This window comes from Acomys minous (assembly GCF_964271855.1).
Source record: "Acomys minous genome assembly, chromosome: 11".
NCBI lineage: Eukaryota > Metazoa > Chordata > Mammalia > Rodentia > Muridae > Acomys > Acomys minous.
In genome coordinates, this window is record NC_140492.1 from 70,328,229 (window position 1) to 70,400,317 (window position 72,089).

The window sequence follows — 72,089 nt, forward strand, 5'->3', positions numbered from 1 at the left end:
CTCTTGCTTTGCTCAATCCTGGGACCATAAGAGGGAGAAAGATGTTCTAGTCCCTGAGACGAGGGAGCTGAGGATGCAGGGATGCGATGCTAGGAATTCCAGGGCTATGAAACATACACACGCAAACTCAGAAGCCATTCTCTTCAAACTGATAGCCATGAAACTTAGATTATGACTGCTGTAAGATGTTTTAAAGATTACATATGTATGCCAGACGTGGTAGTACACAGCACTTGGGAGGCAGAGGTCGGAGGCTCTCTGTGAGTTTGAGGCCAGTTTCAGGAGAGCCAGGACTACATGAGAGAGACCCTGTCTCAAAAAACAAAAACCATATGTCTCTCTGTGTGTATCTGTATGTATGCCCTGCGTATGCAGAGTGCCCTTGGGAGCCAGAAGAGGGTGTCTGATCCCCGGGAGCTGGAATTACAGGTTGTTATGAGCCACCTGATATGCATAATTGGAAACAAACTCTGGTCCTCTAAGAGCAGCAAGCACCCTTCGCCAACAAGCCATCTATCCAGCCTCTGCTATGACATTTCAAAGAAATAACGACATTAACAAATGTTGTACCCAAACACCTAACATCCAGACCCATGGAATTCTGACATTTATCCTTCTCCTGCATCTTCATAATGTATAACGTATTTGAAATTATATACCTATTACATGTCATCAAACTTCATGTAAAAATGTATCGTAGCTGCCTGGAGAGGTGGCTCGGCACTTAGGAGCGATGCTGCCCTTGCAAAGGACCACAGTTTGGTTCTCAGCACCCAGGACAGGTGTTTCACGGCTGCCTGTCACCCCAGCTCCAGGTTTTTCTGACGCCCTCTGCTGGTGCCCACACACACATATACACACATACACACTCACACACACACTCACACACACATATACACACACTTGCATAAAATTAGGATTAAATCTTAAATGTATCAAAGTCTATGTGTCTTCTTTAAATTTTTGTCTGGTTTGGTTTTTGAGACAGGGTCTCACTATGTAGAACAGGCTGGCCTTGAACTCACAGAGATCCACCTGCCCCTGCCTCTTGAGCGCTGGCATCAAAGGCGTGCTTCACCATGCTGGATTTGATGTGTCATTTTTATTGGTTTTTTTTTTTTTTTTTTTGGCTCAACATTAGGTTTTTGGAATTTCACTGTTAACATGTGTTTTCACTGCTCTGTAATTCAATGCCTTTAGGGTTTATTCTCACCCCTGTTGGCGGCTGGGTGTGCGATCTTCGGGTTTCCCCTGGGATGAACAGCATGGCAGGTAACGCAGAAGTCAGATGTGCAAAGGAAGGTTGTTTTTCAAAGTGAATATACCAATTTACACTTTTCACGAGTATCCCGTGAGCAGTCTGTCTCCCGCTTATCTTCTGTCTAAATACCTGGTATCGCTCCTGCTCCATTGCCAGTGTGAGGAGTATGAGTGTAAATATTCGTTTCCTGAATTACTGGTGGAGCCACCGAAGCCCTTCGACCCGTGTCCTCCTCTGTCACAGGTCGCAGGGCTCTCCTACTGTAGGGCATGACTTCTGCACCAGACGCTGCTAACCTGCGCGTCTTCTGAGCGAGGAGCACGCTCATTCTGTAGCTTGAGTTTTGTCTTCAGTTCTCTTTGTACAACTTACCTTCTTCATATCCTATTTAAGAAATTTTTTGGGGCTGGCAAGGTGGTCCACAAGCTCCTGACCTCCGCAGGCACCAAGCTTTTTAAAAACATCTTTAAAAAACTTTAAATATTAGTTTTTAAGATTTTGGGGGAGAGAATAAGGAGATTAAAAACCTAATTTTATGTTTTTTCACCTTTCAGTTTCTTAGCATTGATTAAAAAAATGTATTTATATGTTGCGCGGATGCATGTGCGCATGCGTGTAGCCATGCACGCAGAAGCTTCGGGAGTTGAATCTCTCCTTCCACTGTGTGGGTCCCCGGTATTGAGATCGGGTCGTCCGGCTTGGCAACAAATGCCTTAGCTTACTGAGTCATCTCCCCAAAGCCTGCACCGCTTATTTCTCAAAGTAAATTCTCTTTCCTGTGATTTGAGCGGCCAGCTGCTGTCTCTCTTTTCCATATGTGCGTGGGTCTCTAGCAGGGCTCTCTGTTCTGTTTCCCCACCCCACTCTCTCTAATTACCATCCGTCCATAACACCACGGCGTCTTGTGAGTCTGTAGATTAAGTCTCCTCCACCCCGCTGCCTTGTGTTCTTTTTCCAAAATTATCTAGTTGTTGGTCTCCTTTGTGAATGTTAAGATCAGCTTGTCAAACTCCATCCCGAAGGAAGCCTCACTGGGATTTGGGTAGAATTTTAATTAGCTCTGCAGCTTCTTCGGTGGCGGCAGCATCAGGAAGTGGAGTCTTCTGATCCGTGAATCTTTAATTGGATTATGGACCGCTTGCAAGGAGGTGTTTGCGGGACACTGAGTCTCTTCGTTTATGTTTGGTCCTTTTGATTTTCCCATTATGCTTTGTAATTCCCTCCAGTGAGATGGCTCGGCAAGTAAAGGCACCAGCCATCAAGTCTGACCACCCGCATTTGATCCCTACGACCCACACGGTGGAAGGAAAGAACCCGTTTCTACAAGCTGTCCTCTGACCAAACACACAGACAGTAACGTAGATAAACATGGGAAATCACTAGTGGGTGGTACCAATTTTTGGTTTTCTTTCTTTCTTTTTTCTTTTCTTTCTTTTGTCTTTTACAGTTGTCTGTAACTCCACTTCCATGGGACCTGACACCTTTTTCTGGCCTCTGAAGGCACCTGTACATGCAGATGTGTGTACATACACTCAAGCACAGATAAATAGATAAAATAAATGTAAATATATAAATTTTCATATCTGCCAACCACTGACATTATTTCGCACCAGTGGGATCTTGGTTTGTTCTTTTACATTTCCAGCTCTTTAGTTTGTCTGTTTTGTTTCGTCTGTATCCCAGACTGGCCTAGAACTCACTATGTAGCCAAGGATGACTTTGAACTACTGATCCTCCCTCCCTGCACCTTCCAAGAGCTGGGACTGCAGATATGTACCACCAGGCCTGCCAACTCGGTCATTCCTAGTGAGTGAGAAGCCTAGATTTTCTTCTATGTTGATCATGTGTCTAGCAATATTGCTGGATTTGTTTAATATATCCAATAATGTACCTATATATTCTTTTTATTTATCTGTGTTGACAACTATAGTATACCAAAAAAAAAAAAAAGGACATTGGGATTCTCCCTTTCCAATTACTTTTTAAAAATTTAGAATAAAAATGTTTCAAATTAATGCCAGACGTGGTGGCGCACGCCTATAATCCCAGCACTCGGGAGGCAGAGGCGGGCGGATCGCTGTGAGTTCAAGGCCAGCCTGGTCTACAAAGCCGGTCCAGGACAGCCAAGGCTACACAGAGAAACCCTGTCTCGGAAAAAAAAAAGTTTCAAATTAAAAAAAAAAATTACACATCGAAGTTAACCAGACCCAAAGACCATAGACTTAGGGCAGCCATTTGGAATGAGCGCTGTGGACCTTCACATCGGATTTCATACTTTCACTGCCAAATACATTAGTGTGCTCTTTCCCTCACCAAAATCAAAGATCTGTGACGGAATGAGAGCTAAAAACAGCAATTAGCTTATATCCTCTTTCATAACTTGTGTCCCCTACCTGCATGCAGTCCTTCCACACCCCCTTCTATTAGCTCTTCCTGTTCTCTGGCCTACGTGTTACACTGCACCACAAGTATGTTTGTTTACATGTATGCACGTGCTATTAACCAGATTCTGCATTTGAGGGAGAACATGCAGTTTCTTTTTTTCTGAGATTGTGTGAACTTCTTTAACATACATTCTTTTTTTTTTCAATTTAAAAAATCGATTCTTTGTGAATTTCATATCATATACCCCAATCCAACTCATCTCCCCGTCCCTCCACATCTGCCCTCTGTTCTTGCAACGTCCCTGCTAAAGAAAACAAACATAACAAAACAAAACAAACAAAAATCTCACATGGGCCAGGCTGTGGTGGTGCACACCTTTAATCGCAGCACTCGGGAGGCAGAAGCAGGTGGATCGCTGTGAGTTTGATGCCAGCCTGGTCTACAAAGTGAGTCCAGGATAGTCAAGGCTACACAGAAAAACCCTGTCTCAAAAAAAAAAAATCTCACATGGAAGCTGCAGTGTGTCATGGTAGGTCCCACAGCACACGCTTTTGCCCAAACAGTTTCACTTGCAACGGTCATTGCAATGGGTCATTGGCCGCAGCACTTTCAATATGGGTCCTCACTGGGACTCCCCTTGGATATCCTGTTGTTGCCCTGTGTCATGGAGATCCTGCACTTTTAGTTCCGCAGGACTGGCTCCAGCAGTTCATAGATGCGGTAGATGCTGGGGTGAGCTAATTCAAAGTCTGGGTTCTAGGCCTGCGTGGTAGTTGAGTTGGTCAGACCACCAGCTCTCCCACATAGGCCAGGCCAGGGACTGAGCCAGCACTCCTGTCTAGGGTAGCATCTGGCAAGGAGCAGGGCAGGCTCTCCCTCACCCACAACATCAGGGCCTGCTCTTCCACTCTCATGCCCCTGGGGCTGGCTCACCAGCGCGCCCTCCACCAAGACCAGCTCTACTATGCTGCCTAGGTAAGGTAAAGCCTGCTCTTTGGAGTGCTGCAGCCAGTGAGGAGCAGAGGACCAGGTCTCCTGACTGCGCAGGGGGTAATGGGCAGGGGGCGGCACCAGAGGGGAAATCTCTCCCCCACCTACTCACTGCATGGCCACGGAGGGGCAGGACCAGCTCTCTTGTACTCATGCGCCTGGGGGAGGGGGGAGGGGGGAGGGGAAGGGGGAGGGGTGTCAGCTCTACTGCGCTGCCCAGGTGAGGGGCGGGGCCAGCTCTGCTCAGACCCTCCTTCATCTACATGGCCCCAGGCAGCACAGGGCCATCCACATAGGCCAGGGACATTGATACACCCCGGTGAGTTTTCTCAATGGAAGAAGACACAGTCCAGCTGCTATTTGTGTTTGTTACTGGTTGTATTGATGGACAGTGTAATTTAACATTTCCCAAAGAGCAAGAGCAGCAACCGCCTTTCAGTCTCCGCCTCTCTTCACAGTGCACAAACTGCTCGGCTTCTCTCCCATTACTTCACTGCCTACTTGCCCACTTACCACATCCGGCCTGCCAATGTGCCCAGGTTACCTTGTGGTCTCGTTAGCCCCACTCCTTCCTCTGGTGTTGTATGTGCAAGATTCCCCAAGGTGAAAGAGGAGCGAAGAGAACCGCTATCCTTGTTTCCTCCTAAATTTGAAAGAATGCTTCTCAAGCTATGCTGTGTGAGTGCACCTGTTGGTGACCCCTGGCGCATGGCCTCCATCTGGGAGCTGCACCTGTCGGTGACCCCTGGTGCATGGCCTCCATCTGGGAGCTGCACCTGTTGGTGACCCCTGGCGCATGGCCTCCATCTGGGAGCTGCACCTGTCGGTGACCCCTGGTGCATGGCCTCCATCTGGGAGCTGCACCTGTCGGTGACCCCTGGTGCCTCCCGAGTGCTGGGATTAAAGGCGTGTGCCACCATGCCCAGCTCTTCAGTCTCTTTTTATTTCTTGATACATCTCACTTAAATGTGTCTATTGTGTTGAATTTTTTTTCTTGTTTTGTTAGATTTGGTTGAGATATGGCTTGTGCAGTGTGTTCTGTGTGGTGTGTTGTATGTGTGTGGTAGATGTGTGTGTGTATGTGTGTGTGTGTGTGTGTACACCCTTGGGGAGCTGGCCTGGAGTAAGAGTGAGGTCCAAACCCTGAAAAGCCCTGGACATGCATGTTCAGGTGCACACAGCCTTACAGCTCTCACCTCTGACACCCTTGAGGTGGTCGCAGAGCCTGGCAGCCAGGTTACAGGTTAAAGGTCACAGGTTAAATGTCCTCTCTCTTAGAAGGTCTTGTCCAACAACACCAGGAATTCCTCTTTATGCAAATGAGGCATTCCCAGCACCTTGGCCCCAGTCAATGATGTACACTCACCACAAAGGTTTAAACAGCCTTTGTCCTCCCAATTAAATGAGCCGTCTCTTTGAAGCTGCCTCCCAAGAAAGCTATTTCTTGCTCACCGCTGACTGAGAGTCCCTCCAGTCCAGCTTGGTGCACAATAAGCCTGGATACCCCAAGGGGAGAAGCAGAAATGGACAGCAAACCTGAAAGTAGCCAATGAGCTTCAGGGATCTGCCTGTCTCTGCTCGCTCCAGTGCTGGGTTACAGGCACCAGCCACTGTGCCTGGTCTTTGTTTGCTTTGTTGATTGGTTGGTTGGTTGGTTTGGGTTGGGTTTTTGTTGTTGTTGATGTTTCTTTAAAAAAAAAAAAAATATATATATATATATATATATATATATATATATATATATATATATATTATGTATACAGTGTTTGCCCGCATGTAGGCATGCTGGCCAGAAGAGAGCACCAGATTTCACTTCAGATGGTTGTGAGCCACCATGTGGTTACTGGGAATTGAACTCAGGACCTTTGGAAGAACAGGCAGCACGCTTAACCACTGAACCATCTCTCCGGCCCTGTTGTTTCTTTATCGACTGTCTGTTTCCTCAGCCAAAGCATCTTTTATTTGTCTCCAGTGAACAACCTTTTAATCTCGTTTCTTCTGTTTTCTATTTCAGTTATGTCTGGCTTTCTCACTATTCACTCTCCCTGTTTTCTTTATGTTTCCTGTGTTGTACTGTCTCTAGCTTATTGTACTGACGATGTACATAACTAACTTTCCCTTATTTTTGATGTCTTAAGATTGGAATTCCTTCTGTTTCAACATACAGGTTTTGTTTGTTTGGCACGCATGTGCCGCAGTGAGCGTGTCAGAGGACAACAGTCAGTTCTCTCCTTCCACAACGTGGGGCCCAGGCCTTGAACTCAGATCCTCAGAAACTGCCACAGATCCTCAGAACCCTTCCCTGTAAGGCGCGGCCGCACCCGTTAATGGTGACGACCAAGTACTCGCTGTGTGTAAAATAGTTGCTCCTGCGCATGCGCTAGAACCAGAGCCAGCCCAAATGCCCCTCCCGAACGGGGATATGCTAATTGGCTATCGTAGATTGTGGATATGAACCAATGCATTCCTATTTGCTAATGAAGCATCCAGCCACAACCCATGAGATGTCGATGTTGCCACACAAAGACGGTACTTAAGCACAGGCCCCCAGGCGGTTCTTTGTCTTTCGTGCCAAGTTTACAAAGGACGCTCCCAATAAAGCACGTATGAGAGGGATCCATTGTGTCCTGCGTTTTTCCTGCTGGCGGGAAAAGACGCGCCAAGTGGGGCCGAACCCGGGACTAAAGAACAGCGCTCGGCCCACGGGACACTCACGAAGACTCCCGGACTTCCCCACTGAGCCATCTTGCTGGCCTATACTATAGCTTTTATGTGTGGTACTTTTGTTGGTGTTTACTCTCAATATCTGGGGGGGGGGGGGGGAGTGTACTTAATGTTGTCTTTATTGTTAATTTCTAATTTCCTTGTTTGTGTCAGAGACTATAATTTGTATGATGCTAATATTTTTCTTTTATGTGTGTGTGTCTCCACCAAGTTGATTATCTCACACGTAATTTAAAATGCATGTGTGTTTTGGATTTTTTAACCATGCTATCATCATAATACTATGGTGAAAACCATCTCTATGCTTATTATATATTTCTGTTGTCTTGCACCTTTTCTCCTTAAAAGTTACTTATTTTTAATTTGGTTTTTTTTTTTCCCTTAGAACTTCATAGGTGAGAAACTGAATTTACACCAGTCCCACCCTCTCCCCACTCCAACGCCCAAGTCCCCACCCTCCTCCCCAATTTACAACCTCTTCTTTTTGTTTTTGGTTTTGTTTTTTGTTTTTTTTTTTTACACATACACATGCACCCTCACAGGCACACATTTACACACACCCTCCTGAGCCCATTTAGCCATACTATCCAGGGATGATCACTTGGGATTGGACAATGTATGTGAGGGATGGCCCGTGGGGGACACTGATTCTTCTTCTCTTAGTAGCCATTGGCCGCCTGGAGTGCTCGTCTAGGCAGAGAACCTCCCGGCATTTTGCCTGCCCATGCTAGCCTGTCCGCTAATGCTGTCATCATGGGGGTCTTGTTCAAGCAACCATGTCGTTGAGGGCTTGTGGGTGTGTTCTCTGTGTGCTGTCTGGGGACTCTTCCTAGCAGCAGGCATCCTGGTCCTCTGGCTGTTTTGCCCTTCTGGCTCCTTTTCGTGACCTTTATTACTGAACCTGAGGCGCAGGGCTGTCCTGCAGTTGCATCACTTGAGCTTGGGAATCCCATGGACACTTATTTTCTGCTCTTTTTCCTTTTTTTTTCTTTTTTTTAATCTTTTATTTTAATTTTAAAAAATTTTTAATGTGTATGACTAGTTTGCCTGCACATATATATGTATATGTCATGCACACCTGATGACCTGGCTTGTCAGCAGAGGGCACTGGGTCCCTCTGGAACTGGAACTAGAAGAACTGAGAGCCAAAGCTGGGTCCTTGGCAAGAGCAGCAAGTGCGCTAACCCTTTAACCCTTGAGTATCGCTCCATTCTGTCCTTCCATTTTTATTACTGGTTTTGGTTTTGATTTTTTGTTTTAAGAGAAGATATCACTATGTAGACCAGCCTGGCCTGGAACTCAGAGATTTGCCCGATTTCTGCCTCCTGAGTGCCAGGATTAAAGGAGTATACTACCAAGTCAGGCCTTACATATGTGTTGTTTGTTTGTTTGTTTGTGTTTGGAGGTGGGGGGACAAGGTGACAGGAGGTCTGTCTACATAACCCTGGCTGTCCTGGAACTCACTCTGTAGACCAGGCTGGCCTCATAGAGATCCCCTGCCTCTGTCTCCCCAGTGCTGGGCTCTGAGGTCACGAGAGCAGAGCTGTCCCTACCCATCACCAGCTGCAGCACTCAGGGCATCGGGCCTCACACCTTGCCTGAGTAACACAACAGAGCTTGACCCTGGTGGTGTGGGTGATGGTGAGCCATCCCTAAGGCCATGAGAGAGGGAGAGCTGGCTCTGCCCACTTGCTGGCTATGGCACTGGGTGAGCTAGCTGGGGCAGTGTTGGAGAGCTCACCCTGGTGGTGTGGGTGTGTGGGAGAGCTAGTGGACTGACCAGATCAGCTACCACCCAGGCCCAGAACCAGGGCTTTGAGCTGGCCCACCCCAACATCTACCCATCTATGAGCTGCTGGAGCATGTAAAGGAGCCAGGCCTGCAGGATCTCCACAACACAGGACAACAACGGGACACCTGAGAGGAGCCCCGGTGAGGATCCAGTGTTGATGGTGTAGCAGAAGCCAGCGGCCTCGAACCAGACCGATGACTCATTGCAATGAACATTTGCGAGCAAAGACGTGTGGACCGAAGTGTATATTGTGTGATACACTACAGCATCTACGATGAATTTTGTTTTGTTTTGTTTTGTTGTTTTGAACTTTCTTTTGGGGGGACGTTGCAAGGGCAGAGGGTGGATGAATGGGATTGGGGTGCATGATGTGAAACTCACAATGAAAAGGTTTAAAAAAATAATTTATTTTATTTGCTTTTGTGCTTTGCCCACGTGTGTGTCTGTGAGAGGGTGTCAGCTCTTCTAGAAGTGGAGTTGCATACAGTTGTGAGTGTCATGTGGGTGCTGGGAATTGAACCCAGGTCCTCTGGAAGAGCAGCCAGTGCTCTTAACCACTGAACCATCTCTCCAAGCCCAAAAAGCTTTCTAAAAAAGAGGATTTTTGTCACTTGGCTTCACAAAGGCCCTTGTATTGTAGAAAAGTAATGTTTCAAGTACCCTGGCTACCAGTTGTGACCGTGTCCTCACAGATAGGGAAGATTTCAGCTGGGTACTTTCCAGTATTCAGAATCTCAGTGGGTCCAGGGAGGGCCTGGTCATGTGTGTCAGTAAAAATAAAGTCACAACCTGAGCTTGAGATTTGTCTGAGGCAAGTGTATCTCCTGCGGCCAAGCTGGCTTGGCAGAGTTGAGACCCATCGGTACTGTTTCTTTTTCTTCTTTTCAGTTAAACTTTTAAGTTACAAAATAACGGGTTTTGTTATGATGTTTTCATAACCATACGTCATAGCTCTCGGCTCACATTACCCCTCAAGGGATTTTGTTGTTGTTTTCACTTTTTTTTTTTAAACAACTCTGTCTCCAATTCCCTTGAGCAGGGACCCCAGCCTCGTAGACAGAGACCAGGTCTTGTCACAGCACTTTGTGCCTCCACCTCACAGGGACATGAGGACATCCCAGGTTCAGGCAGGCAGAAGGATGACTTGGCTCAGCTCCCAGCAAGAGCAGGCCACCATCCTCACATACTTCATGTCCCTGGCTGACCTTGACACACAGCTTTACTGTCCCAGCCACCTTTTACAGATAGAGGGGACTTCACTAACCAGAGGCTTCAAGGAGCCTTCCTGTCCATAGAGCATGTCAGGTGCACTTGTCCCGGGATATGCTTGGGGGCTTCAAGACTTTGGGGCCAGCAAGCCTTTTCATCTGCTTCCAGTACACACAAATATCCGTTTCCTTGGGCTTTCTGATGTTTCTCTCGTCTCTACCTCCCATCTCACAGTAGGAGCACTGCCCTGGCGAATGTGTACCACTGAATCTAGCCTTTCACATGAGCTCCGGCCATGGAAGGCGACTGTCTGACTGGAGTAGCTAGCACCTCTCCCGCTGAGCATCGCCCTAGCCCTGTTTTGTTTCTTTTTGGTTAAGTGTTTGTAAGAGAGAGCAAGCTACAGCGTGCATTCCTTGTACCAATTTGACTGCAAGGGGAAAACGGGGCTGTGTGGTTGTCATGTGGGTGGGGCAGTCTCATGTTGTCTTTTACTAAATGTGATAGCGGATAGTTGACAAAATTCCGAGGGTTTTAACGTGAACACTTCCAGAGAGCCGGTGGCTTTCAGTGGAACCAACTTCTAGGACAGTGGAAACGCAAGTGTTGCCTTTGTTCCCTCTTCCCTTCTCCCCTAAGCCCTTATGCCGGCGCACGCGTGCGCACGCGCACCCAGCATGCAAGACAGGCTTCACCAACAGCCCCCGACCCTCCCTCCCCTTCCTTGGAGCAGAGCTTTTCTGAGGATCACCCTGGTCAGAGGCCGGCAATGGGGCTGGGAGCGGCTCGCTTTTGCGGACAGTTACGGGGTAGCGCCTCCCCCTGGTGGTCACAAGAGGAAGCTGCGGCGCTCTCAGCTAAGAAAAAGATCAGCAGGGAGCCAAGGTTCCCCCACCCCAAGCCTGCGGGTCTGACATCTATGGAAACAGTACGGGCTGCCCGAGAGCCCACTTAACCTCTCTCTGTCTCCTCTTTTGGACAGGTTCTACGCTCTAACCCAGCTCAGGGTTTAGCTCAGGCTACTTCCTACTGGCACTTCTGAGCGTTTGCTCTCAAGGTCGTGCTATTTAAGGGGGTTCCTGAACCCCAATGGCACACAGAACTGAGGACGAAGTCCGAGACCTGGGTCTGAATCCTGTCCCTCCACCCCATTAGCCGTATGCCTTTGGACACGTTATACAACACCTGTGTCACTGTTTCTTTGCCTGTGAAATGGCAGCTGCTTCTTCCCTTTAGTTTAGATGTATTTATTTTATTAGCATGGGCGTTTCGCCTGCGTGTGTGTACATCACATGTGTGCCTGGTGCCCAAGGAGGTCAGAAGACGGTATTAGATTGCCCACAACTGGAGTTAGAGATGGTCGTTAGCTACCACGAGGGTACCAGGAACTGAACGCAGATCCTGGAGAAGCACTGAGCTATCTCTCCAACCCCTGAGCAGGCAGATGAGAGATTAAGATCACAAAATGAGCCCCAGAGAGCCCAGTAGCTTCTCACTGTTCACTGTTAGAGGCTGCCCATTTTGAGCCCTTTCCTGAATCCTTCAGGCCTGTCAGCTCCTCTGGGCCTTGTTTTGTTGTTGTTGTTGTTGTTGTTTTGTTTTGTTTTGAGACAGGGTTTCTCTGTGTAGCCTTGGCTGTCTTGGACTCGCTTTGTAGACCAGTCTGGCCTCGAACTCACATCGATCCATCTGCCTCAGCCTCCCAAGTGCTGGGATTAAAGGTGTGCGCCACCACGCCCGGCTCCTCTGGGCCTTGAGCAGCAGAGATGAAGAAATGTTTCTGAGGAGCAGCCATGCAGGGGCCCCACACCGACGTCAAAGAGCCACAGGCATGCTCACACTGTCTGCTGGTGTTTATAACCAGTGTTTATGGGTCTCTGTCTCATTCTTTTTCACCCTGTGTGGCCGCAGGCCTGAGCCCTACAGAGCACAGATCCAGTGTGAGGAGCTCCAAACATGCAATCCATGCACCACCAGGCTGTGACTGCAGCCAACCCGAGGTTGTAGGTGTTTGCTCTGTGTTTCTGGTTTGGGGGAAGGGCATAAGCCTGCTCTCACAGCCTTTGCAGCACTGGGAGGAGCCGAAGACCCCTGTGACCACGATTCTGCGTAGCCAGGAGACAGGGGCATAGATCTATCTGGTCTGCCTGGAGAGCTGGCATAGCTGCCAGAAATAGGACTGCTAGCTGGACACCTGCATATAACCTAATTGGGTCATTCGGAGTGCTTTCCCTCAACCACCATTGCCAGTCTCCCCGCCCCCCCAAGCCCCCCACCCCCCCACCACCATCCTCCACCACCACCACCCCAACCCCCACCCCCAATTTCAGTTCTCTACACTGGGCTCAGATTAGGGTGGGGTGTTGGGAAGAGACACACACAAGTTACAGGAAGGCCAGGTGCTTTCCTGTTGGAATATAAGCAACTTTACAGGACATCAACCTCAGACAAGGCCACTCAGTGCCTGTGCTGGAGCTAGACCAAAAACGAGGCCAAATCTGCTAAGCCCTTCCTGCCGCCCCCTTACTGAGACACTCACAGTTGCCCCAGGCTCTGTTCCCCTTCACTGCAACAAGCAATAAACCCAGTGTGCTTCTCGGCAGGTAGGTTCCTGGTGGTCTCCGGGTGTACAGCATCGAGAGTGATGGTCTAGAAGTCCGTCCAGAGGAAAGGAGGAGGCACCAGGAGAAAGCACTCCAGGCAGACAGAACAGAAATGAGAGGGCTCTGGTGTGGGCTCACGACTGCAAGGCCGTGGACGATGATGGTATCAGCAGCACCGTGCAGCTAACACCGAACGCACAAGTAGTGTGTTCTCCGGGAAGCAAGACTGACGCCCTGCAAACACACAGGGAACCGCTCTCACTGCTGGCCGTAGGGAGCCCTTAGGAAAACCACTGCTGTCCTTGTGCCCTGCAGAGCCACCAACAAGGACAATTTTCTTGGCACCATCACAGCATGAACTTCTTTTTGAGCAAGATCCATTGAAAGGAACTCCACTTATTTGAAATGATTGCTTTCACGTTATCACAAAGTTAATAGTCAACAGATGCCAGCCCCAGTGCTTTTAGGACGGCTCTGTGAACTCGATATATGATACACAGGTCTCTAATGCCTAAGAGAAAAGCCTGGCCCTGAGATTTAGGTCTAACAGGGCAAACCAGGCCAGCCGTTTGTGTGGTCCAATATGATTTAGTAGTGAGCAAGACTGAACAAATTTTATCACCAGCTGCAGTTTCTGCCCGAGAAGGAAACACTGAAGAGAGTCTCCCTTCTACGGCAGTATAAACTAGAAATTCCCAGCAGTGGCTCAAGGCTGCAGCGTGCACGTGTGAACACGAGCTCTGTACCACACTGAGAGCTAACCGTACCCAGCTGTCTTGGGGGTCCTGGTGCTCAGTGAGGGTGGGAGGGCTGAAATGGATGCAGGGTAGAACCAAGCATTGCTTCAGAACTGGCACTGAACAGGTCAAAACCAACTTTTGCTCCTTCCTGTCTCTACATGTCCAGAAATCTCTTGTTCATTAAAATTAAAAAAATCAGACCAGCCGTGACGGTGTACACCTCTGACCCCAACACTCAGGAGGAATAAGCGGGTAGCTAGATTTCTCATCTCTGTGAGTTCCAGGTCAGCCTGGTCTACATAGCAAGTTCCAGCAAGCCATGGCTACAGAGTGAGATGTTGTCTCAAAAAGAAAAACAATAACAACAAAAAAACAAAATAAAGAAAACGAATACGCTCAAGTATAGGCTAGGCTGTAAAGAGAATAAGCCGTGTTGCGCAGCCTGTTCTCAATTGTGGGAGTGCTTTAAAAGGAGGCCCAGCCAGGCTTACAGGTTGAGAACACTGCTCCTTATCGTTGATGCTGATAGATCCCGAACTTGCAAATTAAAACTGCATCTGGAGCTGGCTGTAGCAGTGCACTCTGCAAGCCCAAGGGGAGGTGGAAGCAGGAAGATTAGGAGTTCAAGGTCAGCCTCGGGCACAGGAAGAATCCGAGGCCATCCCGAGACTGCGTCAAAAGAAGAAAAGTAGGAAGAGGAGAAAAAGGAGGAGGGAAAAAAGAAAAAGGGAAGGATGGAGGGGAGCGATGAGGAAGAAAAGGAGGGAGGGAAGGGGAAGGAGGAGGAAGGAAGGAAAAGGGAAGATGAGGGAAGGAGGAAGGGGGAAGGGGAGAAGGGGAAGGGGGAAGAAGGAAGAAAGGAAATCAGATAGCTGATTCAGCAGGTTATAGCACACAAGCCTGACCCACCTTACGTAAAGGTAGGAGAGCACTCTACAGAGTTGCCCTCTGACCTGCATATGTACACCATGGCACATCCACATCACACACACACACACTCACACACACACACACACATCACATGCACCATGTACACATCACACATACACACACACCATGTACACATCACACACATGTCATGTACACATCACATCCACACCACACACACACACACATCACATATACCATGTACACATCACATCCACACACACATCACATCCACACACACCATGTACACATCACACACACATCATGTACACATCACATCCACATCACACACACACACCATGTAAACATCACACACACACACATGCACATCATATACACATCCACACACCACATACACATCACACACACACCATGTACACATCACATACACCATAAATAAAGTGGTCCCAGGCACCTCTGGGAAAAGAAGTCTAATAAAGACAGAGACAAAGAAAGGCTAAGGCTCCATCTGATTCCACACCACAGCCCCGGTCCATTCTCCCCTCACTCTGACAGGGAAAAGGCATGATGCCCTCCTGACAGGGTGGAGCTGAGGAAGTCTACACTGACATACCCAGCCAGCTGAGGGCAAGTGGGTCAAATGGGAGTTACAAGTTGAATGCAGAGACGTGCCCCACCCCAGCCTCTTTCCCTGCCTCCTCAGCCCTGGCAGCCAGCCCAAGAAGGAAGCCCTACAGATTCTGAAATCCATACTCCAACATGAAGCAGCCTGGCCTTGGCCTGCTACAAAGCTTGCAAACAAGCATCCTTTCCCCAACACACACACACACACACACACACACACAACATACACACACACACACACACACACACACACCAAAAACAAAACAAAACAAACAAAAAACCCCAAAGCAATCAGCTCTGTGAATGAAAAGCAGATGCCTCAGGAAGGAGAGGGAAGTGGCAGAGGTCACAGTCTTTGAGCCATTGGTTGTCCTCTTTTTTTCAATTTTAATTTTGTTTTATGTGCATGGATGTTTTGCTTCTAAGCGTCTGTTCGCCACCTCCTGCTGCCCATGGAGGTGAGAAGAGGACATTGGATCCCCTGGAACTTGAGTTACAGACAGTTGTGGGCCACCATGTGGGCTTCCAGAAGAGACTAACACTTGAGTCAGCAACTGAGAAAAGAAGGGGCCACAGCCACCAGTGTGGGCAGGTGTCATCCAATCCCTTGGGTCCCTAATAAAACAAAAGACGTAAGGAAGCCAAGCTCTCCCATTGGGGTTCGGACAAGTCTTGCCTTTAGACTCTGAAGCTCCCAGCTCTCAGGCCCTGGGACTTGGAGCGAATGACACTCTGGTTCTCCTGGGGCCCCACCTTGTACACAGATGGTAGGTGATAAGCCTTTGATGTTTCCAAAAATCACTTTAGGAGCCAGTTCAGCTCCCTGTTGTAAGCTGTGTACGAGAGAGTCTTCTAGATTCAGTTGCTGATGTGTGGAGCAAGGGTGTGGATCCATAGATGCCCTAGGACACACAGCCCCCATCTTCCGGCTCAGACAACCATTGTATCCTTCCTCACCAACCTCCTCTTCCTCTCAATTTGTAACCTTTGTTTCTCTCCACTGGTCCGTGTCTCCTAGATATTAACCATCATTTGTCCCTCATGTCCACCTGGTATCTGACACCTGGGACCACATAAGCACAGGACGCTGAGCCTTGAGTCACAAGGGAGGTCATCGACCATGTTCTTGAGACCAGGGTGAAATTGGTTGCCCACAGTAGCAAAGGAAAGGTCCTGTCATTTCTCAAATGCTGCCCATGGCAATAATTCCCCCTGAGTTGCTTAAGCCCTGAGAAAATACTTCCTGAAGAGCCCTTGTCAACAAAAGCATTTTGACTTTATAATGCACTGCAAAATGATCCACATTAACTGACTGAAACGCTTACATAGTTGTTTATTGTCGGGTCAGTCACATGAAGATTCTGCAAAGCGCATAGATAGCATCTCTCACACAGCACAGGATCCATCTCCTCATGCTCTTGTGACCAATTGGTCATCCCCGGCTGACTTCATAAGTCTTAGATTACAAGGCCGATATCTCACCGTGTGATCTGACTCCTCAGAGGATATTTATACTAAAACAATGCAGATCTCCTGGTCTCTGCAGTTCCTTAATACCTTGTCTTTAACCCTCGCTCCATCATTAGGCATGATGTTGCACCATCCATCCGCCAGCAACAGTGCTGACTCATGGGATTCCCTCCAAGGCTTTCCTGTTAAAGATCACATATGTGAGTCTTGCTCAAGTAGGCAAACGTGTGTGTGTGTGTGTGTGTGTGTGTGTGTGTGTGTGTGTGTGTGTAAATATATATATGAGCATGTGTGTGTATATACATATATACACAATGATTTGTTTTCTTTTTTCTTTTTTTTTTTCCTTTCCTTTTTGGTTTTTCGAGACAGGGTTTCTCTGTGTAGCCTTGGCTGTCCTGGACTCTCTTTGTAGACCAGGCTGGCCTTGAACTCACAGCAATTTGCCTGCCTCTGCCTCCTGAGTGCTGGGATTAAAGGTGTGCGGCACCACCGCCCAGGTGGTCACTGGAAATTTTATAGCATAAACATCTACTGGCACATTGCCCAACTTTTCTGGTGCTTTTTTTTTTCAATAGTGGTCCTTAGAATAGACTCTCTTGCCCTGTGGACCACTCTCCATCCAAACACCATCAACAGGAAGGACTGGCCAAGAAGCCGGTGGACAGCAGGAACCACAGTGTCATTTGTGCTTGCCTACTTGTCAGGGAAAATAAGGACATTTGTAGTGGAGGTCCCTTGGAGTTATGGAGCTAGTTCTGAGGGCCCTTAGAGGAGACAGGTGGGCACCTCCAGAGGCCTGCCAGGCAACTTAGTGTGAAGACCTCAGGGGGCGGGGCTAGTGCAAGTGTGCTATTGTCAGGGTGAGAGCTCTGCCTCCCCGGCTGCTCTCAGATGCCACAGATGCAAGGCAGTGTTTTTGGTTGCAGCACCAGTGGGTGAGAGCTCACACAAGGACATATGTATAGTTGTCTGAGAGTTTTCAGGGAACCATTTCTATCCCGGAGCATCAAATTGGTGTAACCCAAACTCACATGACCCCAGAAGAGAAATACACTCACCAATGGGAGCAATCCACCTTGCTCCTTCCAGAAGCTGCCTTCCAGAAAGTACAGCCTAAACCAGAGGTGTGAGTGCATCCCACCCCCAAAACAGAAGTCAGAGAATAGCTTGAGAGAGGAAGAAGGCCCAGCTTCCACCTGGGTGCTGATGCTGACCCGGGGCTTGCTGGGCGGACAGCTCTGATTGCTCTTAGTCATTAGAGAAAGTTCTAGAAAAGCGTCTCCTGGGGACCAATAACCCCACAGACCCATCTGGTTCACAGTCTCTAGCATAGCCGGTTTGGCCGCACAGTCCAGCCCAGATAACCACGGAGAGTTTAGAACATTCTAAGAAAGCCATTCCAAAGCTTTAGACTCCCTAAGGCCAGCCCAGGAAGAGATCAGCTGCTAACCCAGGCAGACCATTTTCTCTAAACCCTGAGCCCCTGGGCCCCTTGAGTTTGTTGTTTGTTTTGGCGTAGGTATGTATGATAGTCAGGTCCTTCTCCTCAGGCTGCCCAGGCCTCTCCTTCCGTGTTGAAAGCTTAGCAGGCGCCATTTTCGATCTCAGTTCTCCCAGCTAAGAGTGTTTCTCTCTCCCTCACCTGCCCTCACATTTCACTCAGTGTCATTAAGACTGCACGAGTCACACAGAATAACTAGCTAAGCAACATCCCAAACTTAAGCTATGTATTGGGCCAAGCCTTGGCTAATGTGAGGGTCTTCCAGAAAAGAGGAAGACCCTCAATAGGAGATGGAAATCAGGGGTCCCATGAGGAAAGGTCCTAGCATATAAGAAACCAAGGTACTAGCAGCACCTCCACTCCTGCCGCCCCCATCAAAAGCAAAACAAAATAAAAAAAAATAAGCCTTTGATCCCTAGGACATCCTCCGGAGGGTGACTGCCTGGCTCATAATGCCTCCTGCTCTCCATAAGGCTGTGTCCTCCACACTCCACACTCTCACAAAGGTCTCATCAGCTAGAGGCAGCCATCAATTTCTGCCCGGCTGCATCCACTGGCCAAATTCTGTCTCCAGCATTAGAAGTAGGTGCCCCCATCCCCACAGGATACTGTCTGACAACCAGAAAGCTTAAGGCCAGGTCTGCTGTGGCAGGTGAGTGTGGGAGAAACAGCCTTCTCTGGAGGCTCTCTCTTTCTTGGGACCAGCAAGGGCTGTATAAACCCTGGAAAGTGGGGAGTGGTTTTTGGAAATGCTTCATTTGCGTGGAGAGAAATTCCGGGTGCTTGCTGGACATGTCCTTATAAGGAGAGAGGAAGTTTAACCTGAAACCTGGCCACCAGGCTACTGTGACTACCTCAAGAGTGGCAGTTACGTGTGCCAGGACACGTACTGCAGGCCCACAGCAGGGAGGAAGCAGTCCAACGCCTGCAGGTCTCAGAACAAGATTTTCAGGCTTGGGACACGTCTGGACCTCACTCTTGTTCTGGGGCTGGCTTACCCCACCTCCCCTGTCTCTCACGGCTTTCTGGTCCCACCAGAAAGCCCTAAGAGACAAAGGAGCCACATAGAGAGCAGATTGCGGCTGCAGCAGTCCAAAAGGAACCGGCCTTTCCACGTGGCTCGGCTCAATCTTTGGCCGGAGATATGCAGAAGGTCCCTGTGGCAACCAGGAACAGACAGAATGTGAGAGCGTGTGTGTGTGTGTGTGTGTGTGTGTGTGTGTGTGTGTGTGTGTGTGTGGTGTGTGTGTGTGTGTGTGTGTGTGTGTGTGTGTAGCAAATAAAATATAATAAGATAAAACAAAAACTAACGCATCAGAGATGGACAAGACAGACAAGTGGAAGGGAAAGAGCCCGAGAGAAGGCATAAGAATCAAAGACTCAAAATAAAAAAATAAAATAAAAAAGAATCAAAGATCACTCATTCCCACACTCAAGAATCCCATAAAAACACTAACCTAGAGGCCATAATAGTCATAATACACGTAAGGAACACGGTACAGAGCCGTGCGGGCCCTCTGCACGCTGCCTCGGTGTCTTTGAGTTCGCGTGTGCTTTGCTCATGTTGATTCGGAGGACTTTATTTCCCTGGCGTCCTCCATCCCCTGTGGCTCTTACACTCTGCCTGCCACCTCTTCCACAGGATACACTGAGCCCTAAGGGGAGGCATTGATTTGATGGAGACGTCCCACTTAGGGCCTAAGTGTCCCAAGGTCTCTTACTCTCTGTGTAATGTCCGGCTGTGGGTCTCTGTATCTGTTCCAATCGGCTGCAGGAGAAAGCAGCATCTCTGATGATGGCTGAGCGTGGTCTACCTGTGATGTCACTGCTTACCTGCCATGGGGGTGTGGCCCTGCCCAGGGCCATATAAAAGGACAATCTCCATGTGGCCTCTCTCCACTCTTTCTCTCACTCTCTCCTCTATGCTCCCCCTTTACTTTCTCTTTCTGTCTTCTCTTTCTCTCTCTCTGGGGTACCCCTCCCTCCTTTCCCTCTCCCATGCCCCCCCCCCCGTGCTCATTTAATAAACTCTGTATAACATAAACGTCTGCTGCCTGACCTTGTATCTACATTGTATTCTGTCTATCTTAATTTTCAAATATAACAAAACATAACACTAAGAGTCCAGTGGAATGTCCTTAGGAGTCATTTCATTGCTACAGTCCCTGGACTGTGTAGTCTTAGGTCCTTGGTCACCCAAGCAGCGATGGGCATGGGTTCCATCTCGTGGAGTGGGCTGTCAGTCAAATGAGATATTTGTTGGTTACTCCCACAAGCTTTGTGCCACTGTTGCACCAGCGTATCTTGCAGGCAGTCACCATGGTTTGTTTCCCTTTCTCCTTAGGCAGCGTACAGAGTACCTTCCAGTACCATGAATACTAGCCCACAGGAGTGAAGGCACCAGCTTAACATCTGTTTTCTTTTCTTTTTTGGGGGGGGGGAGCACGGGGGCACGGTTTGAGATAGGGTTTCTCTGTGTAGCCCTGGCTGTTCTGGAACTTATTCTGTAGACCAGGCTGGCCTTGAATGTATAGAGATCCACCTTCCTCTGCTTCCCAAGTGCTGGGATTAAAGATGTGTGCCACCTGGCAGACATCTCTGTCATCAGTGAGTTGTATAGATGTTACGTCATCTTTCACAACAGGCCTTACTGTCAGGTTGTGGAGAGCCATCAATAGCCTCGGAAATAACCTGGATTGTTTAGGGGTCCCATGGAACACCTTGGGCCAACAATTCAATTAAATGTAACCCGTTCCTGGTATTGGAGGCTTTATTTGGTGACAAGAAGTATGCAACCTAGCTTCGCCTCCCCTGTTATTTGGCGATTTCATTTAGATCTCTTTCATATATGGATATATTTTATGAAGCCTCTACTGTATTAGGTTTCCATGCAACCCCTCAAATGGCTGACTAATACTACATTGTGTATTCGTTTTGTCTATTCGTTCTTCTGTTGTGGGACATCTAGGTTGCTTCCAGTTTCTGGCTATTATGAATAGAGCAGCAATGAGCGTGCAGCGAGTGTCTCTGTGGGAGGATAAAGCCAGACAGACCACAAGATAGAGCCAGACAAAACACAGTCTTACAAGATTCCCTACCTCTGCACTGATTATAAACTTGTAGCAACTTTTGGTAGCTTGCCGGGTCGTCCTTTCCCTGACAGTTTGATAACTATACTCTGATTGGTCCTATCTCTTCACCTTATTAGCATACCCACATTCAGCCAATCAGAGCTCAGCTGACAGAGCTGCCGTGAAGGGAGAGCAGAGCTCAAGCATGCAGGAATCTGGCCTGACAACGCTCCTGGCTCCTGTTCTCTTCAGTAAAGAAGCCCCGAAGCCATCAGAATCCAGCTCCCAGCAGACAAAGTCAGCAGAGGAAAACGCTGCCTTCGAGACTCACTGGGACAGATGCTTCTGAGGCTCTTTCCCAGGCAACAAGCACCCTGAAGCTAACCTCTGAGTGTGTAGCTACAGTCTGGGCAACCCATCACTGCCTCCCCTGTCCAGGCTGCTCATTCGGCTGACCTGCAGAGGACACGCCTTCCCCACTCTGCTTCTAGCCTCTACTCCTGCCACCCCTGAGGGTGACCTGCAGACTTGCTGCAGGATGGGCTGCTATTGGTTGGCCCCTCAAAGCCCTTTGGGAGCTCCCGAGCTGTAACACTTCCCGGAGTTGTAAGATCTCGACATAGCATCTGGTTGCTATGAGAGCTCAGCCCTGTTTAACTTAAATGCCACGAGGCAGCTGGTTTTAAGTTGTGGTATCCCCTTAAGGGTTGTTAACCCCAAACTGATAATAAAAAGCCTCTGGTTTATACACTTTGTTGAGTGCTCACTCCGTTCCTGGAAACGGGTAGGATAAAAATGGCTGCTCATTGACTGCTTCACAGGAACCAAGTTCAAATACCCAGGGACTCTCTAACCATTACTGATACTATGTGTAAGCGATATGGGGCCCATGTCGCCATACTCAAGTCTGGAGAAGGGCGCTGGGGCAAATGAACTGAAAGAAGTAGTATTGGTCAAATTGCACTTAAAAAAAAAAACAGGAACTCAAACTCACCAGTTTTGGCTCACACATCTTCAAGTCCAGCTGTCTTTACATGATACAGCTTTGCCCCCCTAGCCACCTCTTGATAGCAATCCACTTGGATCTCTTTCCCCATCATAAGCAGAAGTGTCAGGGCCAGAAAGAAAGAAAAGAAAAAAGGTTTGGGGATTGTTCATTTGGTAAACTGCTCACTTCACAAGCACGGGAGCCTGAGTTCAGATCCCCAGCGTCCACATGAACAGCGCAGGTACAGTGACCCATGCCTGTAGCCAGCACTGTGGGACAGGGTCAGGAGGCTCCCAGTGTCACCGTCAGGTTACTACTGCTGTGATGGAATGCTGTGATGCTGTGATGACCACAGAAATTTGAGAAGGAAAGGGTTTATTTGGCTTACACTTTCACTGTTCATCATTGAAGGAAGCCAGGACAGGAACTAAACAGGGCAGGAACCTGGAGCCAGGAGCTGAGGCAGAGGCCATGCGGAGTACTGCTTACTAGCATGTTCCCCATGGCTCACTCAGCCTGTTTTCTTAGAAAACCCAGAACCATAAGCCCAGGATGTCCCCACCCAGGATGGGACTGGGCCCCTCCACATCAATCACTAATTAAGAATATGCCTGCTTTTTTCTGTGCAACATTTCCGTCTGTCTGAGGTGGGCTGTTCTCGGATCCCAGAGGCTAGGCCACGGCACACTGCAGCCATGATGGATGCTGATGCGAATCTGAAGGCCTATGTCCTCACAGATGCCCACCTCACCAAGCTGCTGCCAGACCTTGTTCAGCAGTCATGCAACTACAAGCAGCTTTGGAAAGGAGCCAGTGAAGCCTCCAAAACACTCAACAGATGCATGTCTGAGTCCATTACGATGGCAGCAGATGCTGAGCGCTTGGGAGATCACCCTGCACCTCCCACTGCTGTGTGATAACAAGAATGTCCTTCATGGGGCTCGAGAGATGGCTCAGAGGTTAGGAGCAGCACTTGCTCTTCCAAAGGTCCCGAGTTCAATTCTCAGCAACCACATGGTGGCTCAGGACCATCAGTAATGAGATGCAGTGCCTTCCTGTGGCGGGCAGGAGCACATGCAGGCAGGATACTGTATAAGTAAACAAACGAACAATAAGAGTGTTCCTTATGTATCTATGCACTCCAAGCAAGCTTTGTGATGGTCTGTGGGGTCTCCAGGCCTGTCATCGCCTGTTCTGTTACCATCATAGAGCGCTCTCAGCTAAAGCTGAGATCCAGTGCATCCATCAGTCTGTTGAAAGGCTCTTGGTGTAAACCTGTGGCCTCTGCCCTTTCCTGTCCACTCCCACCCAATTCCTGTGTCATATTGTCTGTTAGCATGTAGTGTTTTCTGCCAGTTTCTGTTATAAATATTGTACTAAAGGAAGAAAGAAAGAAAGAAAGAAAGAAAGAAATAAAGAAAGAAAGAAGATGCCCTCCAGGCTTGCCCACAGCCTGATCTTATGGAGGGATTTTCTCAGTTAAAGCTCCATCCTCTTTGATGACTCCAGCTGGAGTCAAATTGACAGAAAACTAGCCAGGACACTCGGGTTTGGCAAAAGAGATTCTGACTCAAAGATAAGGTGGAAAGCTACAGGGAAAGACGTCAACTGCCGATCATCACCTACACACCCACATAAGCACATGCACCTGCACGTACATGTAAACCTGCACATGCGTGCGCACACACACATGCACACATGCACATGTGCACACACACACACACATGCACACATGCGCATGTGCACACACACACACCAAGACACATGAACACACATGCATATGTAAGACCCCCTCCCCTGTGCACCCGGCATAGCAAGCATAGCAGCAGTAACGTTATCTTGCAAGGCAAGACTAGAATAATGGGTTCCCGAGATAAGATGAGGCCTGGAGCTCAGAGGAGAAAGATAAAAGCGTGCTTGTCCTTGTCAAACAAAATATTTATGGTCGGCCATCTGGCCCAGGGAGTGGGCAAACTCCCCTGTTCCCATCCGATGGCCGGGCCATAACCTCGCTCCATGTCAAACAAGATATTTATGGATGGCCACCTGGCCCAGAGAACGGGTAAACTCCCCTGCTCCCAGAGCCCACCTAATGACCGGACTATAACCTCGCCTCATTTAAATTTACCAATCAGAGCCCTGTAACTATGCTTTTCGCTTCTGTAACCGAGCTTCCCGCCAAACTCCCTATAAAGGACCCCCTAAAGACTCGCCCGGCGCGCCAGCCTCTTGGGAGACTGAAACGCCCGGGTACCCGTCCCCTTTAATAATAAAGCCTCTTGCTTGTTGCAGCCGAAGCCTTGGTCTCGTTGGTTCTTGGTGGGGGTCTCCGCGTTAAGACCGCCGTGTCGGGGGTCTTACATTTGGAGGCCCCAGCGAGATCGAGACCCCCGCCTGGGGACCATCGACCCAAATTCGGGAGGTAAGCCTTTGTCTTTGCGCCGGCCGGCTTTGTCGTTGTTGATCGTTGTTAATCGTTACGTGTCTCGGTGTTTGCGCAAACTCTCTGAATCTGGCAAGGGCGGGGGAAGCTGACGGGCTTGTACTCCCCCCTTGTGGCCCGGGGAGACGTCCCTGTGGAATTCTGTACTAGAACCCTGTCTCCTCCAGGGTTATTTGGGGCTCCGGCCCATCTGAGAGGCTATTCGCCTCATCTGGAAGGCGGGGGGTACGGATCCCCTGCGGCGGCCGAGCCGCCGCCTGCAACCGCCGCTTTATTTTTGCTTTGGCGCAAGCGTCCCGCGCAGGCTGTGTCTGGTCTTCTGTGTGTAGTGTTTCTCTGTTGTGTTTCGTTCTATATTTTCGGCACCATGGGTCAGACTCTTGTCACCCCACTAACCCTTACTTTGCAGCACTTCAAAGAGGTCCGTGCCATAGCGCACAATTTGTCAGTAGAAGTTCGCAAGGGCAGATGGAAAACTCTTTGTTCCGCTGAATGGCCTACGCTTTATACCGGGTGGCCACAAGATGGCACTTTTAACCTTTCTCTCATTCTACAGATCAAGTCCAAAATTATAGACCCTGGACCACACGGTCATCCGGACCAGGTCCCCTACATAATGACTTGGGAATCTCTCGTTCGTGACCCCCCTCCATGGGTCAGACCTTTCCTCATTCAGCCCCACTCCGCGACTCCCGCCGCAACACCCCAGCCGGCGCCTTCTGCTCTGGCGGGTTCCGCTGGGACCGGGCTCCCTCCCGCAATGCCCCTGCCTGTAGTTTCTGCTCTGGCGGGTTCAGCTGGGACCGGGCTTCACTCCGCTCCGCCCCCCGCTGGGACAGGTCTCTATCCCGCCATTGTCCGTCCAGCCCAGAAGGTCTTGCCGCCAGATGAGGGTCCCCTCCTGGATCTCCTGACTGAAGAACCACCCCCCTACCGGGCCCTAGTGGTTCCAGGTCCAGCCTCATCGGCCGGACCTCCGACTCCCTCGGCTCCTCCCCCGCCGGGGACACCTGGGGATATCACGCCCCGCCCTGAAGATATTGCTCCTACCGCAGCACCCGAGGCCTCACCGATGGCCGGCCGACTCCGTAGCCGGCGCGAAGTTCCACCTCAGACCTCTCAGGCCTTCCCTCTTCGGGCTGGCACGGGTGGCCAGATGCAATATTGGCCGTTTTCCGCCTCAGATCTTTATAATTGGAAAAATAATAACCCTTCTTTTTCTAAGGACCCCTCCCGGCTAACCTCCCTTATTGAGTCCATTCTAGTCACCCATCAACCCACTTGGGATGATTGTCAACAGCTTCTACAGACGCTCCTTACCTCTGAGGAAAAGCAGCGCGTCCTTCTGGAGGCACGCAAGAGCGTCCCAGGAGCTAATGGGCGGCCTACCCAGCTGCCAAATGAGATAGCCAGTGCCTTCCCCTTGGAACGACCCGACTGGGACTTCAATACTGAGGAAGGTAGGGCCCACCTACGCCTTTATCGTCAGCTGCTTATAGCGGGTCTCCAAAAAGCCGCCAGGCGGCCCACCAATTTGGCCCAGGTTAAGATGGTTACTCAAAAAGCAGATGAGACGCCGTCAGCTTTCCTTGAGCGTCTAAAAGAGGCTTATAGGGTCTATACTCCATATGATCCGGAGGACCCCCTCCTGGCCACCACCCTGGCCATGGCTTTTATCTGGCAGTCTGCCCCAGATATCAGACGCAAATTGGAGAAATTGGAGGAACTTAAAGAGAGTACAGTTCAGGATCTTTTAAAGGAGGCAGAGAAAGTTTATAATAAGAGAGAGACGCCGGAAGAGAGAGAAGAAAGGCTTAGGAAAGAGTCTGAAGAAAGGGAAGAGAGATTGAGAAAAGAAGCGGAAGAAAGGGAAAATGCTAGAGATAAGAAGAGACATAGGGAAATGAGTAGACTTTTGGCCACCGTAGTTTCAGGGCGCCAGGATAGTCAGGGCCAGGGAGAACGGAGAAAAACCCCTGTGGATAAGGACCAATGTGCCTATTGTAAGGAGAGAGGTCACTGGGTACGGGACTGTCCCAGGCGTCCCAAAGGGCCCCGTAGAACCCCCCCCTCCGCGGCTCTCCTCAACCTGGAAGACTGAAGAAGTCAGGGTCAGGAGCCTCCCCCTGAACCCCGGCTAACTCTAAATGTGGGGGGGCAACCCGTCACCTTCTTGGTGGATACGGGAGCTCAGCACTCCGTCCTTACCACCGCACCGGGGCCCCTGACAACAAAGACTGTCTGGGTGCAAGGAGCGACTGGCGGGAAGCCTTACCGCTGGACCACCGAGAGAAAAGTACATCTTGCCACCGGTAAGGTCTCACATTCCTTTCTTCATGTCCCGGACTGCCCATATCCCCTCCTGGGAAGAGACTTATTAACCAAACTCAAGGCCCAAATTCACTTCGAAGAAGGGCACACTCGTGTGACAGGACCACAAGGGCGGCCTATTCAGACTTTGGTATTAAATTTAGAGGATGAATACAGATTGTATGAGACTGACCCCCCTGGGAGCGATACCCCTAGCCCAGACTGGCAAGCCCTGTATCCATCATCATGGGCCGAAACTGGGGGAATGGGCCTAGCTCACCAACAGCCCCCCATATTAGTACACCTTAAGGCTTCTGCCACCCCAGTCTCTATCCGGCAGTACCCTATGTCACAGGCAGCCTACCTGGGAATACGGCCTCATATTCGGAGACTCCTGGACCAAGGCATACTGACTCCTTGTCAGTCTCCCTGGAACACCCCCTTGCTTCCTGTTAAAAAGCCCGGAACGGGGGATTATCGGCCGGTCCAAGACTTAAGAGAAGTCAACAAACGGGTTGAAGACATACATCCTACTGTCCCCAACCCTTACAACCTATTGACGGGGCTATCCCCAGACCATGTCTGGTACACTGTGCTGGACTTAAAGGATGCTTTCTTCTGCCTAAGACTGCATCCCTCCAGCCAGCCTCTCTTTGCATTCGAATGGAAGGACCCCGACTTGGGGATTTCGGGGCAACTAACATGGACACGGCTGCCACAGGGATTTAAAAATAGTCCCACTCTGTTCGATGAGGCCTTACACCGTGATTTGGCCGACTTCAGGGTACGATACCCAGACCTCATATTGCTCCAATATGTGGACGATCTCCTCCTGGCAGCCCCCTCTAAGGAGAGCTGCCGACGGGGAACCCACGCCCTCCTACAAGTCCTAGGACGGCTGGGGTATCGAGCCTCTTTCAAGAAGGCACAAATTTGCCAGACTGAAGTAACCTACCTAGGTTACTCCATCAAGGATGGACAGAGGTGGCTCACTCCGGCTAGGAAACAAACTGTCCTCCAAATCCCGCCACCGCGGTCCCCCCGTCAGCTCAGAGAATTTTTAGGAACAGCGGGCTTTTGCCGCCTCTGGATCCCTGGGTTCGCGGAACTGGCAGCTCCCCTGTACCCCCTCACCAAGCCAGGAACGATGTTTGTCTGGGGGCCCACCCATCAACAGGCCTTCGAGGCTATTAAGACTGCCTTAATTTCAGCCCCCGCACTGGGGCTGCCCGATTTAACCAAGCCCTTTGAGTTGTTCATTGACGAGAAGCAAGGCTACGCCAAGGGAATTCTAATTCAGAGACTGGGGCCCTGGAAAAGGCCTATAGCCTACCTCTCTAAGAAACTGGACTCCGTGGCAGCAGGCTGGCCCCCTTGCCTACGGATGGTTGCTACAGCCGCCTTACTCCTTAAAGACTCTAATAAACTCACCATGGGACAGCCAATTACTATCTTAGCGCCCCATGCCATGGAATCCCTGGTCCGGCAGCCCCCAGACAGATGGCTCTCCAACGCCCGGGTTACACATTACCAGGCCATGCTTTTAGACTCGGACAGAGTCACCTTTGGGCCAATAACCAATCTCAACCCTGCCACGCTGCTCCCTCTCCCAGACGGGCCCGAGGATCATGACTGTCAGCAAGTCCTGGCGGAAATCCACGGAACCCGCCCTGACCTCACTGACCAGCCCCTCCCTCACCCAGACTTCGTTTGGTATACGGATGGGAGCAGCTTCCTGGATAACGGGACACGACGGGCCGGAGCGGCTATCACCACCACCGACCAGGTAATATGGGCCAGCCCTCTGCCCCCAGGGACCTCCGCCCAGCGTGCTGAACTGATCGCCCTGACCAAGGCCCTGGAACTGGCAAAAGGAAAAAGGCTAACAGTCTATACAGACAGCCGGTATGCCTTCGCCACAGCCCACGTACATGGAGAAATTTATCGGCGCCGAGGACTCCTCACCTCAGAAGGTAAAGAAATTAAAAATAAGACTGAAATCCTGGCCCTCCTGAAGGCCCTCTTTTTACCCCAGCAGCTCAGCATCATCCATTGCCCGGGCCACCAGAAAGGGGACTCTCCTGAGGCTCGAGGTAATCGGCTGGCTGACGAGACAGCCCGCCAAGCCGCTACAAGACCCCTCGACACTCTCGAGGCGCTCTCCTTACAAGGAGACACCGGAGCGCCAAGACAGCAGGACCGGAATTGGAAATTCACCGACGACGACATACAAAGACTTCAAAAGATGGGCGCGCTTCCTGAAGGCCCTGACCATTGGCGATACCAGGACAAGGTAGTCGTCCCCTCAAAAGAAACTGACTATTTGATTGACTACTTCCACAAGCTCACTCATTTAAGCGCCCAGAAGATGAAGACCCTCCTTGAAAAAGAAGAAACGGACTTTTACCTATTGGGAAAAAAGGAGGCCCTCCAGAGAGCCATTGACAATTGCCGGCCCTGCACGCTGGTCAATACCAACAAGTCCTTAAATTTGTCAGGAACTAGGGTCCGAGGACACCGGCCAGGGACCCATTGGGAAATTGACTTCACAGAGATCAAACCAGGTATATACGGATACCGGTACCTGCTGGTCTTCGTAGATACTTTTTCAGGATGGACTGAAGCCTTCCCCACCAAACATGAGACGGCCAAGGTGGTTTCCAAGAAGCTTTTAGATGATATTTTCCCTCGCTACGGGATGCCACAGGTAATTGGGTCCGACAACGGACCAGCCTTCGTCTCCCAGGTAAGCCAGCAGGTGGCCAAACTACTGGGGATTAATTGGAAATTACATTGTTCTTATAAACCCCAGAGTTCAGGACAGGTAGAGCGCATGAATAGATCTATTAAGGAGACTTTGACTAAATTAACGCTTGCAGCTGACACTAAGGACTGGGTGGCCCTGCTACCCCTGGCCCTATACAGGGTTAGGAACACCCCTGGCCCACATGGACTTACTCCCTTTGAGATTGTCTATGGTTCACATGTTCCTATTGTTCACTTCCTTGACCCAGATATCGGCTCCTTCGCTACCAGGCCTTCCCTCCAGGCACACCTAAGAGCCCTCCAAGAGGTGCAAAATGAGGTATGGAAGCCCCTAGCCCGTGCTTATAAAGACCAGCTTGACAAACCCCTGGCCCCTCACCCATTCCAGGTCGGAGACTACGTCTGGGTCCGACGCCACCGGACCAAGAACCTTGAACCCCGCTGGAAAGGACCTTACGCTGTTCTCCTGACTACCCCGACGGCTCTCAAGGTAGACGGAATTGCCACCTGGATCCACGCAGCCCACGTCAAGGCAGCCAGGGAGACAGACCCAGACAAGACAACATGGAAGGCCCATCGAACCGACAATCCCCTAAAGATAAGACTTTCCCGAACCTGATCCGCCCCATGACCCTTACTTTTCTCCTACTATCCCTCCCCTGGGCCCCGTCTGCCAGCCCTCACACTCCAGTACAACAAACCTGGGAGGTAACCAATGAAGAGGGAGACACCGTCTGGTCGGTCACCGCACTACACCCTCCATGGACTTGGTGGCCGGACCTGACGCCAGACCTCTGTAAGTTGGCAGCCGGGTCACTAACATGGGACCTTCCCGACCACACTGACCTCTCTAATCCCCCGGCTGAAAGACTATGCGTGCCAAATGGGATAGGAAGCACTCTCGGGTGCTCCGGACAGTTCTACCGGGCTAATCTTCGGTCCATTCAGTTCTATGTTTGCCCAGGACAAGGCCAATCTCGGCAGTTCAAGCGCCAATGTGGGGGGGCCCCTGATTTCTTTTGTGCCGCATGGGGCTGTGAAACCATGGGCGAGGCTTCCTGGAACCCCTCTTCCAGTTGGGACCTGATCACGGTAAAGAGAAACAGTAGCTATGACAGGCCAGGAGAAGGAGAAAGAAATGAGTATAAATACCTCCAGACTAAATGCGCCCCCTTCAATAGCCCAGAGGGGCCCTGCAAGAAAAAGTACTGCAACCCCATAGTCATCAAGTTTACAGAAAAAGGAAAGCAGGATCGCCGATGGCTTAAGGGGAACACTTGGGGGTTGCGATTGTATAAATCAAACAAAGACCATGGGCTAATTTTCAAGGTCAAGTTAACCCTGACTACCGCTCCCACCATGGCAATAGGCCCTAACCCTGTCCTGGCCGAGCCACCTCAAGCCCAGCCTAGACCCCAGGTGCTACCCCCACCCGCTCCACCGACGACGTCATTTTCGGTAAATCCTAGCACCCCCTCTGCCCTAGATTCACATCCTAACACGAGAAATCAGCTCCTGGACTTGGTAACGGGGGCATACCAGGCCCTAAACTATACTTCCCCGGAAAAGACTAAGGAATGTTGGATGTGTCTCACCTCCCAACCCCCTTACTATGAGGGAGTTGCCCTTACGACCAGCATTACCAACTCCTCCACCCCAGACAATAGGTGTCTCTCCAATACCCCTCACCGCCTTACGCTGTCTGAAATATCCGGTAAGGGAACTTGCTTAGGGACCGTCCCCTCGTCCCATAAATCCCTGTGCAACACCACTTTGACCAGCACCCTGAAAATTTCGGAAACCAGGTACCTCACTGGCCCAAATGGAACCTACTGGGCCTGTAACACTGGGTTAACCCCATGTGTCACAACATCCGTCCTTAAAATGTCTTCGGACTTCTGTGTATTAGTCCAGCTCTTCCCCAAGATCACATACCATGACCCCTCCGACCTATACCGCTATTTTGAGGGGATTAATCGTTACCCCCGAGAGCCAGTATCCATCACTCTGGCACTGCTACTGGGAGGATTAACAGTCGGGGGAGTTGCGGCAGGGATCGGAACCGGGACTACTGCTCTCACTCAGGTTGCTCATTTTCAGCAGCTACAACAGGCCATGAACGCAGATCTTCAAGCATTAGAAGAATCTATTAGTGCATTAGAACAGTCCCTAACCTCCCTTTCTGAGGTAGTACTCCAAAATCGTAGAGGGTTAGACATTTTATTCCTGAAAGAAGGTGGACTCTGTGCAGCCCTCAAGGAAGAATGTTGTTTTTACGCTGACCATACAGGGGTAGTTAGAGATAGTATGTCCAAGCTGCGAGAAAGACTAAAACAGCGACAGTTACAATTCGAATCAGGACGAACGTGGTATGAAAACTGGTTTAATAAGGCTCCTTGGTTCACCACTTTAATATCTACCATAACAGGCCCTTTGTTAATTATTGTTCTGCTCTTACTTTTTGGGCCCTGCGTTCTTAACAGACTGATGCAATTCATCCGAAACCAAGGCCACCTATCGGTTGTACAGGCCTTGGTTCTAACCCGACAATACCAACAGCTCCAACAGACACAACCAGAGGTCATTGAATGAAAGATTTCATTCAATTTACAACAAGAGGGGGGAATGTAAGACCCCCTCCCCTGTGCACCCGGCATAGCAAGCATAGCAGCAGTAACGTTATCTTGCAAGGCAAGACTAGAATAATGGGTTCCCGAGATAAGATGAGGCCTGGAGCTCAGAGGAGAAAGATAAAAGCGTGCTTGTCCTTGTCAAACAAAATATTTATGGTCGGCCATCTGGCCCAGGGAGTGGGCAAACTCCCCTGTTCCCATCCGATGGCCGGGCCATAACCTCGCTCCATGTCAAACAAGATATTTATGGATGGCCACCTGGCCCAGAGAACGGGTAAACTCCCCTGCTCCCAGAGCCCACCTAATGACCGGACTATAACCTCGCCTCATTTAAATTTACCAATCAGAGCCCTGTAACTATGCTTTTCGCTTCTGTAACCGAGCTTCCCGCCAAACTCCCTATAAAGGACCCCCTAAAGACTCGCCCGGCGCGCCAGCCTCTTGGGAGACTGAAACGCCCGGGTACCCGTCCCCTTTAATAATAAAGCCTCTTGCTTGTTGCAGCCGAAGCCTTGGTCTCGTTGGTTCTTGGTGGGGGTCTCCGCGTTAAGACCGCCGTGTCGGGGGTCTTACACATACATACACAGGTACACATGTACCCGGGTCCATAGTTGGATGTGGAGATACAGACCTACAATGCCAGCTCTTATAAGTCAGAAACAGGAGGATCAATATGACTTTAAGGCCAGATTGGTCTGCATAGTCAGTACCAGGACAGCAAGGGATTCATAGTGAGACCTAGAGAAAAAAAAAAGGGACAGGTTTATTCTTTTCATAACGACCTCAGGGAATGAGAGCCCCATCCAAGTCCATGGATGGACACAAGGACCTCTGACTATAGCATGCACCACACTAGGAAGTTACAAGGTAGGCCAGAGAGTGATGAGGAATACACCTTCACCCTGGTCTGGGGGTATCTGTGATGTGGTGGCAGAAGTTCTATAACTACCATCCTGGGTACCACGTGGACTTTGACAGAGTCGTAAGACAGAAGTGTGTGGGACTGGAAAAGCATTATGGGAAATTCCCAGATAACTTTTGCCTCAGTTCTGTCCAGGGCAGTGACAGCTTCCTGGTCCAAGACTCAGGTCCAAGACTTAGAAGTCGAATGTCTCTAATGTTCAGGAAGTCCCTCCTACTCTCTAAGTTTGTTTTTCCTTTTGGTTAGTCTTATTAGGAATGATATGTTATTTGGGGCAAAAGAGGAAGAGGAGGAGAAAAAAGAAGAGGAGAAGGAGAAGAAAGAAGAGGAGGAAGAGGAGGAAGAGGAAGAGGAGCCATCCCAATCATGAGAGCTTATAGCTGCATTGGAAAGTCTAGATCGTTGTACAAGGTCTTAATAGCATTTATTTCTGAGCATTAAGATTTTAGGTGGTCAAGTATGAGTGGTGCACACCTGTAATCTCAGCACTCAGAAAGCAAACCCAGACAGAGCTCTGTGAGTTCAAGGCCAGCCTGGTCTACTTATCAAGTTCGAGGGCAGCAGTAGAGAGACCCCATCTTAACTAATTCATTTTTTTAAAACTTTAGGTAATTTTGGGGGGAGCTGAAAAGATCAGCTCAGTGGCTCAGAGCACTTGATGAAATTAGGACCATTAAAGTTGCTAGTACGGCAACTGGAGGTCAAGCAGCAAATCCTCTGGTAGTCCTTAAAACGCTCCTGTGAGCCAGGAGTGGTGGTGTAATCTTATAATCCCAGCACTTGGGGGAGACACAGGCAAATAGCTCTCTGTGAGTTTGAGGCCAGCCTGGTCTACAAAGCGAGTCCAGGACGGCCAAGGCTACACAGAGAAACCCTGTCTTGGGAGGAAAAAAAGGAAAAAAAGAAAGAAAGAAAAAGAAAAAGAAAACAAACAGAACAATAATGCTCCTGTGTTCACCACACCAAGGAAAACATGGGAGACAGAAAAGGCTGCAAACTTACGCGCTGTGAATAAAGTGTTGCGTGCCATGGGGCTTTGCCTTTGTCGTTCCTACAAATCAACCTCTTCTTGTGATAAGATTAAAAGATTGCTTTTTCATTATTCCTTAAACATAGCAAGATAAAATCAAGGGTTTTTTGGTTTTTGTTTGTTTGTTTGTTTGTTTGTTTTGTCTCCATCCTAACAATAAGGAACCTACACAGCTTTGCAGGTGGGATTTCCTCCCTCCAGGCACAATTGAAAAGAGTCATTCCCATGCCAGCAGGTGCTGCTGATACACTCACTTCTTTCTACACTACAAAATTATCCACAGGCTTATCACAGTACACGCGGCATACTTTTCACCCACAAGACAAAAATCTCTACTTAAAAGAATGTTTAAATCTACTACTTGGTGTCCTGAGGCAGCTGGCTTAAAAACTGCTCAAAAAAAATTTTTTTGAGCCATGCAGGTGGTAATGGCACATGTCTTTAATCCCAGCACTAGGGAAGCAGAGGCAGGTGGATCTCTGTGAGTTTGAGACCAGCCTGGTCTGCAGAGTGATTTCCAGGACAGCCAAGGCTACACAGAGAAACACTGTCTCAAAATACACAAAACAAAACAAAACAAAAAAACAATTTTATTTCAACAATCGCAATCCCTTTAGTACCTAGGCTTTATTGCTGTTTCTCTTGTTATCCATTCCCAAAAGATACTATTACAGGAAAAGTTCCCTAAAGACACTTAATGATTTTCAAAAACCATAAGGCGACACTAATTAGATTAGACCATTGTTACACTTATCCACAGCAGACATAACACCTCTCCTCAGTATCCTTAAAGGTGCTGCTACTGCTCTCTCTTCCCCTCCTCCATGCCCCAGGCTCCCAAAAGGATGCCCATGAGGCCTTGCAGCAATACTCTAATTATAAAAGTTAACTACAGCTCACCTTCGTTCATTCTGAGGACACCTTTACTTGCTAAGGCCATTTTGCCTCAATTAACTCCCGCCCTTGGCAATCACAGAATGGGTTCCTTTGCCATCTCAACCCGAAAGGTCGCTTGCTGCCGTGAGTGATCGATTCCACTATTAGAACAAGACCCAGATTGTATTGTCCTTTTGAAGCCTCCCACGTTGCTTCTTTTATATATTTTTGCTTCTCCCATAGCGAACACAATTAGCCTCTTCCACAGGACAAATCTTACGTTGTCATCCCAGTGATAAGAGTCTACCACTGCTTCCTGATGACCTCAAACTTGTCACTGATGGTCCCCTCCTCCTTAGGTAAAGCAGCTCATTGGTCCCAAGATGGATATTAACAACATCAAATCAATCATTCCTCCAAGCAGCAAACTGAATTATTTGCTATTTTTACTGACTTGGCTTCTCCTGTTAATATACAATACATCGCAATATACAGTAGGGTCACAGCCTCTTCTTTAAAAATGGTCAGGATAAAATCAACTCCTTCAAAAATCATCATGTCTTGAGTGGCAAGGTGGCAAGTGCCTATAATCCCAGGCACAGCAGGTGGACTTCCATGAGGTCGAGTCCAGCCTAGCCCACAGACATAGTGAACACAACACAGCCAGGGAAATGTAAAAAGGCCTTGTCTCAAAATACAAACAAACAAAAATATGTAATGCCTTGTGTCCCTAAACTTCAACAAGCTGTTCAATGTCACAACCTCTTCCTACATAACCCATAATATATGTTCTCACACCTCCCCAGGACCATTGACTTATGCAATAGTACAGCTGATTTTTTTTAAATATTTATTTATTATGTATACAGTGCCCAGATCTCATTGTGGATGGTTGTGAGCCACCATGTGGTTGCTGGGGATTGAACTCAGGACCTCTAGAAGAGCAGTCAGTGCTCTTAACCGCTGAGCCATCGCTCCAGCCCCAGCTGATTTTCTGGTCCCATAAGTTTCGCATCAGGCTCAAAAGCCTCACGCTCTGCTCCATCAAAATGTTCGCGCCTTTTGCAAATGATTTCCTTCACTGGCACACATCCAAGCTACACACATATTCTGCTAAGGTCCTACTATAACCCTCTATTTCCCATAGGTGGAACTAATCCTCCTGGTTCACATTGTATTTACTTACTTATGTATCCGTCTGTGTCTGGGTGTTTTCCTGCCTGCATGTTTACACACCATTTGCATGCCTGGTGCCTGTGAAAGGCTCCTCTGGAACCACAATAAGAGATTGTTGTGAACTGGCATGCAGGTGCTCCCCATCCTACGGAAGAGCGACAAGCACTCTTAGCTGCCGATCCATTTCTCCATCCCTAACCCTGGTGGTTTAAAAGCCCAGCAGAAAGGACAAATGGATGGCACCCATGTCAAGTCTTTTGATCATTTGGCCTTCATGCATGTTTTTGTGGATACCTGGTGCAGATTCGCCAAGGCTCCGGCTATGGCTTTGGCTACACCTATGGCTACAGCTACGACAATGGCTACAGCTACGGCTACGGCTATGGCTTCGGCTATGGCTCAGCCTGGGGAGGCATTTGTGTGCCTTGGGTCACACTGTCTTGCTCTGTTGGCTGTTTCAGGCATTCCTCACAGGATCAAAGAGGACAATGGGCCTGCATATACTTCTCAAACTTTCCAAACTTTTTGTCCCTTTGATGTATTACTCATAAAAACAGGTATTCCCCCATAATCCTATGGGACAAGTCCTTGTAAACCATTCTAATGCTCTCCTTAAACAGAAAGGAAGATAGGCCCCTCCAGGCCTAATCCACCACCTCAGAGCACTGGCTCTCCACCTCCCTACCACTGCAACCCTTTAATACAGTTCCTCATGGTGTGGTGACCCCAGCCATGAAATTATTTTTGTTGCTAATTCATAATTATAATTTTGATACTGTTATGAATCATAATGTAAATATATGTGGTTTCTGATGGTCTTAGCTGACTCCTGTGAAAGGGTCGTTCGACCCCAGAGGGGTTCATGACCCACAGGTTGAGAACCACTGATTTTAAGGTTTTACTGCCCTATATTTCTTTCCATAGATGATGATGGATGCTCTCCTGTAGAAGGAATTATGCAGAGTCCTCTCACTCTGGGCCTCACCCACAGGTTTTCTGGCAAGATCCACAGGATGGCACATGGAAAAGCCACAGACATTTACTTGGGGTAGGGGATATACTCCTGTAAGCCATGAGAACAACTGTGTTTGGATTCCAGAGGGGAAAAAATGTCAACTATGGTGCAGTAAAGCTTTCCACCTAGGCTGTGACTGCTTCTAGCCTGGAGTCAAGTGAAAAAGACATCTGATGAGGTGTGGGAGTCAAGAGATTGGAGCCAGCCCTCTTTCCCTACAGACATTTCTTTATGATGGTCTCTGACATCAGTGTTTTCATTGCTTCGGCAAGTGAGTCAAGTTATTGGCACATATTCCACAGCCCACTACAGCTCTTCTGTCACTTGCTCAGATGCTCCCTCAGTGGCATTTTAAAAATAATACTACATACCTGTCTGTCTTGATTGGATTTTTGTCAACTTAACACAAGCTCATATAATCAAGTCTGTACAGGCATTTTCCTGATTAATGATTAATGTGAGAGGGCCTGGTCCACTGTGGTCAGTGTAACCCCTGGACCCTGCATAGTATTAAAAAAAAAAAAAACAAGCTGAGGAAGCCATAGGGATCTAGCAGTAAGCATGGTTCCTGTATGGTACCTGCCAAGACTGTGACCCAGGATGTGGCTTTTTTTATCATGGTGTTTCATCACAGCAACAGAAACCTAAAACACTGCTTGAACCCTTACGTGCCACAGGACCACCAGAGATGGAGTGCCTGCCTTCAACCACACTGGCTTATTTCCCAAATCTTCATTATCTGTTGCTGCTAATAACTACTTTTGTTTTTGTTTGTTTGTTTGTTGTTTGTTTGTTTCTCTTTAATAACTACTTTTGTTACTGCCCAGGAGTGAAAACCTCATTGATCTGGATACCCAAGAAATGAGATCAAAAGGCTATGCTAAACTTTATAACATTCTTAGGAATTTTTAGGGATCTAAGCCTGGGACCCTTTAGCAATGTCATTTATCCTCCAAATAGAACTTTCTGTGCTAAACACAGACAATGGTACCCTCAGGTGAGCTTTTACGTCAGCTGGAGTGTGTTATCACACATCCTTGTAATCAAAGCATATCTAAAAGAGAAATGCCACACTGGGGACCCCACAGAGAATTGGTGGATGGAGAAAATTAGGTGTTGAAATGGGGATTCAATAAAACACAACTTAATCAGTCCTATCCCGTGGTGATGTGTCCCAGTAACACTATGAAGTGGGCTGTGGGTGGGTTAGCACCTCCCCAACTCTGACGATAGCATTTAGGCCTATGCAGGACCACCTCGTGGTGGGGGTGGGGCCTGTCATGGTGTGGAAGGGAGATTATCACTGGAATGCAACTCAAAATACTGCCCATTTAAACACAACCGCAAAGAACCTAGTTCATGCGTCACAGACCACATCACCTGCCTTGACTAGTGTTTGCAACATTGTTTTAACCATACTCATGAGGGAAAAGACGGTTTATCATTCTTTTTTTTTTTTTTTAAGATTTTTTATTTAGTTATTAAGTATACAGTGCTCTGTCTGCGTGTACACCTGCAGGCCAGAAGAAGCCATGAGATCACATTATAGATGGTTGTGAGCCACCATGTGGTTGCTGGGAATTGAACTCAGGACCTCTGGAAGAGCAGTTAGTGCTCTTAACCTCTGAGCCCTTGTTTATCGTTCTTAAAAGACCAGTCCTGCTCAGGGTTCAAGGCTGTCTGTCTGAAAAAACCATGGCAAGGGATTCCAGCTGTAGTCTTTGTGCATGAAATGGTGAGACTCACCCAAGGTTTATACTGTGAGCTCAGCTAGCATTGTTGCTTTGTACTGAGCAAGGAAAACAGCTTCTACTTAAAACTTGACAAACACAAATCCATATCGAACACAAGATACTCAGTAAAAATTCTACAGTTAAAGGAGCCTATAAGTTGGTTAGATGAACAAGTCCAAGACCTATGAAGGTCACAGCATTTGAGATGCCATTTTAATGTCACTCAGTATTGTGGTAAATCACTCATGTCAACCTTGATGGGAAACAGGGAGCGGGAACTGTTGCCAACATCCTTTTCTGAGAAAGAAACATTCTGCATCCAAGAGCAGTGTGACCCTTGGCACAGTAGGGACAGAAAGAAACGGTCTGTACAACAGGTTTTCCAGCTCAGAAGCCAGAATGTGCTGTTTCTTGCAATAGAAAGGTGTGCTCTGTTCCCACAGATTTTTCTACCCATGTTTCCTTGTCTTTGTTGTCCTCGGTGATACATTAATTCAAACCTTCTATTACTTGTAAGCAGGGTTTAATGATTGGACAGTATCTTTGCCTGGGAGTTACTCCTAACAAAAAGCTTAGGGCAAGAGGCACTCTGGGTCCTTAGAACTTCTGGAATGCTCTTTAGGTCCTTGCCCAACCCCTGCTGACAAGTCAATTCCAGACTCAGATTTTTATTTCATAAGCTATCCTCAGCACTGCTCAGTCATGAGGACCCGAGTTCGGATCGCAGAACCTATGCTGGGTGGCTCACAGATGCCTTCAGTTCTGCACGTCATACAACACCCTCTTTTAGTCTCCATGTTCATGTGCTTACACCTAGACACACACACACACACACATACACGCCAGATGAAGAATGTGGCTTAGTCAGTAAGTACTTGCCAAACATGTGTGAAGTCCTCAGCAGTGAAGTCAGGCACACTGCCAAGACAAATTAGCCAAATTCTACCACCCTCCGTTTTTAAAGATAGTCTCACTATGTAGTCCAGTCTGGCCTTGAACTAACTATACAGGTCAGGCTAACACCAGACCCTTAGTGGTTCTCCCAGCATAAACCACCAAGCCCAGCTACAACTGTGGGCTCTTTTTTTTTTAAACACATTTTTATAGAAAAATAAAATAACTCATATTACATTTTATTTGCTATCCCATCCCATGCATCCTCCCATTCCTCCCTCCCTCCTGCTTTCACCCCATTCCCCTTCCCTATGACTGTAACTGAGGGGGACCTCCTCCCCTTGAATATGATGCTAGAGTATCAAGTCTCTTCTTGGCAGTCTGCTATCCTTCCTCTGAGTGCCATCAGGCCTCCCCATCAAGGGGACATGGCCAAATATGGGGCACCAGAGTTCATGTGAAAGTCAGTCCCCAGTCTCCACTTAACTATGGAGAATGTCCTGTCCCTTGGCTAGATCTGGGTAGGGGTTTGATGCTGACTGCACGTATTGTCCTTGGTTGGTGCCTTAGATCGAGCAGAACCCCTGGGCCCAGATCCACCCATCATAGTGTTCTTCTTGTAGGTTTCTAGGACCCTCTGGATCCATCTATTTCCCTATCAACTGTGGGATCTTAAGTAAAGTATACTGAGGCCACTTCCCACTTCCCTGGTTAGCTGCTCCAGAGGGCAAGCACAGTCTGAGAGCCAGTCACATCTCCTGCCCACCCCGCTGGCACTGCCATTGTCATCTTCATCAGCTGTACCAGAATCCCCAGTGAAACTGTTTAGAATGCTGGGTGAGGAGCCGGAGATGGTCGGGCAAGCAAGAGCACCGGACCCAGGTTCAGTTCCCAGCAACCGACACAACAGCTCACAAGCGTCTGTAGCTCCGGCTCTGGGGGATCTGATGCCCTCTTCCGGATTCCATGGGTACCAAGCATATACATGGTGTACATATGGGCATGAAAGCAAACACATAGAATAAAAATAAATAAATCTTTTTTTAAAAAAGTTAAGGCTATATAGCTGTTTTTTTATCTTTGTTTATTTATTTATTAACCCAGCTATCATGCAAATAATTGAGACTCTTTTATATTTGTTTATAAGGCTTTACAACACAATCTTGAGCAGTTTAAATTCTGTTCTTAACCTTCTATGCTATTCTGTCTCCATCTTTGCCAAAACTCCCAAGTTACTTGCTTTTTAGTTTTTTGTTTTGTTTTGTTTTGTTTTGTTTTGTTTTTTCCTCCAGCTGACTCATCTTCTCTCCGGCACCTCTGCCTGTGGCTGAATCCCCTACTTCCTCTTCTAACTCCTCCTCCCCTACCTGGCAGGAAGTCCAGCCCTATTCTCTGCCCTGCTCGGTGACTGGCTATAAGCTGCTTTATTGGCATACAAGGGGACAACTGGGGAGCAGAGTTTATACAACAGTGAGACAGGAGATTCTCAGAACGCGGCTTACAATGCGATATGGGGGTACAGAAATCAGCATTTGAATTACACAGTAAACTTACGCCTGCCTACACAAACCTCTGGGTGAAATGGATCCCAGTGAGCCCAGCTGTAAGACATCAGTATTTTGCAAACCCCAGGCTTGAGCTGCTCTTGTACAGCAGGACTTTTTGTTGGCTCTGTTTCTTAACAATTAAACTTTATTATACAACCCAACTAACTTACACAAAAGGGGAAAAAGGTTAAAGGGAAACAAGAGTGCACCTTCCGGTATCCGTTCCACGGGACGGGTCCCTAGGTGTCTCTGGCCTGTGTGCTGGTCCAGTCTGTTTGCTGATCCTCTTCCCAATCCACGTGCACTCAAGCCCAGTCTGAACCTGCTGCTCTCTTTCCTCTCTGCCTGCCTGTCTCTCACGTACAAGGGGTGGTCTCCCTCACTGAGGGTCGATTAGAAACATAATAGTCCAGATGGAGTCCCTCGGTCCCTTTCCTGAATTTTAGGCCCAGGATAGCTCCACCCAGTCTATCTCAAGGTTAATCTCAGGGAGTATCCGTGGTGTGTCCAAGGGCAAAGCCCGCCAAGACTGCTTTCACCTGGGCCAAGGCTTACAATCCTTCCCACAACTTTTTGCCAGAGAAACTGTTACACAAGCCCAGGCATATGGTGTACATACAATGATGTACGGATCGTTGTACACTTCCTGATAGTAAATCATGAAGGCACTTGTTTTGAAACAGTTCTTGGGTATACATAATTTTTCATCTTTTATTTTATTTTTTAAATTGTTTTAATATTTTATTACAGATGAAGCCAAATTTGCGTATTAAGAAGATAGACATGCTTGTCTATTGCTACATAAAGAATTAAATCTTAGCCAGGCAGAGTGGCGCACGCCTTTAATCCCAGCACTTGGGGGCAAAGACAGGTGAGTCTCTGAATTTGAAACCAACCTGGTCTACACAGTGACTTCCAAGACAGCCAGGGCTACAGAGTGAGGCCCAGTCTCAAAAAAAAAACAAAAACAAAAACAAAAAACAAAACAAAAAAAAACCCCAACCAACTAAAATAAATTGAATTAAATTTTGGCTTAGTGGTTGACACTGAAGCTGCCCAGGAGGAGAGATCAGCAGAAGCTGCGCCCACCTGCAGCACCAGGCAAGGCCACGGTGGGGTGCAGGGGTCCAAGGGAACAACCAAGAAAGGATCTCCCACCTCTACTCTCTGACAGGCCAGAACCCCAACTCCTCTGAAGCCTTGAAGAGCAAAGGCTCCCGCTCACCCCTCCCGCATCCAGTGTCTAGGGGACCCCATCAGACCCGAGGGATGTGAGAACGCCCGCATTTCGCTCCATAGGCGAAATGTTTATTTCTTACTCTCTGTTATTTAATCTTCACTCTGGCACATGCATCCCATGGTTATCACTGGACTGTCTCAACTCGCCAGGCGCTCAGGTAATGGCACAGAAACTTTTATTCCTTAGCGTAGGCTTGTTCGCAACTAGTTCAAGTAACTTAAATTAACCCGTTTATACTAATCTACATCCTGCCACGTGGCTTGTTACCTCTCCTTCGTCCTAGCACCTGTTTCTTCCTCTGTGTCTGGCTGGTGAAAGCCAAAGGCCTGATTTTTTTTTTTCCCCTGAGCGCCTATCTCTGCCCGGAAGTCCCGCCTATCCGGTCCTGCTTTGCTATAGGCCGGGTCATCTGTTTATTACACCAATCAGATGGTGATGAAGAAGATGTTTACAAAACATGGAGACAGGTGACGCTTCATAAAAATAACAATACCAAAGTCCAGCCTGTTCTCAGCTCTCTGCTGTTACAGATATCAACAGTTGAATAACACAAAGAATACAAAGCCGACCTTTACACAGAGATTATCCCAACACATGACCGTTTCGGTTTTGTCTGTACGTTGCTCAGTTGGGGTGTGGGATCACTGTGTACATTTCTTCACCCACTCTAAATGGAGCTTTCTTTGCTAGGCCTTCCGCTAGCGTCTCCTGGACTTCCCCTCTTATGTCTACATCTCTCCTCCTTTCTCCCTTCCTATCCCCCTCTCTTGTTCCTCTTAGTTAAAATCTTCCATAGCTTTAACAATCTCTAAAACCCGTGAATCCTAATGACTTCCCAACTTCTCCTTCCCAGGAACTTTACCCATCTCATTTGCTTTTTTTCTTTTCAAAGTCAATCTAAGATGAGAGTAGTGACAAACGCCTTTAATCCTGGCATTCCAGAGGCAGAATAAGACCTCTGTGAGTTCGAGGCCAGCCTGATCTGCATATTGAGTTCCAGTTCATGCAGGACTACACGGTAAGGACCTGTCACGGTCAGTCAAGCTAATGCTTATCCCTTATCTTCATCCAACCTACTTCCCTGACTCCTAAACTTTTGTTTGTTTTTGTTTTTGTCTTTTCAAGACAGGGTTTCTCTGTGTAGCCTTGACTGTCCTGGACTTGCTTTGTAGACCAGGCTGGCCTCAAACTCACAGAGATCCACCTGCTTCTGCCTCCCAAGCGCTGGGATTAAAGGGGTGTGCCACCACTGCTGGGCTCTAAACTTTTTTTTTAAGGTTTATTTATTCATTTATTCTCTGTACAGTACTCTGTCTGCACATAGACCTGCAGGCCAGAAGAGGGCATCAAATCATATAGATGGTTGTGAGCCACCATGTGCTTGCTGGAAATTGAACTCAGGACTTCTGGAAGAGCAGACAGTGCTCTTAACCTCTGAGGCATCTCTCCAGCCCCCTGACTCCTACTCTTATTAACTAAAATCTGAGCACACTCCGTACCATCTTTGTTTTCTGAGGCAAGTGTGGTTAATTGGCTGGTACATATTTGCATGGTGGGAATGCCCAGCAGCTGTGACTGCTCCTGCACTTACTAGTCTACTCTGAGAATAACACAAAGTCTACTCCAGATACCTTGGGCTCTTGAACTGAGAAACTGCTTTCTGAATTGCACATTCTACCACATTTAAGTCCCAGACAAACACTGCAAATATTTGACTAAAGAAATACAGTTGCTAAACAAAAGTCGCCCAGAGCTAGAGAGATGACTCAATAGTTAAGAGCACTGGATGCTCTTCCAAAGGACCTGAGTTTGAGTCCCAGCATCCACATGGTGACTCACAAACGTCTGTAACTCAAGCTCCAGGAACTCTGATGACGTCTTCTAGCTTCCTCAGGCACCCACCATGCTCATGTGATACACAGACATGCACGCAGGCAAAAACATCCACGTACATAAAATACAATACTAGCAATTTTAAAATAAAAATTCCCAAGTAACAAGACAGCATGAAAAACATAAAAGCTTAAGGCAGCATAACTTCCCCAAAAATTACTAATCTTACAGTAACGGCACCCAGTGAGAATGAGTTAGATAAAATCCCAGACACAGAACTCAAAAAATGATTATAAGAAAAAAAAAATCATTATAAGTATATTCAAAGAAATGAAGAAAGAGAATAAACTCCCTAATGTAAGGTAGAATGAGGCAGAAAAAAACTAACTGTTAGATACTGATTTATTGATTTATTTAATGGCTTACTTAAGCACTGCTTGTACTGCCTATTTGCCAAGCATGCTTCACTCAAAGTCTGGAATAGAATGACCAGGAGAAATAGCTGAAACAACGGGTCATTGCCCTTAACAACCTGCTGACTGCCATGCAGGCTTGGGTAAAATCTTGCTTGCTTGCCCACCCAACTAGTGGTCTTAAAGCATAAACTAAGACTACAAACTGGCATCAGCAGTGAAGCCCTTCAGGAGCCATCCTGGCTTTGGTCCACTGGTGACATCACCTTTCTTCCATCTCACGGAAACTGGAACACTTATTCCAGAAAAATTCCTGCAACATTTCTGAAGGCCCCAGGTAGATCTCCTTCACTAAGACCCCCAGTTGTTCCAGAGAGGCTGCCACCCAGGGACCTCTCAGCCTACTGAAGGCCTCTGGGACTGAGAAGTGCAGGCCCCTGACAGGATTCTGGGGTCCCCTTCCAGTACCCAAGGGGACTGTGAGACCCAGACTGCAGTCTCCAAGTGGAAGTAGATAAGGCTAGACTGGACATCTAGACCAGATAAGAACCCCAAGGAGAAGCTGGGCGTGGTGGCACACCGCCTTTAATCCCAGCACTCGGGAGGCAGAGGCAGGCACATCGCTGTGAGTTCGAGGCCAGCCTGGTCTACAAAGGCTGGGCAGCCAGAGCTACACAGAGAAACCCTGTCTCGAAAAACCAAGAGAGAGAAAAAAGAACCCCAAAGAGATAGGAGGAATAACGTGTGTGTTCTTGATCACCTCCAAAGCATTGATGGGATACCACAGCAGCCCAGATTTCCAAGGAAAAGCCTCAAAGGGATATCGAGGCACTGGTATTGGTCTCCAAAGAAATGGACAGAGTAGCAATTTAATATGGAAACTTATAAACGCTGAATGAATGGCAAATGTATGGATGAATGCCTCTAACGGCCCCCACAGCTCTGTGGCTACGGGATCTGATTGGACACTGACTCGTGGTTCCACTGAGGTCATTTCACCTTAACGGGCACTCACCTTCCATAGTAGGAGGTGACTGAGCACATGTGGCCCACAACGAAACCTCTGAAGTCGCTGCAAGGTGGCCAGCCAGGCAGGCACCTGCTCGAGGTGGAGCGAAGCTCGAGGTGGTCATGTCTGTCCCACCCTCCGCACCACGCGGGGCCAGGCACATACAAACTCCTCCCACCTCTTGGTCACGGGGTCTGCGCAGTCCCAGTGTGAGACCCACACAGTTCTGCAAAGACCTTTCGGACTAAAGACACCACGGAAGCAGCCCCCGTTAGCATGGCCAGTGGATACAACCTTGCCCACGGTGCTGCCTCCTACTGGCTCCAAATGCCAGCGCCGAGGCAGTCACAAGGGCACCTGATCGGTCCTTCCAAAGACATCCGCCTCATGCAATGCTCACCAGCCTCCACCAGCCAGCCAGCTCTACCAGACTCCCGTTGGCTATGCTTCAGGGACAAGTTGGCTCCAGTGTGACCACTTAGGGAAGTGCCAGGCCCTCCTCTCATCCAAAAAGATGGCAGCTGTGCCATCAGGACACACACTTCCCTGATTGTAGAGAAATTTTATGAAAGAGATTTTTTTTTTCTCCTCGAAGCTAGACTTAAAGGGACAAATGCTCTCCAATTCAGATATGGAACTTTTTACTGACTGGAGCTATAGCCCGCAGCAGGGGACTAACAGCTTCTCACTTCAAGAGACTCCAAGTAACAGAGTATGGAAGAAGGAGACTGCTTATCTCAGGGAACACAACACTTAGAAACAAAGGGCAAATCCTCCAGCCTGGGAGCTGTCTGGACCCCTGCTGTGGGAGCAATGCACTGCCTAGCTCACCGGAAACCTCAAGGATGAGTGAGCAGACCAGGCAACCAAACAGACTGCCCCCAGTAAAGACATAACCCAGTATCCCCATCATCGTCCCCAGGGAGGTATGTCTCAATAACTGATGAAGAAGCCACCAGGACTCAGGAAGAGTGATGACTAAGGATAGGAAAATCACCGTCCCTGAGAGGACAGCTCCCCGCCTAGTCCAGCAAGCCCATGACGCAACCTAACTGGGAAAAACAGCTACAACAATTGCTACAAAGACAATTGATGTTTCCGGGGTTGCCAACACTGACCCAACAAGCTAGCAAGGCCTGTCTGCATCGGAACTAGCTCAAGCAGGGACCCAAAGCCCAGCGGAGCCTGGCGCTGACAAAGGCACAGAGGCTACCATTTAAACATCCCAAAGTGGGCTCCACTGACATTCCACCCAGCAGAGGGAGGGCACCTATAGGTGCTGGTTATGATGTCACCTTCTCAGGCATGATATAGAAGCTTTTCCTACCTGTACAGAAAATCACCTTGCAACTTGTGCGCACGGTACGACCCCCAATCGTCAGACCGTTGGGAAAATGAGTAAAACTTTTAAAAGGATACACTGGCCCAACATTGCCAAGCAATTCTGCCATGTGTACTGTTTAGGGTGTACTGCACACCCTGTATAGACACAGGTTACTCTCTTTTGAGATCACGTTCGGTTACCCACCTCCACATCTTCCAATGAACTCAAAGGACCTCTGAGAAGATGGAAACATCCACTTCCAGTTGATTTTGAAAGATTCAGCTGAGGCTGTATAAAAATGGCCCACCCCCTCAGGTCTTAAAGTTGCAGGTGTCAAGTCAGGAGTACACCACACCCAAACCAAGTCAGCAGTAGACCCAAGCTGGGAGTGGACTGTGAGAGCGGACCCAAAGCAGACTCTGAAACTGACCGGCTGACCCAAAGCAGACTCTGAAACTGACCAGCTGAAAACTGGCTTGGAATGGAGACGCAGCTCAGCCCTGACTTGGCTTCCTGATGCCCTTCCGGATCCTGCAGATGCAGATCTGTGCAGTCCCCGCTTGACCTCTCTGACCTTGTCACATAAATCAATCTGAAGAGTCTTCTTGTTCCAGGGAAACTCCTATTCCTAGACACACAGCTAACTGCCCCACCCCCCACCCTCGAGGTTTTCTTTCTTTTCTTCTTTTTTTTTAAGTTTTTTTTTTATTATTATGTATACAGTGCTCTGCCTGCAAATATACCTGTAGGCTGGAAGAGGGCATTATATCATATTACAGATGGTTGTGAACCACCATGTGGTTGCTGGGAATTGAACTCAGGACCTTTAGAAGAACAGGTGGCGTTCTTAACCACTGAACCATCTTTCTAGCCCTGAAGTTTTCTTATCATCTCCTTATCATCTTATCATTTTATCTCCTTCCGATAGTACTTCTACTGGGGAATAGGCCAGCCTCGGATAACCCCTCAGACAATCAAGCTCTGATTGCCCACACCAATAAAACAGACTGTGAACTCTTTTGGAGATAGCCCTGGCTAGTGGCAGCCAGAGGATAGAAAAATGACTGTAGATTGTGGGGGTCAGGAACCTATTGGTCTTATCTTAAATACTGGTCATGCATGGGACTTCACCTTGAAAGAGGTCTGGAAGGGAGTTCTCATAGAAGGACATACGGTCATATGGGCTTTTGGTTGAGGAGGCCACTGGATGGTTTTATGACAACTTGACACAAGCTAAAGTCATCCGAGAGGAGGGAACCTCAATTAAGAAAATGCTTCCATAAGTCCAGGCCAGAGGCAAGTCTGTAAAGCATTTCCTTTTTTAGTGATTGATGGGCCCAGCTCACTGTGGTTAAGGCCACCCTTGGGCTGGTAGCTCTGGGATCTATAAAAAAGAGGGTTGAACAAGCACGAGTCCATTAAACAGCACCCCTCCATGGCCTCTGCATCAGTTCCTGCCTCCAGGTTCCTGTCCTGTTTGAGTTCCTGTCCTGACTTCCTTCAATGATGAAAAATGATATGAAAGTGTAAGCCAAATAAACGCTTTTCTCCCCAAGTTTCTTTGGTCATGTTGTTTCATCACATCAATAGCAACCCTAACTAAGACAAGAGGAACCAGGCAGAAATAATATGGGAACTCGCCATTAAAAGTTCCTCATCTCAGGGCTAGAGAGATGGCTCAGCAGTTAAGGGCACTGACTGCTCTTCCAGAGGTCCTGAGTTCAATTCCCAGCAACCACATGGTGGCCCACAACCATCTATAATGTGATCTGATGCCCTCTTCTGACCTGCAGATGTGCATGCAGGCAGAGCACTGTATACACATAAATAAATAAATAAATAAATAAATAAATAAATAAATAACTTTTTTTAAAAAAAGGGTTCCTGATCTCAAATAGACGTGTCTTTAAAATGCTGGTTTAGGTAAATGCCAGGACGAGCTCCTTAACTTAGGTGTGGACTGCTGAACATGCTTACAATCAGGCCAAGTTACTCATACTGGACTGATGAACACACCAAAGGGACATGTTTAACTGCGCCTATCGATACGGTCATAAGAGAAGCCCAATGCATAAAAAAGTAAAAAGAGCTGTAACCAGACTAAGAACAGTTCCTACTGGAGCTGGAGAGATGGCTCAGAAGTTAAGAGCACTGGCTGCTCTTCCAAAGGACCTGAGTTCAAGTCCTACGAAACCACATGATGGCTCACACAACCATCTGTAGTGAGATCTACTGCCCTCTTCTGGAGTGCAGGCACACATGTATTCAGAATGTTGTATATGTAATAGATAAATAAATCTTAAACAACAAACAAACAAACAAAAAAGAACAGTTCCTGTTAAAAGAATAGTAACTCCCAATCGTACACACTTCATCTGCCCCAGGAGACAGCTGTAGACTGGTATTCTTGGCCTCCAACTTGGACGTGCTCCCGGAAATCAAGGCTCCGACAATACTTACATCCATTAGATTAAAAAGAAACAAACAAACAAACTTCTGTACTTTTACTAGTTCTGCTAGGACTGGCCCTGACCCTGTCCCTGACCACTGGTGCCACTGCAATAGGCACCTAACAAGTTCAACAGAGCCAGCTGTCTACTCATAACAAAACTTTACTACTCTTCCAGAAATCACAGTCACTCTTCAGAATAAACTAGATTTATTGACAACAACGGCCTTTCAAAATCCTAGGGGATTCAACTTGATCATTGCTGAAATGGGAGATATATATATATGGTTTTAAATGAGAAATGCTATTTAGACTTATTTATTTATATACATGAATGCTCTATTTGCATCTATGCCTACCTTACAGAAGAGAGCATCAGATCCCATTATAGATGGTTGTAAGCTGACAAGTGGTTGCTGGGAATTGAACTCAGGACCCGGGGAAGAGCAGCCCAGTGCTCTTTATCACTGAGCCATCTCTCCAGCCCCCAAAGAATGCTATTTTTGTGCTATATGAGAAAATTGCTCAAAAGCTATTTAAATGGATTAAGGCTAAAGATGCAAACAAGAGCCAACGGAGCGAGGTGCAGACAATACACCAGGAGTATTTCTTCAAGATAAATTTGTAAGGTATTATAAAGGCAGAGAGGGGGAAATAAAATCAAATCAGGTAGACCCAATTATTAGGTACGGAGTTATTGATCTACTTAAGCACTGTCTGCCAAGTGTGATGTCACTTTCTACCTGGAACAGAGTGACCTGGAGAAACAGCTAAGCAATGGGCCGTTGCCCTTAACAGCCTGCTGGCTGCCTCATAGGCTTCTGTGAAATCTTGCTTGCTTGCCCGCCTCGCCTTGCACTTTTAGAGTATAAAGTGAGAGTGCAAACTGGCCCTGGCACGGAAGCTTTTCGGGTGGTGTCCTGGCTCGTGGGGATCTCCTTGCCTCCACATCACCGTGAGGCTTGTTCAGGAAGCTTCCTGCAACAATCAAGCACAGGAACCCCTGAGTGGGGAAGGAACAGCCAGCGAGACACACGATAGGAATTCCGCAAAGAGGTAGAAATACTGAGGGGGAAAAATATGCTGGGAATGAAAAACACAAGTAAACCACACACACACACACTCACACACACACACACATACACACACACTCACACACACATACACACACACTCACACACTCACACACACACACTCACACACACTCATACACACACACTCACACACACTCACACACACATACACACACACACACACACACACACACACACACACACACCTCTGTGGAAAGTCTCACCAACAGAATGATCAAGAGGAGAGAAGAAAGCATTTACGCTTGCTGACAAGGTGAAGGCACCGGAGCCTCAAGCAAGGACAGAGATAAAATATTAACAGGGTACCAGAGGGAACTGCAACACTCTGAAAAGTCCATCTACAAGTTATATGCATAGAAGGAAAGGAATCTTGTTCTAAAGGCATTAAAACAACATTCTAAAAATAATCATGATAATTTTCCAAAGTTAGGAAAAGAGATCCCAGCCCAGATACAGGAGGCATTTAGGACCAAACGGACAAACAAGAAAAGAACCTCCCTGCGCTGAGTGCTTTTATGTCAACTTGATGCAAGTTAAAGGATGGAGCCTCCATTATGAAAATACCTCCACAAGACCGAGTTATAGACAGGCCTGTAGGGCATTTTCTTAATTGGTGATTGATGGAGGAGGGCACGGCCCATCGTGGGTGGCACCATCTCTAGGCTGGCGGTCCTGGATTCTATAAGAAAACAGACTGAGCAAGCCATAAGGAGCAAGGCAATAAGCAGCGCTCCTCCATGGCCTCTGTATCACTCCTGCCTCCAGGTTCCTGCCCTGCTTGAGTCCCTGTCCTGACTTCCTTCAGTGATGAACAGATCTGTGGAAGCATAAGCCACATAAACCCTTTTCTTCCCAAGTTTCTTTGGCCTTGGTGCCTCATCGCAGCAATAACTAAGACCCTGCCTAATCATAATTAAAACACTAAATAGACAGAGCAAAGGAAGCATATGGAAAACAACAAGAGAGGGACCCGTGAGCTGGCTCAGCAGGGAAAAGCACTTGCTGCCAAGTCTGAGGACCTGGTTCAGTTCCCAGCACCCACAGGCTGAAAGGAAAGAGCATGACTCCCTCAAGAGCTGATTAAAACACTGGCGTGGATTTTAATTGCATTTAAAAATCATTTTCTTTTGCGGGAGGAGACACACAGGCATGGGACCTGTTTGGAGGCCAGAAGACAACTGCAGGCAGAACTGCATAGACACTGACCACCTTGGGTCCCAAGTGATTTGACTCCCTTGTGGCTTCCAAGGGCACCAGGTGCGCATGTGGTACACACACATACACGCAAGCAAAACATTTTTAGTTCATCTATAATTACTTTAAAATTTTATTTTAAACTTTATCATGAAAAATTGCAAATTAAAAAAAAAAAGCTAACAAGCCAGATGGTGGTAGCAGATACCTTTAGTCCGAGTACTTGGGAGGCAGAGGCAGGCAGATCTCTGAGTTCAAGACCAGCTTAGTCTACAGAGTGAGTTCCAGGACAGCCACAGCTACATAGAGAAACCCTGTTTTAAAAAAAAAAACCAAAAAAAAAGTTTTAAAAATGATAATAATATTTTTAAAAAATCTATAACCACCAAGCCAGCTCTACAGAAAAATGCTTAAAGAAATCTATAGGACTGAAGAGAAAACAAATCGACCCACAAGACCACATAAATAAATAAAATTTAAAATCAACACTTGTGTGATGCTTTGTGTAATCACTAGGAATGAACACGAATTGTCTCAATTCCCCAGTGAGAAGACACAGGCTAGTAGTTGAATTCAAACTGCGGGAACCATATTCTCTTTGTTGTCTCCAAGAATCCACACCTCACCACCAAAATCAGACACACCTGAGGGTGAAAGGATGGAAAAACCAGAGAGACAAGAGATGCCTCGGTTCTGATAACCGACGAAATAGACCTCAAACTGAAACAAGTGAGAAGAGGCTAAGAAGGACAGTCCGTGCGGAGTAAGGGAGCAAGCAAGAGGGCATCTCACTCCTCAGTTTGCGTAAACACAGGCTAGAGGTAGAGCCGCAGCCCTAAGCTAGCCCAGCACAGTGGTGGCTGTGAGAGCCCTTCTCACCTAGAGACAGGTCTTCCTGACCAAAAAAAATAAGAAACAGAGGGCTACGTGAGCTACAGGGCATCACAGCCCAAATGGACTTCAGCAGACATCTACATGACATTCCACCCAAACACCGCAGCGCGCACAGGGAGCTTCTCTAAAACAGAGCATCCATCCGGACACAAAGCAAATCTCAACAGACGTAAGGAACGGAAAGAACGGCTTGAAGTCCATCTCGCCGGGATGGAACAGCATTACAAATCAGCAAGAGAAAGACAAGATCGGATGTAAACTTTCAGAAGTTAACAAGCCAATGCTGAATGGTAAATGGCTCATTGAAGAAAATTAAAAAAAAACAAAAACAAAACCAAGCATATCAAAACCTATAGGAGGATTGGCCCACGCCTCTAGTCTCAGCACTTGGGAAGCAGAGGCAGGTGGATCTCCGTGAGTTCGAGGCCAGCCTGGTCTACAGAGAGTTCTAGGACAGCCAGAGAAACCCTGTCTCGAAAACAAAAACATAAAACTATAGAATATGCTATCCGCCCCTATTTCATGCAGACATCCCATGGTCCCCTGACCCACCCCATCCCCTGGGCTCTCTCTCTCTCTCTCAGCCTCGAGCTCAGGCGTTCACTGGGAACAGCGATACAAACCTCCCATGGTCCCCCGTGCCTTCCCCCAACACAGGCATTCCCTGGGAACAGAGATGCAGACTTCCCATGGTCCCCTGACCCTGTCAGTCTGGCCGGGAAGCAGGTAGGTGGTCTTCAGGTTCACTCTCCCTCTTGCCTCCAAATCCAATCCCCCCCAGGCTCATGCCCCATTCTTTAACAATCTGTGGTGGCATGTCCTTCCTCCCCGCCCTCATTCCCAGGAGACTAAGCAGATCCTGGTGCCACATCCTGTTTCCCACATCCTTGTAGACCCCACTCAGCCTCTTCTAATCCACCTCCATCCCTAAGTGTCAGCTCCCAATACTAAAACACATCCCAACTAGAACCCTCAGTGCACACCTGTCAAGATCCCATCCAGGCAACCCACAGCCACCACACGCTCCTGAAACCCAAAAAAAAGGGGGGGACAACAAAAAACAAGGAACAAGAGCACCCTCCCAACAAAGACAAAGTCAGACATCAGCACCTAGAATTACGATCATCCCAAACCCAGAAGCTTTAAATGGCTTCAAAACAACCCTCATGAGTATGTCAGAAGAAGCCCTGAAAGAGGAAATAAATAAATCATTAAAGATATGTATGAAAACACAGACAGTGAAACGAAATGATGAAAACAGTTCAAGACTTGCAAGGAGAAATAGGAATTAAAAAAAAAAATCCAAACTGAGGGAAAACTGGAAATGAAAGAAATGAAACACTTAGGATCTTGAACAGGAAACCCAGAGATAAACCTCACCAACAGAATACAAAAGATGGAAGAGACAGTATCAGGCATTGAATACAAGATAAAAGGATAGACTAGCTCAAACAAAGAAATGTTAAATTTAAAAAAAATTTTTTTTCCACCAGGTGGTGGTGCACACCTTTAATCCCAGCACTTGGAAGAGGTGGCAGATCACTGTGAGTTCGAGGCCAGCCTGGTCTCCAAAGCGAGTCCAGGATAGTCAAGGCTACACAGAGAAACCCTGTCTCAAAAAACAAAACAACAACAACAGTTATATTTTCTCTTAGTGCCACCAGATCCTCCCACCAAGGGGAAGTGGGGCACCAGAGTTCGTGTCAGAGTCAGTCCCCACTCTCCACTCAACTGTGGAGAATGTCCTGTCCATTGGCTAGATCTGAGTAGCGGTTCAATGTTTACTGCGTGCATTGTCCTTGGTTGGTGCAGTAGTTTGAGCAGAACTCCTGAGCCCAGATCCTCCCATCATGATGTTCTTCTTGTAGGTTTCTAGGACCCTCTGGATCCTTCTATTTCCCCATTCTCCCATACTTCCCTAGAATCCCAGTAGGATGTCCTCACATCTATCCCAATCTCCTGGTAAGTGAAGACTTTCATGGGACATGCCCCTTGGGCTAGTATGCAGATATAAGTGAGTATATACCATTTGAGTCTTTCTGCTTCTGGGTTAACTCACTCAGTATGATCATTTCTAGCTCAATCCATTTGTCCACAAATTTCGGGAATTCCTTGTTTTTAATAGCTAAGTAGTATTCCAAAGTGTAAATGTACCAGTTCCTTTATCCATTCTTCTACTGATGGACTCTTAGGCTGTTTCCATGTTCTGTCTATTATGAATAAGACTGTTATGAACATGGTTGAGCAAATGTTCTTGTTGTGAGCTGGAGCATCTTCTGGGTATATTCCAAGGAGTGGAATAGCTGGGTCTTGAGGAAGCCCTATTCCCAGTTTTCTGAGATAGTACCAGATAGATTTCCAAAGTGGTTGTACAAGTTGGCATTTCCACCAGCAATGAAAGAGTGTTCCCCTTTCTCCACATCCTCACCAGCATGTGGTGTCGCTTGAGTTTTTTATCTTGGCCATTCTGATGGGTGTAAGATGGAATCTCAGAGTCGTTTTGATTTGCATTTCTCTGATCACTAAAGATGTTGAGCATTTCTTTAAGTGTTTCGCAGCCATTTGATATTCCTCTGCTGCTTTGTTTAGTTCTGAGCCCCATTTGTTTGTTTGTTTGTTTGTTTGTTTTTGTTTTTGTTTTTCGAGACAGAGTTTCTCTGTGTAGCCTTGGCTGTCCTAGACTCACTTTGTAGACCAGGCTGGCCTCGAACTCACTGCAATCTGCCTGCCTCTGCCTCCTGAGTGCCGGCCCTGGGCCCCATTTCTTAATTGGGTTATTTGGTTTGGTGGTGTTTAATTTCTTGAGTTCTTTATATATTTTGGATATTAGACCTTTGTCAGATGTAGGGTTGGTGAAGATCTTTTCCCACTCTGTGGGCTGTCACTTTGTTCTGTTGACAGTGTCTTCTGCCTTACAGAAGCTTCTCAGTCTCATGAGGTCCCATTTATTGATTGCTGACCTTAAGGCTTGGGCTGTTGGTGTTCTGTTCAGGAAGTTGTCTCCTGTGCCAATGTGTTCCAGGCTCTTTCCCACTTTTTCTTCTAACTGATTTAGTATCTCTAGTTTTATGTTGAGGTCTTTAATCCATTTGGACTTGAGTTGTGTGCATGGTGAAAAAATGGATCTAATTGCATTTTTCTACAGCACCATTTGTTGAAGATGCTATCCTTTTCCATTGAATAGATTTGGCTTCTTTGTCAAAAATCAAGTGACCATATGTGTGTGGATTCATTTCTGGGTCTTCGATTTGATTCCATTGATCAATCAGCCTATTGCTGTGCCAGTACCATGCTGTTTTAATTACTGTGCTCTATAGTACAGCTTGAGATCAGGTATGGAGATTCCACCAGAGGATATTTTATTGTATAGGATTGTTTTAGCTATTTTTTTTCCAAATTAAGTTGAGAATTGATCTTTCAATGTCTTAAAAATTGTGTAGGTATTCTGATAGTAATGTTAATAAATTAATAGCACACCAGAAAACTATAGGAAAGAAGAAGAAACCACACCCAAAAGGATTAGATTGCAAGATATAATCAAAGTCAGGGCTAAAATCAATAAAATAGAAACAAACAAACAAATGAAAAAAACAATACAAGTAATTAATGAAACAAAGAGTTGGTTCTTTAAGAAAAACAATAAGATTAACAAACTCTTAGCCAAATTAACTAACAGGCAGAAAGAGAATATACAAATTAACAAAGTTAGAGACAAAAAGGAGACCACAACAACAGGCACCAAGGAACTCCAGAGAATCATAAGGCCATACTTTAAAAACCTGTACTCCAGGTTGGAAGATGGCTCAGCGGTGAGGAGCACTGGTTGTTCTTCCAGAAGATCCAGGTTCAATTCCCAGCACCCACATGGCAGCTCACACCTGTCTGTAACTTTCAGTTCAAATTGAAATCCTCATATAGACATCCATACAGGCAAACCAATAATGCACATAAAATAGTAAATAAATAAATCTTTTTTTAAAAACCTCTACTCCACTAAATTGGAAAGTCTAAAAGAAATGGATAACATTCTGTAACATACCATTTACCAGAGTTAAATCAAGATCAGATAAGCAATTTATCAGTCCTATAACCTCTATTGAAATAGAAGCACTGATTAAAAGTCTACCAACAAAAACAAAACAAACACAAAAAACAGAGACAGATGGTTTGAGCTCAGCATTTTACCAGACTTTCAACACAAATACTCCTCAAATTAATTCACAAAATACAAACAGAAGGAACATTGCCAATTTCTTTTTATAAGGTCACAGCCACTCTGATCTTAAATCACATAAAGACCCAACAAAGAAAGACCCAGAAATTTCTCTTATGAGTGCAGATGTAATAATTCTCAATAAATTGCTTGCAAACTGAATCTGAGAACACATCAAAAAGACTGTCCACCATAATCAAAAAGATTTTAGTCCAGAGATGTAGGGATGGTTCAACATACATAAACTGATAAATGTAATTCACATTATGAACAGATTAAAAATAAAAATCATATGATCAAGAGAAAAAACAGAAACTTACCTGACCCCCCTTAGAGAGAATGGGACGTTGTTCTTTTGGGGTTTCTTCAGGCTGAATTGGGGCAAATAATACCTTAGAAGAGACCCCCCCCCCAAAAGATGAGGAAAATGGTTAAGCAAGCCAGGGACTGCATTTGTGGTCTAGTTTCTAAATGTTGAGAGATTCCAGGCTTCATGGGAGATTGAAATGTTGGTCCAAATTGGATCAGAAGCTTTCTCCAATGCTGTCCAGGAAGCTGTCCAAATCTGATGGGTGACAGCAACAGGGGCATCTGTGCCTGGAGCAAGGAGGATGCAGGATGTCAGCATCCATCATGCTGAGAGGAATGAATCCTATCAGATCTGATCCAGCATCAGTGTCTGGTTCTTTTGTTCTGCAAACATAATTTCTCACAAGCATTATACAGTTCTGGCTGGTTCACTCAGGAATTTAAGTCTTATTCCTTCTCAAGGCTCTGAGGGGTATTGAAGGACAGATAGTTTAGTTCTACAATCAAGTTTAGTTGGTTAGGGGATAAGATCTTTTTAGATTAAGGTTTAAGATTTAGGGTTGAGTTAATAGAGATGAGATAGGATAAATATTGAAAATCATTCAGAAATTTAGATCCAACAAGACAAGAAAGTCTGGAAAGATCCCTGATAAAAGTCCTGGAGAGATCAGGGATCAAAGGGACATGCCTTCATTCATCTCACTGAGTTGTTAGCCAAAGAAGTTCCATGGGAACCGCTAAACAACCAGGCTGTTGATGGCTCTTCACAAACTAACAGTAAGACCCTGTCGCTAAAGACAACAACTATACAACTCATTGATAACAGACATGTCTGCCAGGCAGTAGTGGCACACACCTTTAATCCCAGCAATTGGGAGGCAAAGGTAGATGGGCCTCTATAAGTTCAAGGCCAGCCTGGTCTACAGACCAAGTCTAGGACAGCCAAGGCAACACAGAGAATCCCTGTCTTGAAATGCCCACCTCCCCCCACCCACCACCCACCCACTCACCCCAAAAAAAAGAAAGAGAAGAAAGCAGATGTTAAGCTGGTGCCTTCACTCCTGTGGGCTAGTATTCATGGTACTGGAAGGTACTCTGTACGCTGCCTAAGGAGAAAGGGAAACAAACCATGGTGACTGCCTGCAAGATAGGGTGGTGCAATAGTGGCACAAAGCTTGTGGGAGTAACCAACAAATATCTCATTTGACTTACAGCCCACTCCACGAGATGGAACCCATGCCCATCGCTGCTTGGGTGACCAAGAACCTAAGACTACATAGGCCAAAGACCTAGAGGAAAACCAAACACTATGGTTCTGCTAAAAGGACAGAGTCATAAAGAGAGTCTTGACAACGATCTGCTTTACTCATAGGTCTGTGCCTTGCTCAGCCATCATCAGAGAAGCTTCCTCCTGTAGCAGACGGGAGGAAATACAGAGACCCGCGGCCGAGAGTAAGAGAGGCCCACCTCGGAACACTCAGCCCAAGAAGGAATGTCTCCAGCAAACCATTCCCTGAGAAGAGGAGGCAGAAAGAATGTTAAGAGTCAGACAGAGTGGAGGACACCAAAAAATCAAGGTCTCCTAGATACAGCAAGGCTGCTGCACATATGAGTTCACAGACACTGAGAGGCAGCACACATAGGACCTACACAAGTCTACACTACACAGGAGCCTAGCACTGAAAGAAGCAGATACATGCACTGTCCCTAACTCAGAAGCTGTCTCTAACTGATAGTCCCTTGCAAACAAGAAATAATTTTTCTCCAAAGGAGTCTCACTGAAGAAACAAACCACTCTTTTTTTTTTAATTTTTTAAGCAATTTATTTATTTATTATGTACACAAAGTTCTACCTGCATGTGTGCCTGCCCGATGGAAGAGAGCATCAGAACTCATTATAGATGGTTGCTGGGAATTGAACTCAGGACCTCTGGAAGAGCAGTCAGTGCCCTTAACCTCTGAGCCATCTCTCCAGTCCCGAAACAAATCACTCTTAAGGGTAGACACCTATGCCCAGCAGCAGATAGATGGCCAACAAAAAATAAACTCACTGGTTTTGTGGACTTCCTATTGATAGATAAACATTGTTGGACTAACAGGCACACCACCTGTGAGCCACTCTAATAAATCACACACACACACACACACACACACACACACACACACACACACACACTCATTCTGTAAGTTCTGTTCCTCTAGAGAATCCTGACTAATACAATACATAAGTATAATAAAAAAAATTAGGAGAGAGCTGGGCAGATAATTTTAAAAAAAATAAATATATCTGTGAGCTGTGGTGAGGCATTGGAGAGCTTCTCGTTGGTTAACAGTGCATACTGCCGTTGGAGGGAACCCTGAATTCAGGCCCCAGTACTCACAGCTTACGTCATCCCAGCTCAAGGGAATCCAATGCTCTCTTCTGGCTTCAGAGAGCACCTGCACACATGCACACAGACAGCATCTGCACGTATGTGCATATACTCACACACATATACACATAATTAAAAATAAAATCTTTGGAGCCAAAAAGGACCACTGGTATTGATACAACAATTTAAAAATCTTCCAATTAAAGAAAAAAATCCAGGTTCAGATGAATTCACTGATGAATTTTACCAGACCTTCACAGAGCTGCTAAAACACAGTCAGTGGTGACACACACCTTTAGTCCCAGCACTCAGGAGGCAGAGGCATTGGATATCTGAGTTCAAGGTGGGTAGAGTGAATTCCAGGACAGTCAGGCCTACACAGTGAGACCCTCTCTCAAAAAAAAGCAACAAACAAAAAGCTAAAACCAGTGCTTCTCAAACTATTCCACAATGTAAGAAACATAGGAACATTACCAAACTCTTTTCACAAAGCTAGATATCAAAAACAGGTAAAGGTGTTTTGGAGTATGGTCTATCCCTTTGTATCTGTTAACTGCTTGCCTCCCCAAGATTCTTACTGGAGACAGTCCTACCCCAAGTATTGTTGTTTAACCTTGCCTCCTGTTTGACTAATAAAGAAAGCCCATACTGGGGCTGGAGTGATGGCTCAGTGGTTAAGAGTACTGTCTGCTCTTCCAGGGGACCCAGGTTCAATTCCCAGCACCCACATGGCGGCTCACGACTGTCTGTAATGCAAATAAAAAAATAAATTTAAGAAAGAAAGAAAGACTAAGAAGAGACTTGATGCCCTATGAGCATATACAGGGGGAGGAGGTCCCCCTCAGTCACAGTCATAGGGGAGGGGAGTAAGGGGAAAATGGGAGGGAGAGAGGAATGGGAGGATACAAGGGATGGGATAACAATTGAGATGTACTATGAATAAATTAATAAAATATATTTTTAAAAAAAGAAAAAAGAAAGAAAGAAAGCCGACACCTGGGCAGTGCTGTGGGAAGGTCGGCACGGCGAAGGTTAGAGGGCTTGGGGAGAGAATGATCTTGGGAAAAAGAAATAAATGGGTACCGGAGGAGGAGGAGGAGAAGGAGGAAGATCACCATGGAATAGAAAGGAGCCACGTGGGCCAGGAAGAGGGACTCTGAAGTCCCACATGAAAGACACGGTCCGATGAACAACCTTAGCAAGTACTACGGGATTATGGATGGGAGGGAAATCAAATGGAAATTGGTAGGAGCAGACGGCCTGGGATGGAGGCTGAGATACAACGGAAAGTGGCTTAGGAGGCAACATCTGCCAGGCCCCTGTGAACTGAGGCTATTCTAAAATATACCAGGTGTTTGTGTCCTTATTGATTGTGAAATCGGGTAAATAATGCCTCCGTAATAATTATACGCCTTGTAAAAAATATTTATTAGGCCATAACATTAAACTAACAGCAACTCGAGGGGAAGGGGGAGGGGAAGGGTGGGGAGAGGGAGACGGAGAGCTTGGTTACAGTCAGCTTCCCTGATGAACATAGACACAAAAATTCTCAACAAAATACTTGCCAACAGAATTCAAAAACACCCTAACTCAGCGCTGTGATGGTTCCCAGTGTGCCCACTGGTGTCGCTGGAGTCCTTGTCGCCTTTGCCGGCCCTGCTTCACCCACTGCAGCTCACAGGACCTGCGCCACTTGGTGCTTCACATGCACCCACACCCCAGCATCTGCCTCCTGCCCTCTCCGGGCCGGACTGATGATGTCCTCCACCTCTGCCTCCTCAACACGAGTGTTCCTCGATGGCATCCTAGGGTCCCCACTCTGCAGGTCCTGCAGCCCGGCAAGTAGTGGAAGACGACACTGTGGTTTGTGCCTGAGCGCAGACTCCTGGTGTAGTTACCCAGGCCTAAGAGGGTGGGGCAGCCTGGCAAAGGTGCAATCAGAGCTGTTCGGAACCGCAGAGCAGCCCTGTGGGTTGAACTCCACATCTGTATTGAAGCCAGTGAGGCCCTGGTGACTGCCTTGGAGTAGACGCTGTGTGCCCCTGGCCCACAGGGACACTGACACTGACCTATGGGAACTGTTGCGAATGTGCTGGAAAGTTCATTTTTACTGAAGCCGATACCAGAAGGCAGTATAGCCCTGGGCTCCTGGTTTGAGACCCTGAGGCCTTCTCCAACCTGAGTGTCTTGCCAAGTCACCACCCCCCACCCCCAAATCCCCACCTCTATACCTCAATCCCCCATACTCCACACACCCAGCATGAGCCGTTTACCCAAGCTTCTGACATCTGGAGTGGCATACACACCCCCACCCCCCACCCCCAAAGCTGATGCTCACACTGCATTTCACAGCTACCTGCCCATCCCACCTGCCCCAGCCTAGCCCCCCATTAAACATCAGAAACAGAAAAGAAAGTAATGAAACCACACATTTTTAAAAAAGTATTCATGGGCCGGGCAGTGGTGGCACAAGCCTTTAATCTCAGCACTTGGGAGGCAGAGGTAGGCAGATCACTGTGAGTTTGAGACCAGCCTGATCTACAAAGCAAGTCCAGGATAGTCAAGGCTACACAAGGAAACCCTGTCTCAAAAAACCAAAAAAAAAAAAAAAAGTATTCACAGGACAGGACGGATGGTGGTGCATGCCTTTAATGCCAGCACTCAGGAGCCAGAGGCAAGCAGATTGAAGTGAGTTCGAGCCTGTTGTACAAAGCGAGTCCAGGACAGCCAAGGCTACATGGAGAAACTCTGTCTTGAAAAAAAACAAAACAAAAAATATTAACTACAAAGTGAGTCCAGGACAGCCAGGGCTGTTGTTACACAAAGAAAGCCTGTCTTGGAAAAATAAAAGCATTCAATATGATCACGTGAGTGGTTTATTTCTGAGATACAAGGATGGTTCAATACATGAAAACCAATAAGTGGCACCAAAGTCAAATGTTCATCTCAACAGATTTCGAAAAGACTTTTTGAGAAAATCCAATCTCGTTTCATATTTAAAACCCTGAAGACGAGCACGGTGACACAGGCCTGTAATCCCAGCACTCGGGGAGGCAGAGGCAGGTGGATCTCTGTGAGTTCAAGGCCAGCCTGGTCTACAAAGTGAGTTCAGTATAGCCAGGGCTACACAGAGAAACCCTACCCAAAATAATAATAATAATAATAATAATAATAATAATAATAATAATAATAATAATGTCCTGAAGAGGGGACTGAGGGCTGAGGGGTTAAGAGCACATGATGCTCTTAAAAAGGAGTGGAATTCGGTTGTCAGCACCAGGTGGCTTGCAATCTCGTGTAACTCCCTCTCCTGGTCTCCCTAGGACACACACACAGCCCGCACTCACACAGATACACGTCCATATGCCTAAATAACTTTTTAAAATTAAAGTACTGGAGAAAGTAGAAGAGCCCTGAGCAAAAGGAATGCTGCTCGTTGCAAGTTCTACTCCAGAGCGGAAGTCACAACAGCATGGTGCTGGTATAGACACAAACAAGTCAGCAGACTAGGTCAGAGATCGGGGACTCAGACACAAGGCCACACAACCACAGCCGCCTGGTTTTGGACAAAGATGCTAAATAAATAAATAAATAAATAAATAAATAAATAAATAAATAAATATTAAAAAAAAAAGGTGTGCTGGAGAAACTGGATGTGTAGAGCGATGAAATTAGATCCTTATCTCACGTCCTGTACAAAGATCAATTTCCTGTAGCTCAAGGCCTGCATAGACCTGAAACTACCGGAGGAAAACATTGAGATTACTTCACGACACAGGCACAGGTAAGGACCTTCTCAACAGACATCTGGCTGCCTAATCAACACATGAGGCGTCATTAAACTACAAAAGCCTTTGTACAACGAAAGAAACGGTGGCCTGAGTGAAGAGGCTCCCTACGGAATGGAGGAAAAAGTGTCTGGCAGGGGACTGGGATCCAGCTATATAAAGAATTCAAGAACGAAGCATAAAGAAAGCAGACGGCCCAATCAAAAAAAAGTGAGCTATGGAGCTAAACAGAGTTCCCAAAAGGAGAAATACAAATGCCTAGTAACATTGTTAAAGTATTCAGCCTCATTAGGTCTCAGGTAAACAAATATGAAAACTGCCCTGTGGGGTTGGTGCAGCAGTGAGAGCAGGTACTGCTCCTGCAGAGGGACCCATGTTTACTCCCTACAGTTCACATCAGCTGGCATGAACCCTCTAACGCTGGCTCCAGGGGACCCAACACCCCCGGGATACACAGGCACCCGCACTCATATGCACTTAACGAGACACTGATGCACACGCACACACATAATTAAAAGCAAAGTGAACCTTTTAAAAATATGGTCGAGTGTGCTGTGATCCTTTAATTTCTAGGACTAGAGAGCCAAAGGCAGGCAGATCTCTCTTTGAGCTCCTGGCCAGTCTGGTCTCTACATAGTGAATTCTTGGCTAGCCAGGGCTACACTGTGAAACTCTGAGTGGATGGGTGGATGGGTGGGTGGGTAGATGGATGGATGAGAAAGAGAGAGAGAGAGAGAGAGAGAGAGAGAGAGAGAGAGAGAGAGAGAGAGAGAGATGCTGGAGACAGCTGAGTGCTTGCTGTTTTTCCAAAGGATCTAAGTTTTTCAGTTCCCAGTACCTGCTATGCAGTCCACAGCCACCGGTCACTCCAGCTCCAGGGGAATCTTTCAAGGGTCTCTGCATCCTTAGCAGGCTTTGGAGAGAAAAGCCACAGAAGGCAAGAATGCCATTTGGCTCAGCGCGACCCAGTAGCCAGTGTTGGTTCAGACTTCAAGCATTCGACTCCGAGTGGTTTTAAGCACAGCACAATTTGGTGAAAACTATTCTGGTAATAAATGACACACTCTCATGTGCACAACAAAGCTTATATAAATTTCCTTGAGGAGCTAAGTAAGCGTGACTACACGGAAACTATTTGTAAAGTCCATAAAGATAGATTCTATAGAGTGACTGGGAAAAAAACAAGTTTGTGATACAGGTCTGGGGAGGCTCTGTGCCGGAAATGTCTGCAGCTACACTAGTGTAAAGGTCAAAGGCTAGAGAGCGCATTTAGTCCCAGTGTTCTGGGTGGAAAACAGGTGTAGAATTCCTTCTCTTGACGGGATAAACCTGTGTGTTTAACATCCCAGGTTCTGCCAGTGCTTGTCTCTGAGCACAGAGACTTCTGTGCCTCCCATGTCTTTCCTTTTTTAAATTGTTTTTAATGAGAAAAATTGTGACTGTAATGGAGGTCAAGGCTGAACGGCACGGCTAGTCTAGCTATTACAGGTAAGTGTGATGGAATTGTGAGACTAGCTAGCAAGGACCAAGGAGAGAGGAAAGCTAACCTCTTTCTTCTCTCTCCTCCTCGGGTCTCTCTGTCTCCCTCAGCCTGGGGAAACTTAGCCACGCCTATCCCATTTGCCCTGCCCAGGTGTGATGACTTTTTGTTCATCACACAGATTAGGCTCTTAGACAAGTTGGGTCACAGAGACAGCAAATAGTAATTAACATCAAAATACATCAGACCAACCTCCAACAACCTGGCCCTCCCCTTTGGTTAGTCTCTAGATCTTTCCACTTAACTTTCACTTTAGGCTGTGCCTCATTTAGGGGAAAATGCTTTGGGGGCAGCATAGCGTGTGGGGATTTAGGTAGATGTATATACCCCCTTCTGATTTTTAAAATTGGCCATTTTAAAGATTCCAGTGGCATGATTGATATTTTATAAATTGCAAAATTCCTTAAGCTGTTGCTAATATAAACGTGATTATTACTAGTTTTTCATTGTAATGGGAATCCTAGGAGAAAAACGGTGTATAATACGTGATTTGTGGCATCCGAGGCTATTTCACTCCTGTGAGAAGAAGCAAGAATCATATGTTTTAAAGTATCATCTGTTACAGGGACATATTTTAAATGTCCAAATGAGTAATATTTGCCAAGTGGCATTAGATTTTAACCCTGGAGGATTTATTCCGCCAGCAGAGGGCAGTGGGGTGAAAGAAGAATTCGAAGGGCAGGCTCGAAAGATTTGTTGTGCCTTCTCATGAGGTACCTGTAAGAGCCTGCATTTTGTTGAAGAAGTTCATGAGATCTTTGAGCCACCTGAAAATAAATAAATAAATAAATAAATAAATAAATAAATAAATAAAAGCACGGGGGTTGGAGGAGGCCAGTACATTACCTTGAGCATTTACAGATGTTAACAGACCTGGAAAATTAGAATGAATTATGAAAAAAATGTGGTTGACTTATAGACGTCTGAAGAGAGAGAAATAATTGTGAAATAACATTAACAGTGGGGTTGGGCTTAGGTCTTGCAGTTTCAGCTGGGCATGATGGCGCACACCTTTAAGCACTTGGGATGCAGAGGCAAGCAGATCTCTGTGAGTTTGAGGCCAGGGTCTATTATTACAAAGAGAAATCCTGACTCATGGTATTGGGGGCAGAGGAGGATGCTACAGTTTCTAAAAGTGAAATCGCTTGAACACAATATGCAGAGTCAGTTAAAATGCCCAATGGTTGGGGAACATCTAATAAAAACTGGTAGATTACCACAAGTTCAGACTGTTATGTTGCACAAGCCGGGATGGGCACAACTTGTGTGAATGTGTGTCTGTGTCTGTGTGTGTGTGTCTGTGTGTGTCTGTGTGTGTGTCTTTCTGTGTGTCTGTGCGTGTCTGTGTGTATCTGTATGTGTGTCTGTGTGTGTGTCTGAGTGTGTGTGATTTGTAATTTGTATATCAAACATAAGCTCTTTGTCCTCTTGAACAGCCATTTGTAAAGGCACTAAAAGCATTCTCCATAAGGTTTTTAGATGTAATTTTATTTATTTTATTTTTTTTTTTTTTGTTTTTTTCGAGACAGGGTTTCTCTGTGTAGCCTTGACTGTCCTGGACTCACTTTGTAGTCCAGGCTGGCCTCGAACTCACAGCGATCCGCCTGCCTCTGCCTCCCGAGTGCTGGGATTAAAGGCGTGCGCCACCACGCCCGGCTAGATGTAATTTTAGTTAATACCCATGAGGTGTCTTTTAAAAATCATAAAAGGAAACCTTTAGGATAATGATTATCTACAGATGCCAAGGAACATACCAATGCTACCAGCCAGTGACTGTCAGTGTAGTACGAATAATCTGCATTTTATTAAATGGTTCGATGGCTTCTGCAAGCTCCTTAGCAGTAAGTTGTCTAAGATGTGTCCGGCCCATCCTTATCAAGTCGATGATTTCTTGTAAATAAGGAGTTACAGATCGATATAGACAATTCTGACATGTGTAAATTTCTATAATAGCACTTCCTTGTTGATCTATAATCCTGTGGGTGACGAGGAGGAGCAGTAAGTAACCAATAAGGAAGTAGAGGATTAATCCTGTGAGCGACCATTTTAGCAGCAGCGTTAGTCACAAACCTACTAACGCTCTGCTGTGGGCACTGTGCTTCTTACGGAGTTTAACCAAGAGTCTCCAGCAAGTAAATTAAAGATCGGCGCCAAATCTTTAGCAGCAGGAGGCAGATAAGGACGTACCCAGTTGACCATAGTGCAACTTTATTCTTGTAAATAATAGAGGGTGCACTGTTTGAAAAGGCTTAAGCTGAGAGGATGGTGGCACATTTGTTGTTGAGTAATAATAGGTCCTAAATCATTAGGAGAGGAGAATGTCGTTGATATGATTGAATGTCCAATACCTCTGGACATTTAAACAGCGGTGGCTTACGTGTTTTACATACATTCTATTGACATGTGGTGGTGCTGTTTTCATCCCTTATGGTAAAACTTCCCACAGATACCAGGTCGTTGGATGTAGATTGTTTAAAGTAGGAACAGGGAATGCAAATTGTTCCTTACCATCAGGATGTAAAAGAAGAGAGAAAAAGCAGTGTTAAAGGTCAAGTGTAAAGGGTGGTGTTCTTCAGGGATCATAGTGGGATCAGGGAGCCCTGGCTGGAGGGCCCCAGCTGTGTTCACAGTAGCATTTATGCCCCAGAGACCATGGAACAGTCGATATGGCCATTTTATGAATTACAAAATACCCTTTGCTTTTTTATGAATTACAAAACTAAAGGAATTCAAAGAATTAGCTGAAGATTCTTTATGTCCCAGTTTCAATTATTCCTATACTGGTTGAGCCTATTTTAGTTTTTCTCCATGAAGGGGCCACTGGTCAGTCCATATTGGATCAGCTCTAATGCACAAGAAAACAGAAAAATAATGAGGGGTCTCTGGAGTAGCCGAGTCCTGGCACAGAGGCATAAGGGCTCCACTGACACAGCAGCCAGGACAGTCCAGCTCAATGCTGGGCCAAACCCAGGCAATGGACGGCAGATTCAGGTCCACTTGGCTGGACCCTCCAGGGCCCTCCAGGACAGAAGGCTCTGAGTTCCCATCAGGGGAGCAGCGAGTGATGTCAGGACCACTGGAAAGTCAGAGCAGTGGGGTAGTCCTCCCACCCTACCAAGTATGTGTGTACGTGAGCGTGTGTGTGTGTGTGTGTGTGTGTGTGTGTGTGTGTGTGTGTGTGCGCGCGCGCGCGCGCGTGTGTATGTGCCTGCACACACATATGTTTTATGGTCCTCCTGAAAGGGTCGAAACAATACTGCAGTCCAGACTACAAAATAATTCAAAGAGAGTTTATCTCACTTCTCATTGGCTCTTTTTACAATAGCTCCTATGGGTTTCCAATTATCAATATCAACAGTTCCTTGTTCAGGAAACCGAAGACTGAATGGTACAAGCAATTGTGCAAAGTTGCAGAGCTGAATATTTTTGCTCCCCTTGGATCTTAACAGACTCGTCAATAAGTGTATAACACGCTTTGCCTAGGAGAACTGAGGACTTGGGTTATTTCACTCTCCCCCCTTATGTCGCAACCCCTTGGTGAGTGAGGGGACCCACACTCATGGTATAAATAGAGAAAGACTTTGATATTCCGTCTCAGCCTGCTCAGTCAGAATGGTTGTTATAAAAAAAAAAAGTGACAGCAAATGCTGTCAAGGATGTGGAGGAGGATGAACATTGTTGGTGAAAGGTGCATGTTGGTGCAGCCACTGTGGATCTCAGTGGGGCACTTTCTTAAAATGCTAAAAAATAGAATTTCCATGAAACCTAGCTAAATTGCTCCTGGGCATTTATCCAAAGGTCTCTACACCCTCCCACAGAGGCACCTGCACATTCATGCTCACAACTGGGGCACAACTTCAGCCCAGATAATGAAAATGTACATACCCAGGTAGAGCTGCATTCATTTCATCTCCTTTTCCTTTTTCTTTCTTTTCTTTTTTTTGGGGGGGGGGGAGGAGGGGGTGTGGGGGCAGGGTTGGTTTTTCAAGACAAGGTCTCTCTGTATAGTCCTGGCTGTCCTGGAACTCACTCTGTAGACCAGGCTGGCCTCGTACTCACAGAGATCCGCCTGCCTCTGCCTCCCGAGTGCTGAGGTTAAAAGCGTGCGCCACCCTGCTGGCTAAGAAAGTGAAATTTACAAGAGAATGACTAGAATTGGGAAAGCGACTCTGGCTGAGGTCAGCCAGGCCCAGAAAGACAAACATTGCCTGTTCTTTTTCTTTTTTAACTAATTTATTTTTATTTCGTGTGCATTGATGTTTTGCCTGCATGTATGTCTGTGTGAGGGTGTCAGATCTTGGAGTTACAGAGAGTTGTGAGCTGCCATGTGGGTGCTGGGAATTGAACCCAGGTCCTTTGGAAGCGCAGTCAGTGCTCTTAACCGCTGAGCTACCTCTGCAGTCCCACATTGCATGTTCTTTCTCATATGTGGATCTCTGCTTGAACTGTCTAGATTTGTGTGTTTAATCTGGACTGTCTGCAGCGGTCAGGAAGCTAGAAAGGTCATATGAAGGGAAGAGGGAAAGAGGTCTTAAGTAAGGAGGGAAGAGTAGAACACACGTGACATAAAAGTAGAGGTGAGGTAGCTGGGTGTGGTGGCGCACGTCTTTAATCCCAGCACTCAGGAGGCAGAGGCAGGCGGATCGCTGTGAGTTCGAGGCCAGCCTGGTATACATAGTCAGTTCCAGGACAGGCAAGGCTACATAGTGAGACCCTGTCCCCCAAATTTTTTCTTTTCTTTTTTTTAAATACTATATTTAAATATTTTTATTTAATTCATGTGTGTTAGTGTGAGGGTGTCAGATCTTGGAGGTACAGACAGTTGTGAGCTGCCATATGGGTGGTAGGAATTGAACCCGGGTTCTTTCAAAGAGCAGGCAGTGCTCTTAACCACTGAGCCATCTCTCCAGCCCCTGTCTCCCAATTTTTAATTAATTGTGAGAGGCAGTGGTGGTGCATGTTTTTATTCCCAGCACTAGGGAGGCAGGGGCAAGCAGATCTTTGCAAGTTCGAGGCCAGCCTGGTCTACAGAGTGAGTTCTAGGACAGCCAAGGCTACACAGAGACACCGTATCTCAAAAAAAAAAAATCAATTAATTAATTAAGATTAAATAAAAAGGGAGTTTGAACAGAGGTGTTCTGCACCAATGAACAATTGCTTCCCCTAGAAGACATGGGTTATAAGGTGAAAACTCGGTACCAGGCATTGGACACCTTCTTTTCAGTTATTGGTAAGAAAGCTCCCTGATTGACCAAAACAACACAGGTTATATTGTTACTTTCGTAGTGTGGGAAGGTGACTTGCGGGTGGCTGGGAGAGACGAGCCACTAACCAGCTCACAGGTCGATTCTACAAGCTGCAAAATTGGATCTTCAGGCAAGCTGTGCCTACTGGTCCATAGTGGCGTGATCTGACTTGAGGTCTGTTCCACAGGAGAAAATTCGTGCCTGATACTATAACCATGGTCAAAGTGCAGAGAAGAGTTTCTAGTAGTCAGCCCTAGATGCACCCCCTCCAAAGTTCAGGAGACACAGAGGAAGAGGAGGTGGAAAGAGTGTAAAACCTGTAGGGTGGTGAGAAGCGTTGGGAAATGCTGTCTCCGGGTCATGCCATGGCCGTCACACTCAAGAATTCATACAAGCTATGGTTACCTGTACAAGACCAACAAGAAGGCAGTCAACATTCTAACACACACACATGAGAAGGGGCACATGAGGCTCCTTCAGGAATGAGGGTGTGGCCGCTGGTGGGTCGCCCATGTTCTGGGGACGGTCCAATTTAAGTTACTGGTCAGAAAGGTCCTCAATTCATCAAAACAACACAGGTTATTGCTTCTTCTCTTGGTTGCCAGCTATGACTGATGGGAAAGCCCTATTGCTATGACTGATGGGAAAGCCCTATTGCTAAACACACAATGCACTTTGGTTGCAGAACATACAGAAACCAACTAGAACTGTCACGGAAGCTGCCTCCATCCTAGCTACTTTTATAGTGCGGGAAGGTGATGTGCAAATGCAGGCAGCACTCATTGGAGCCAGTGAATTACAAAGGAGGAGGAGAAGGAGGAGGAGGAAGATAAAAATGGAAAGAGAAAGTATTGGAGAAGGGTGTTCTGGGAAAAAAGGAGGGAGAATTTGTGGTGGATATGATTAAGATACATTATATATGCATGAAACTATCAAAGAATAGTGGTAAAATATTCTCTTAAAAGAACAGAAGTAAGGCCAGGTGGTGATGGCGCACGCCTTTAATCCCAGCACTTGGGAGGCAGAGGCAGGGTGGGGATCGCTGTCTCGTCTACAAAGCGAATCCAGGACAGCCAAGGCTTACACAGAGAAACCTTGTCTCAAAAAAAAACCAAAACAAACAAACAAGCAAACAAACAAAAAACAAAAAACCCAGCAGTCAAACAAATAATTGATATGGCAGGATATAGGGCCTCTTAACTGTTTTCCATAATAGATCGATGCATTGACTTTGTAATCATCAAGGCTAAAACACTACTCCACAAAAATATGTAATAAAAATGATAGAAGCATGTTTAGGGCTACTTTCAGAAATCGTTGGAAATTCTGTTCTAACATCCTAGCTGGGTGTGGTGGCGTATGTCTTTAAACCTCAGCACATGAAAGTGGATCTCCGAGTTCGGGGCTAGCCTGGTCTACAGAGTGAGTTCCAGGACAGCCAAGGCCACACAGAAAAAAACTTTGTCTTGAAAAACAAATTTTTTCTTCATAGGTGAGGACCGAACCCAGGGCCTTGTGCTTGCTAGGCAAGTGCTCTACCACTGAGCTAAATTCCCAACTCTACAATTTTTAAAAAG

At 47.0% G+C, this 72,089-nt stretch overlaps 1 protein-coding gene and 1 pseudogene across 2 annotated transcripts; both read left to right on the plus strand.

The window, feature by feature from the left end:
* The first annotated feature begins 22,944 nt into the window (after positions 1-22,944).
* Positions 22,945-23,522, plus strand: LOC311609006 (NHP2-like protein 1; annotated as a pseudogene). The gene is made up of 2 exons: positions 22,945-23,176; positions 23,369-23,522. The product of its transcript is annotated as an NHP2-like protein 1 (transcript).
* Positions 23,523-25,059: 1,537 nt separating this feature from the next.
* On the plus strand, positions 25,060-30,540 carry LOC311608056 (uncharacterized protein; the record flags this gene model as incomplete). Its single annotated transcript, XM_084800340.1, has 5 exons — positions 25,060-25,063; positions 25,369-25,464; positions 25,532-25,780; positions 28,616-29,748; positions 30,157-30,540. 5 exons carry the CDS (start codon positions 25,060-25,062, stop codon positions 30,385-30,387), a joined length of 1,713 nt encoding a protein of 570 aa, XP_084656466.1. The 3' UTR covers positions 30,388-30,540.
* Between the last annotated feature and the right edge of the window lie 41,549 nt (positions 30,541-72,089).